Source organism: Vitis riparia, chromosome 14, assembly GCF_004353265.1.
Source record: "Vitis riparia cultivar Riparia Gloire de Montpellier isolate 1030 chromosome 14, EGFV_Vit.rip_1.0, whole genome shotgun sequence".
In the NCBI taxonomy this organism is placed as follows: Eukaryota; Viridiplantae; Streptophyta; class Magnoliopsida; order Vitales; family Vitaceae; genus Vitis; species Vitis riparia.
The window spans coordinates 20,878,693-20,950,420 of record NC_048444.1 but is presented as its reverse complement, the minus strand read 5'-3'; the positions used below and the strand labels follow the sequence as shown (position 1 = coordinate 20,950,420).

Genomic DNA, 71,728 nt, shown 5'->3' with positions numbered 1-71,728 from the left:
TCCCAACCGTATCCTTAACTGTAACAGAACAGCAAAGGTAGAGAGAATCAAATAAAAAGAGCAACTATAAAGCAGCAAAATGTGAAAAGAAAAAAAAAATTCTAAGACAGCAGGTTATGGGCTTATTGTGTTATGTGTTTATTAAATAAATACCGGAAAAGGGATGATAAACTCCACAAGAGGAAAAATAATCATCATCATTATGTCATCATTCAAATTTCTGATTTTCTCAAGAAGCCATTCTCTTCCATATGATACAATTCCTGTCTTCCAAAATCCATTCAAGCATCGATAAGAAAGTCTCATTATCAAGAAAAACTGTTCACGGAAATTCAACTCTGAGAAAGGAATCCGCATGAGGTGAACCGCAGTGGGAATACCAGCGGCCAGCATTTTCAAATACAACCCATCAAACCCTCCTAAGTCTTCAAACAGAACTTCGAATTCCTGGAATAAGAATCTAAAATGAGAAGCATGTTAACACAGTTTCATGAGAGAGAAATAAAACAAGAATTACATGTGTGTAACCTTAATATCAACATAATATTCCTTGTCATCCCCCTTCAGTGCAATATACATAGCTGCCCAGTCATGCCTAATTCGGGCATGCTCTACTAGCTTTTTGGACACAGCATATGGAACAGCCATTGGGTCCATTTCCCACCTACTTTTTTCTTCACTGAACCAAGTTTTTGCCACCACTCTATCTCGGTCCAAAAGTATATGTTCCTGCAGTAAACATTTAACAGGAAGTGCAATAATTCAAATCAAGTTCATTCACATAAGGACAACCTATATTAAAGCTGCTGCTGCTGATGATGATGATGATAGTAACAGCAATAATGACTATTATTTTGAAACTGCTAACTTTGGAAAAGATCTAACCAGAGCAGCACATCACAATGCCACCAGCACAAGTAAGAAATGAGATTTTATATCAAACAGAAATCAATACACACAATTTTCCTCAGAGGAAAAAAGTCAAATCATACCTTCACCTTCTCTGCTGAAACATCCCTAGCTAAAAAGTAATGGTAATGGCAATTATAACAACAACAAACAATGCACAATTTCTACAACAACAATAAACCCTTGTATCCCAACTATTTTAAAACATCCATATGAATTTTTATAGCAAAGCATAAATCCACACTATTTTAAAACATCACATGAATCTTTATAGGCCATTAAGCTCTACATAGATTTCCATTAGATTAATTCCAAAATGGCAAAAAATTGGAATTGGTAGAAAAAATTGTTCCAATCTCCATGAACTCCTACCAAAGTAAGAGATGAGGATATTAATAAGAGTGAAATTTTGCGAAAAAGAATGTGAATTCTAGCTGGGGGTATTTATACAGAATAGAATGAGCTGAGGGAAGCCAGGTATTACTTTGATAATTGGCCTAACCCTTATCAAATTCAATTTTGTCCTCTTTAACCACTTCAAATACATTGAGGATGTGTCATTCTGGACAAATACAGAATTACTGTTACTACTAGAATAGTTAATGAGTACTAGAACATAATGGAAGAACTCAAACTTATAAAACCTTGATTAACCGTCCAAGATGTCAATGGAAAAGGAGATAGCATAAGGGCTTAATAGCATTTCGAAAGATAACCAAACAGGAACAAAATTCAATCAATCTTTTAAGCAAGAAAAGAATAAATATCCCTAGAATATGTCTAACGACAATTCTCAAGTCCAAGGGACACCAGATGCTGAACAAATCCATTTTACATAAAGAAGTTGATTTGCCGTCAAGACGGCGAATTGATGAAAATCAAAGATGAAAGGGAGGTGCTCAAATACTTGATATAGATGATTTTTAGGTAACAGATACAAAATAGAATCAGCAATATCCCAACATCAAAGAAAATTTACAAGGAATGATGTATATTGCTGACAACATTAAGAGCACATTAAAGAACATTACATCTTGCTATCTTTAAACAATCCTAGGTGAAATTTGAATATGAAATCAATTGGCAGACCCAAAGCACTTATGGTACAGTAATAATTATAATCCATAGAGAAATATAAGGTAATACGGATGATCCCCATGTTCCAAGTTAGGATGAAACAGTGATAATGTTATCACAAAGTCAATACATGAAAGTATATGTTTCACAAAATACCTATCTTTGGTCTGATAAAAAAAAAATACCTGTCTTTGGGCCACATACTGTTTACCAAGGTCAACATTTTCTAACAAAGTTCTTTTAAGATCTGCCTTAGCTTCTTCCCGCCACTTTTTCCAACCATGGAACAAATGAAAGCTAATAGCTTTAGGAACTACAACCTCCTTATCTCCAAACATCCACTTCAACTCAATTTCTGGAAAACCTTTCACAACTTCATCTGTTGGCGTGTTTACAACAAAACGCTTTTCATCCCCAAACCTCCTCATATTTTTTCTTACACGAGCCTCCATATTCCTTTGCATCTCCCTTGATTCTTTAAGGGCCTGCTTTATATGTAGAACAAAATCCTTCGAATCTCGATAAAAGAGAGGACCAAGATCTTCAATTTCCAAAATACTAGGCAGAATCATCTGTTCCCAGTATTCTCTTTGTGCAGTTTCCAAGTCTTTCTGAATGTCAGACCTAGAAAGTTTGGTAGCAGAGCCTTGTTGTACACTGTAACCAATAACAATTAAAGCCATTATGAGTTAATGGAACTTCACCAATTTAGATCTGAAACAGAAAAGAAAATGCTACTAAGAGACAATAACAGAAGATGCTGTGACTAATATGATAGAAATAAAGCACAAGAAAATTTGCAGAAAAGATTCTACTTCACTGATTCCATGAACATCAAATCTATAATTTTTCATAGTTCCAAAATGAGTGAAACTCTATTAGCTATTCCACACGAAGACACTAAGTTTACTATAGCACATAGAATGCAGTACCAACTTAGTTCTGACCAGATTAGTGAGTTGCAATATCATGTATCTTTTGAAAATAAAAGGTTTTAATCGCTAAAACATCAGCTAGTAATTTTGGTGCTTAAACTCATTCTTGTAAAAAGCCTAAATCCACGCAGCCCATGTATATTCATAAGTAAATTTTCGTCTCCATTGGGACTTGAACTTGGAACCTCCCACAAACTGGAAAGGAATGACTGTTTAGGAAAAATGACCAATGTCTTTCTCCATGTGCAAAGTTTTACTTTTTTTTTCCCTTTTTTTTTTCTTTTTTGAAACAATGGAGGAACATCATATAATTAGAATGTATATGAGGATGTAAAACTACATCAAATAAGAATCGGAAATCTAGAGCAACAAGATATTTCCAATTGCAGGCAAGAGGGTGTTCAATTAATAATTTTCAACTTCTCAATAAATTCCATTTTCAATCATACAATTTTCTATTTATTATGACTAATTATTTAAGTACATAAAACTCTTCCAAATTTCCTTATTTCCATTTTAGTGTTTTTCCCCTCTTTGCTGGAAGTGGGAAAAATTAATCCTACTTCTCTAATACCATCTTTCCTCCAGTTAATACTCTTCAATTATGATTATATTATCATATTCATAGAAACTATAGTGTAATATATGGTATGGTGCTTTTAAATCATACAAATACATGGCATTCATGTTGCAATAATTCAGCCCAAGAACTGAAAAGGCTTTGCATGTACTAGAACCTAAACTCAGCCATTTTTATTTTTTTTTATGGGTTAAACTCACCCAAGTAAATAGAGCAATCCCATTGTTTATGAGCACAGATTTTTTTTAACATACAGCGTGTCTAAGTAGCCATCGAAACTTCAGCAAAAAGTTAACTTCAACTGGAGAGATCTTCTGCTTTGTAATTTCAGAAAGTTAACATTCCTAGATGATCCCAACTGATTTAAAAAACACAGGACTAAAGGAAAATAATGAGCACAGTTTCTTTTATGAGAAAACAATTTACAAAATACAATATCATGGAAATTTAGTTGCTGCTGTTAATCAGTCCCTGCCACCATTGGAGTCAGCATGATGATCAAAGAATGGTATGTAGACTACATGATATTGTATCCAAGAAAGCAAAAACAAGAAGAAGGAAATAAATCTAAAACCTTAAACTTGATCTGATTTGTGATATAAAACTGTGGAAAGTCGTGATTTTGTAGAGAGAATTAGGCAATACCGTGATCAAAGGGATTTGTTGTAATTAAGTTAGGAAAGTTTTCTATTTAGGTGCTAGGATTTTTGGTATATATATGAGTCTTTGTTCATGCAAAAGATTAAGGAAAAGAATTTTTACCTTATATTCTTTCCATCTCTCTTCTACATGGGATATAGACAAAGTCAGGGAGATCATACGTTGTTCATCAAGCATTCAAATTCAAGGGGAGTTACAGCTCTTCTGTTATATATAGACAACATCATTGTAATGGGAAATGATGAAAAGGAGAAACAAACTTTGAGGCAATGTTTGACCAAGGAGTTTGAGATTAAAGAGTGAGGAAGGTTGAAATACTTTCTAGGAATCAAAGTTGCATATTTTAATCAAGGAATTTTTATTTCTCAACAGAAATATGTAATGGACCTTCTCAAGGAAACAAGAAAGTTGGCGTGTAAACCAACAAGCATACCAATAGATCCTAATCATAAGCTTGGAGAAGCTAAAGAAGTTGTCACGATAAATAGAAAGATGTATCAACATCTAGTAGGAAGACTTATTTATCTCTCTCATACAAGACCAGATATAGCATATGTTGTGAGTGTCATTAGCCAGTTCATGCACAGTCCAAAAGAGGTTCATTTACAATCTGCTATTCGAGTGTTACAGTACCTTAGGGGTCTCTAGGAAAGGGATCCTATTTAAACGAAACTTAGGACTAATACTTGAAGCATGCACAAATGCAGATTATGTTGGATCTATAATTGATAGAAGATCAACCATTGGGTATTGCACTTCTTTTTGTGGGAATCTGGTAACATGGAAAAGTAAGAAACAGAGTTTGGTGGCAAGATCCAATGCCAAAGCAAAATTTCGTGCAATGGCCTAAGAAGTTTGTGAACTACTATGGTTGAAGATTATTTTAGAAGATTTAAAGATTAAATGGGATGGCCCAATGAGACTTTACTGAAATAATAAATCTACAATCAGTATTACACTTAATCCAGTGCAACATGATTGAACAAAGCACATAAAGATGGATAGATATTTTATTAAGGAGAAACTAGATAGTGGGTTAATTTGTACTTTTTATGTATTTACTGACTGCCAACTTATAGATTTACTCACAAAAAGCTTAAACATTACAAAGTTTCAAGCAAGTATATCCAAGTTAGGAATGGAAAACATCTATTCACCAACTTAAGAGGGGGTATGAAAGAATGAAATTAAGAAAGTCGTGATTTTGTAGAGAGAATTGGATAATCCCGTAATCAAAGAGATTTGTTGTAATTAGGTTAGGAAAGTTTTTATTTAGGTGCTAGGATTTTTTGTATATATATGAGTCTTTGTATAGGTAAGAGATTAAGGAAAAGAATTTCTACCTTGAATTCTTTCCATCTCTCTTCTACAAAACCTTCATATATACATATATATATAGATGTGTGTGTATATGTGTTAGGGCAGCCACAAGTGCAAGATTATCCAATTAGGACACTTATGTAACGTGGGGTAAATCAAAAAATCAAACTCAGCAAGTTTAGCAGACCATCCAGGATGTTAGTCATTTCAGGTCCTGCAGTGTAGATTAAAACACCAATACCCTAACAAGTCCACTAAACTTGACATATTATAGCAATCAGATACATCTGCAACAACAAAAAACCAAACCCTCTTAGCAAACCATCCAGGATTTCTGTCATTTTAGCTCCCACAATATTGACTAAAAATACAAGGACCCTAACAAGTCATACTAAAATAAGCATATTATACCAAACTGTTTGTTCATGGAGGTTGACAAAGAACCTATCAATGGTGAACCACACCCTTTGTTGAGCCAATACATTCGCATAACTAGAAAGATCAAAGTAGCAAATAAAAGCAATCGAAATATAACCCTATCATTACATATTTATCAACTGCATTGTTCAATTTATAAATATAAGAGTCAATCCACTTTTTTCCTTGATCAGTTCTCTAAGTATTTCAAGTCAAGATCCTCTTTAAACCTAGGTACACTCACACATGGAACCAAATGATGATGGTAATTTTACCTGTTGGTCCTCCCCAGCTTCATTTCTCGTCTAAAACTCGCCACCAATTGCTCACTCTCCCTTGTGATAAAAGAAAGCTCCCTTATACCAATGCTCATAGCCATCGTGTCCCTTCTCAAAATCCGATCCTCAATCTCTCCAATCCTTTCCCATATTTTAGCATACTCCTCATCTAACCGGCTCATACTCTCCACCAACCTTGCAATTTGCTCCTTTATCTTCTTCCCATCACCACTTGCCTTCCCCAACAATCGGTCATGCTCCCTCTTTGCTTTCACCACCATGTCAACAATCTCCTCCGATCTATCTGACAAACCATCCTTCTCTCTCTTCAATTCCCTCAACTCAGCGTACAGTTCATTCATTATTTCCTCTTGCAATTCTTCTTTCTTCAATTTAACCTCCCTTAAGACCGCCTCTACCTTCTTCATATCAGCTTTACCTGACCTAACTTCTTCTATACTCCTAAGTAAACCCGAAACCACCTCTAGCAAACTCCTCGTGCAATCCGAGTACTCGTGATCCTTGGACTTCAACTCCTTTGTTTCTTCTAAAACTTTCCCACTCTCTTTCTTCTTCCACATTACATCACTTGCCACCGGAGCGGCAATTGCAGGTACCTGAAATCTCCCAGTTGGAAAAAATCCAACAGCAATGCAAAACACTGCAAACACAATTGGCCTTGCAATGCACTGTACTAAATTTCCCACCGATTTCTCAAATTTTACCGTGGAAACCACTGGTTTTTCTTCTTCTTTTTCAGACATTGAGCTTCTAGAATCATCTGGAAAGTTAATTGCATGGAAAACACTTGCTATTGGCAAAAGATTTCGAGTTCTGTTTGGGGATTTCACTAAGAATCTTCTAGTTCTGGCGCGGTGCTTTTTGGCAGGGGAAAATGAATTGAATGTGAAGAATGAAGGACGTGAAGAGTTTCGATACGGTGGAGAGAGCTTTGCACTGATGGATGGAGAAGAGGTTAAGGTGAAATCCATTTACGCTCCGATTGTTTCTCGGGAAAATTCTCTGGTTCTTTGATAGCAAACTTTCCGTTATGGAAGGAATACAAGAATGTGAAGAGGCAACATCGATAGGAGGTGAAAGGTAGCCGGATTTTTTTCTCCGGCGGCGGAGGTACGGTGGAAAAATCGGAGAAGCGATGGAGGGATTTGCTCAAGAAGAAGATAACAGGTGCTGATAGGGCTATCTGTCAGCCGGCTTCAAGCCCACCCATCCAGACCAGCCCAATTGCAGTTTTGGGCTAAGTCGTACTAGATCCACCGTCCGGACCAGGCCAATAATTTAACATGGCGCTAAAAAGATGTTGGCATTGGTTGAACTATAGTGGCCTCGTGTAAGCCCCTTAGCCTCTTGACCCACTGTTGGAGGAAAGGGCCCCATGGGTAGGCCTTGCACCCATAGGAGCCTAGACGAAGAGCAAGGATGGCCTTGAGGTTTTGTGGTTCAAACCCTAGGAGTTAAAATGAGGAGGTCATACGCGAGCCAAACACGCACCAGGCCACACACCGCGCGCACACTTAGCACCCACTAGGCTTATGTGGGCTATAGACCTGGTGCAAATGGAGGAAAGATTTATTTTGGAATATAATTTATAATTATTTAAATATTTCATTATGTCTCCTCAAGCAGGTGTGATGTCTCTTCCTAGACATCTTGAGAATGACATGTATTGCTCTTTAAGAGGGGTAGGTGACTTAAGGAGGCACCAAGGAAAGGCCTTGACCGCACCAAGGGGGCACCATGGCACGACCTTGAATGTGCCTAGGACACACGAACGGCACTCAAGCACGCACACATGGGCTCCACGACATGTGTAGTGTTCACCCCATGGCCGCAACGGCTCAGGGCCTTGTACAACCTACCTCATTCCCGCATTGGCACAAGGGCGCCTAAGCCTTGTGCAGCGAGCTAGCTAGAGAAGCCATGGGCGCAACGCCATGGTTCGATGGGGCACTAGATGTGCAACTGACTCGGGCCCATGAGGACTATGCATGGCACAGGGGCGCAATGTCATGGCTCGTTGTTGTGAAGTTTAACCTGACAGAGGAAGTTAGACACAGGCCTAGGCCATGGGCACCTTGATATGGCATGGGCTCACACATCAAGGTAGGAAAGGCACATTGATGCACCAAACACCTGGTCAGCTGGTTGGTGCATGTTGTTGGTTTGGATGGAAGCTAGCTAATGGCAGCAAGTGAGTGATCAGGACAACATTTCAGCTACAACGGACTGGCAGATGGTTGTGGTGCTAATGGCTAGTGCGAAGAGACACCTTGGACTGAAGAAATGTCTCCAATTGGGTAGTTATGCAAGTAGTTCACCAGTTGAGTGGTTATGCAAGCAGTTCACTAGCTGGGTGGTTATGCAAGCAATTATAGGCAGTTGTGGCAGTTGCATAACCACCAGGCAGGCTCCTTAGTTTTGAAATTCAAATTGTAAACTGCGGGCTGGGTCTTTTAAAAGGGTCTTCTACCTCTCTGAGATAAAGCATAAGAGCATAGAGAATGTATTTGAATGCTTAAAGGTTCTAAGTATTGTACTCTAACTCAGGCCAAGTGTTGAGACACTTTGGGAAGACAATTTTGTATCTTATAGAGTTGAATAATACAAGTTGGGAAGGGTGCTCCCATAAACGTGTGGTTACTTGTTAATTTGTTTTTCTAAGGGTTGGGAAAAAAAGTTGGCTAAGGAAGGATCCTTAGCACCTCACACTCAGTAAAAAAAATATTTAGGAGTGTGACAAGTGGTATCAAAGTCTACACCAGAGATGGTTGGTGGTAATGCAACGGAAGCCTTGTGGGAAATGATTGCTTGGATGGAAGATATGCTGGGAGAATGGCCACATGAAGATGGCATTGTGGCTTCATGGGTAGAGTACACTGTGGGGGAAATCTAAGTGCAGAGGAGTTTGCTAGAAACCCATGACAAATTCTTTGAGGGGAAATTTGTTGGCTTGAAAGCAAAGATCTAGTCCCTGGTGGATGACTTCAAGGGCGCCTTGCAATCTTATAGAGAAGACATTACAATCTTCAAGAAGGTTGTGTTGCAGGGATGCTCCTTAGGCCTTGAAGCCCCTCCCAAAGTCCGAGTCCCAAAGCCTAAGGGCTTCAATGGTAACAAGAACGTGAAGGAGTTGGAGAATTTATTATGGGACATGGAGCAATTCTTCAGGGCTACTCGTGTTCTTGATGGCGAGAAGGTGTCCATTACCAATATGTATTTGACTGGTGATGCCAAATTGTGGTGGCGAATAAGAATGGAGGATGATGCAGAGTTTGGAAAGCCCCAAATCACCACTTGGGAGACTCTGAAAAAGGAATTGAAAGATCAATTCCTCCCCACCAACATTGCTTGGGTGGCCAGTGAATCATTAAAAAGGTTCAGACACATTGGATCAGTGAGGGACTATGTCAAGGAATTCAATTCCTTGATGCTGGATATAAAGAACATGTTAGAGGAAGACAAGTTTTTCAATTTCATGTCTGGATTGCAAGGGTGAGCTTAGACGAAACTTCATAGGCAAGGGGTTTGTGATCTCCCTACTACAATGGTTGAAGCAGATTGCTTGGTGGATTACAAAATGGGTGGTGCCATCTTCACTATGCAGAAACCAAAGTCAGAAGGAGGCAGGAAGGCTAAGGCTGAGGGCAAGGCTTTTAAGAAGTTAAGGTGGAAAAAACAAAATAAGAAAAGTGTTATAGGGGTGAAACCGGTGGAAAATACCACAAAACTTGTGCAACAGTCCACCCAAATGGCAGGATGCTTCATTTGCAATGGCCCACACTAAGCCAGGGACTGCCCCAAAAGAGAGAAATTCTTGACCCTTGTGTTTGCAAACGACAAGGGAGAATCTGACTCAAAGACCCCTCCTAAAGTCAATCCACTGCAACTCTTAGATGTCCTTCATGGTGAGACTCCTGTCGAAAAGTCTCTAATGCATGTGCCTGTAATTTTGAATGGTGTACAGGTTAAGGCTATGATGGACAGTGGTGTCAGTCACAATTTCATGGCCACCAGAGAGGCAACCAGGTTGGGATTGAAATTGAAAGAGGATACTATTCGGTTCAAGGCAGTCAATAGCAAGGTAGCCAAGAATGTTCCCATGCAAGTTGGTGACTGGAAGGGTACGTGTAGCCCACTTTGTGTGTCCTTGGATGACTTTAACTTTATCCTTGGTGTAAACTTCCTTTTGAAGGCTAAGGTGGCCTTGATCCCACATCCTGGTGGATTGGTGGTGCTAGAAGAAAGACAACCTTGTTTCGTGTAGGCCTTAAGGGCAAAGGATGGTAGTAAGAGTCAACCTAAGATGTTGTCCGCTATCCAATTAAAGAAGGGATTGAAGATGGGTCATGATACATATGTTGTAGCCTTAATCGAGATCAAGGAAGGACAGTCTATAGAAGTCCTTGATTTAGTGGTCAAAATTTTGAAGGAGTTCAAAGATGTGATGCCTGCAAAACTCCCTAAAGAATTGCCACCTCGACAACCTATTGACCACAAGATTGAATTGTTGCCTTGAACAAAGCTCCCGGCTCAAGCCCCTTACAGGATGTCTCCTACAAAACTATTGGAGCTACACAAACAGTTGAGAGAATTATTGGATACAGACCTGATCCGGCTCTCAAGGGCTCCATATGGTGCACCAGTTTTGTTCTAAAAAAAGGATGATGACTCTTTACGCATGTGTGTGGATTATAGGACTCTTAACAAAGTGACCATAAAAAAAAATACCTGATCGCCTTGGCAGCCGAGTTGTTTGACAGATTGTCAAAAGCCTCCTACTTCACCAAGTTGAAACTGTGATCGGGTTATTGGCAAGTGCGGATTGCAGTAGGAGATGAGGGGAAGACCACCTATGTAACTCGGTATGGTTCATACGAGTTTCTGGTAATGCCCTTTAGGCTAACTAATGTTCCTGCTACTTTTTGCAATTTAATGAATGATGCCCTGTTTGATTACTTGGATGCATTTGTGATAGTATATCTAAATGATATTGTGATATACAACTAGACTCTAACATAACATGAAAGACATTTGAGATTGGTGTTCTAGCGGTTGAGGGAGCACAGGCTTTATGTAAAGCCAGAGAAATGTGAGTTTGCTCAGAAAGAAATCACATTTCTTGGACACAAGATCAATGTAGGCCTGATCAGGATGGATGAAGGCAAAGTGTAGGCTATTAAGGAGTGACCAGTCCCTAGCAAAGTGATAGAGTTGCGTTCCTTCCTCGGCTTGGCCAACTACTATAGAAGGTTCATTAAGGGGTATTCAAAGATGATGTCTCCCCTTATTGACCTATTGAAGAAGGACAACAAGAGGGATTGGAGCATGCAGTGTTAGATGGCCTTTGAAGGCTTGAAGGAAGCCATCGCCATTGAGCAGTGTTGCGATTGCCAGACTTGGACTTGCCTTTTGAAGTCTAAACGAATGCCTCAGATAGGGCCTTGGGTGGGGTCCTGGTGCAGGAAGGGCACCCTGTGGCATTTGAGAACAGGAAGTTGAATAGTGCTGAGCAGAAATACTCCACTCATGAGAAGGAGATGACAATTGTGATTCACTGCTTGTAGCAGTGGAGACATTACTTGTTAGGGAGTATATTCACAGTGATCACTAACAATATGGTAAACACATTCTTCAAAACTCAGAAAAAGTTGAGTCCCAAACAAGCCCGATGGTAACAGTTCATAGTCGACTTCAGGTTTGAATGGTTGCATCGACTAGGAAAGCATAACACAGTGGTTGATGCTCTTAGTAGAAACGAAGTGATTTTCTATATCTCGGACCTCTCAAAAGTCATCTCTGACTTCAATGAGAGAATCAAGCATGTCGTAAAGCATGATGCTGCATATGGCAAGCTGAGACAACAAGTTAAGGAGGGTGTGATAAAAAAGTATTGGCTAGAGGGAAACCTCCTTGTGGCAAAAGGAGGAAGATGGTATGTTCCTACGGCGGCTTAAGAAGAGAATTGTTGTGGGAAACTCATGATGCAAAGTGGGCAAGCCATCTCGGTGAAGAAAGGACTATGACATTGTTAGTCATATCTTATTATTGGTCAAAGATGGGTGAGGGTGTGTAGGCTTATGTGAAATCCTACCTGGTTTGTCATATAGATAAGATTGAGAGGAAGAAGGCTATAAAATTTTTGCAGTCCCTCCCCATTCCAGAAAAACCTTGGGAGAACATTTCCATCGATTTCAGCACCGAAATTTCCAATGGTTTGTGACTTCAAATCTATCTTTGTTATTGTGGATAGATTTTATAAGTATTCTGTATTTATACCTGCTCCTGGTGCATGCCCTGCAGAGGAAGCGGCTAGGCTGTTTTTCAGCCTTGTAGTAAAACACTTTGGGTTGCCTCGAGACATAGTGAGTGATCGGGATGCACAGTTCACAAACTGTTTTTGGGTAGAGCTGTTCAAACTCTTAGGTTCAAAGTTGAAGTTTCCACAGCTAATCACCCTCAGACTTATGGGCAGATATAGAGGATCAATGCCTTACCGAATGAATACCTCAAGCACTGTGTGATGGCAACACAAAAGAACTGAGTTGATTTGCTTGACACTGCCCAGTTGTGTTACAATCTGCAAAAGAACTCAATAACAGGGATGAGTCCCTTCAAATTGGCTATTGGGGTGCAACCAAGTATGCCTTTGGAGGTGGCCAAGCAAAAGGCAAGAGAAAATAGTCCTGCAACATATAAATTGGCTTAGTCCCTGCATGAGATGTTTGATGAGGCCCGGAACAGTCTAGAAAAGGCAGCCATATGGACAAAGAAGTATGCTGACCGTGATCGATGGTCCTTAAAATATCAAGTTGGGGACAGGGTCCTCTTGAAATTGATTCCTCAAATATGGAAAGAAAAATAAGCAGCAAGATAAGGTAGAAAGGTCTAATTCTTAAGTATGATGGACCATTTGAGGTAATAAAACAAGTGGGGCAGCTGACCTACATGTTGAAGTTGCCTGAGAGGCTCAAGCTTCACCCAACTTTCAATGTCAGTTTTTTGAAGTCATACCATGAGGATCTGGATGTAGAGAGGGTGTAGACAAAACGGGCTCTTCATTTGGTCAGGAAGCAATTTGATCAAGAGGTGGAGAAGATCTTGGGTCATAAGACCATGGGACATAATAGAAAGAACTGTCGAACTGATTTCTTAGTTCAGTGGAAGAGGACTTCGGAAGCAGAAGCTACATGGGAGAAGAATGTTACCTTGTGGCAATTTGAGGAGGCGGTCCAGCCTTACTAGCAAACTAAGTCGACAAGGGCATTGACTTTAGTTGGCGGGGGTGGATTTGTCAGCCCCTTAACCTCTTGACCCATTGTTGGAGGAAAGAGCCTCATGGGTAAGCCTTGCACCCATGAGAGTCTAGACGGAAAACAATGATGGCCTGGAGGTTTGGTGGTTCAAACCTTAGGAGTTAAAATGAGGAGGCCATGCAGGAGCCAAACACGCACCGCGGGCAAGCTAGATAAGCACCGCGCACACGCACCAGGCAGGCACCACGCGTACACCAGATAGGCACCGCACACGCACCAGATAGGCACAACACGCGCACTTGATAGGCACCGCGCACACACAGATAGGCACTGCGTGCGTGCCAAGCAAGCACCGTGAGCTTACCAGGCCACACCTGTGCACACACTTAGTGTCCACTAGGCTTATGTGGGCAATGGAATTGGTGACAATGGAGAATGAGATTATTTTGAAATATAATTTATAATTATTTAAATATTCCATTATATCTCCTCAAGCAGGTGTGATGTCTCCTCCAGATATCTTGAGAATGACCCGTATTGCTCTTTAAGGGGGGGTAGGTGACTCAAGGTGGTACCAAGAGAAGGCCTTGACTGCACCAAGGGGGCACCATGGCGCGACCTTGGGCGTGCTTAGGACACATGGATGACACTCAAGCACGCACACATGAACTCCACGACATGTGTGGAGTGTACCTCGTGACCGTAATGACATGAGGCCTAGTGTGGCCTACCTTTTCCTCGCGTTGGCACAAAGGCTCCCAAGCCTTGTGCAGCAAGCCAACTGGAAAAGCCATGGGCACAACGCCATGGTTTGATGGGGCACTAGACACGCAGCTAACTCGGGCCTATGAGGACTATGCATGACACAGAGATGCAATGCCCTGTGTACCAGGAAGAAACAACCATGGGCGCAATGCCATGGCTCGTTGCTGTGGAGCTTGACCTGATAAAAGGAACTAGACATTGACATGTCATAGGCTCACACATCAATGTAGGAAAGACACATTGATGCACCAAACACTTAGTCAGCTGGTTGGTACATGTTGCTGGTACGAATGAAAGCTAGCTAATGGCAGCAATATTTCAGCTACAAGGGACTGGTAGACGACTGTGGTGCTGATGGCTGGTGTGAAGAGACACCTTAGACTGAAAGAGTGTCTCCAGTTAGGTCGTTATGCAAGCAATTCACCAGTTGGGTGGTTATGCAAGCAATTATGGGCGGTTATGGCAACTGCATAACCACCAAGCAGGCTCCTTGGTTTTGAAATTCAAATTGTAAATTGCAGACTGGGTCTTTTAAAAGGGTCTCCTGCATCTCTGAGACAAAGCATGAGAGCATAGAGAATGTCTTTGAATGCTTAAGGGTTCTAAGCATTGTACTCTGACTCAAGCCAAGTGTTGAGACACTTTGGGAAGACAATTTTGTATCTTGTAGAGTTGAATAATACAAGTTGGGAATGATGTTCCCATAATCATGTGGTTGCCTATTACTTTGCTTTTCTAAGGGTTGGGAAGAAAAGTTGACTAAAGAAGGGTCTTTAGCACCGTATACTAAATAAAAACAAAATTAAGTTGATATTCAAGGGTGTGACACCTCGCAAGGTAAATTATTATTTTATTTTTATCCTTAAATTAATAACAATTATAATAAAACATATTATATAAAAAATTTAAAAGGGTGAAAGAAGTATGAAGAAAACAATGGAAATCTTTCCATCCATTATCGAAAAATTTGAAAGAAAATGTAAGAAAATAAAAATGGAGAACAAAAATTGATATAAAATAAAAAATCAAGAATATAAAAAAATAGATTTAAAATCAACGGATTAATTTTATTTATTAATTATAACGTATACATATATTGAAACTTGTATAATTCAAAATTTTATACTATATATATATAAAAGAGTGTAGTGTATATTGATTTTTTATCTTAAAATATCCATACCATCTTATTTATATGCACTCAGGTCCTATCATTATTTTCTTTTTTAAATTTATTTAATTATCTTTTTTCTAAACTATAATCTATTAAAATCGATTTAAAAAAAATATATCATAATTTAATTAAAAATAACATTAACATGAGAACTTAGATATCATTATGAAAAAAATAGATGATTTTTTTTTTCTATTTCCAAATATGAAAACACATAAAAAAAATTATAAAAAATGGTTTAGATCATTTTTCTTTTTTAAAAAACTATCATAATTTAATTTAAAAATAATATTTCAAGATGATATAATTTTTCCTCTCTAATAAAAGTGATAATAATTTATGTTTACTTCTAATTATTTCTCTCAACAAAAATTATTTAGATAAATATTAGTGAATAAAAATAAATGCAAATTGTTAAGATATGGACTCACATATCTAACAATAATTCATGACTAAGCTATTCACCTCTTTCTATTTGTTTTCTGTTCGTTCAAGAGTATGGGTCACCTATGTGTAGAGCCTAAACGCCATCACGAGCCTTAGATGATGGGCTTAAGACTCGTGAGGCCCAATAGCCCAATGGGTATGGTCCCTAAGGCAGGAGGGTATAAAAGGTCAAGGGCCTGTTCATTTTGAGATATCACATTTTTTAATAGAGCATAACCCTAATCTCTCCTGCTTCCCATTGCCAGAGAGAATCCAGTGACAGTGGTTCCCCTCCTTAATCTTAGAAGATCCATACATCTTCAACCAAAATTCAGAAATGGATTCGGGTATGTTCCATGTGAATAAATGCATATTCTAAATGAATTGATAAATATATCCTACATATGTTTTGGTGATAATGGAGATCAAAGATAAATAAGAATTGGTATTAGAGCTGGTTCCATCTTCACCAAAAATACCTTTTAAAACATAAATAACAGAGAATCTGGGCTATTTTGGGCAATTCAGGCATCGTTCAGGCGCAATTTCAAGCGTCGTTTTCAGGCGTTGTTCAGGCGCCGTTCAAGGTGCGCCTCAGCCACCATTCCGGTGTCGTTCAGGCACCATTGGAGGCGCCTTTTGAAGCACCATTTTCAGGCGTGTTCGAGGCACCATTTGCAGCGCCACTGGAGGCGCTTTTGGAGGCGCCATTTACAGCGTCGTTCAAGCGCTGTTCGCAACGCCATTCAAAAGGCACCATTATGGCGCCATTTCAGGCGATTCGAAAGCCGTTTTGGCGTCGTTGTTGGACCGTTTTGTGCACCACTGGTGCGCCGCTGCAGGGTTCCCTGCAAATGTAGTCATGGGTCTTAGATGCATCTTATTTTATGGCATAGTTTAATAAAAAACAGACAATAAATAAAAACCGTATGGGTTTATGCATGTAAAATAAATGCCCTCTCTAAGCTTTTACAATAAAAGACTAGTGGTTTGATAAATAATATATATATATATATATATATATATATATATATATATATATATATATATATATATATATATTTGCCTTTTTTTTTTCTCCCATCTATTGTTATCAAGGCTTATATATATACATGGGTTTATGCATAAATAATTTTGATTAAATTATTGTTTGCTGTATTTGTGTTTAACATTTCAAAATGAATAAGTTATATATATTTGTTGCCAAAGTAACATGTGTTACATAATTTTATTTGTTTTGAAATATGTAAGCATGTCATTATTGTATAAAATAATCAACCCAAAGGAGGATTATTTTAATATAATAATAAATAAAGTAATCATAAATATGTGACATATAAAGTTTATCTTGGATTCGATATGTTAGTCCAAAGACAAACATATTATTTTCAGTTTTATTGTCAATATTTATGAATTAATATTGAAAAAGATGTCATTTACAAGTTGATATTTTTGTCCAAAGACTGAATATTGATGTTTGTGCTAGGTATGTTGTTATATGTCCACATGTATATATATGTTAAATTTTTATTTATTCATGTATGTGTGATGATTATATGACTGATTGTGAGCTTCATTATTATTTCAGCATCTTCTATATCTGCAAATGTCAATAACATTTATGTGCTTAATGGCACAAACTTTAAGAAATGGAAGGAGTACGTTATAATTGTGCTCGGGTGCATGGATTTAGACTATGCATTAAGAGTGGATCGCCCTTCAGATCTTACTAGTGCCAGCACTGTTGAGCAGAGGTCTACTATGGAAAAATGAGAGCGATCCAATCGCATGAGTCTAATGATTATGAAGCACTCAGTTCCAGAAATTATAAGGGGTGCAATACCTGAGGAAACCCAAGCCAAGGCATTCTTGGACCAAATAGCAAACCGATTCACTGCAAACGAAAAGGTTGAGACAAACACTATTCTTAGTAAGCTTATCCCTATGTGGTATAAATGGAAAGAGAATATAAGGGAGTACATTATGGAAATGTCTAATCTTGTGACTAGACTCAAGGCACTAAAGTTAGAGTTGTCGGAAGACATACTCGTGCACTTGGTCTTGATCTCTCTGCCTACACAATTCAGTCCATTCAAAATCAATTACAACACTCAAAAAGAGAAATGGACTTTGAATGAGCTTATTGCTTAGTGTGTACACGAGGAAAAGAGATTGAAACAAGAGAAGATAGAAAGTGCTCACTTGGCTTCCACATCTCAGGGATTTGGTGCCAACAAGAAAAGAAAGAGGGACAATAAAGGAAAATAAACTGCAGTTTCTAAGACATCAAAGTAGAAGGTGCAGAAGAAACAAGATAAGGAGATCACTTGTTTCTTTTGCAAAAAGGTTGGTCATATGAAGAAGACATGTACCAAATATGCTGCTTGGCGTGAAAAGAAAGGTACACTTCTCAACTTTGTTTGTTCATAAATTAATTTAGCTGTAGTGTCTACTAACACTTGGTGGATAGATACGGGTGCAACTACTCACATAAGTGTCACTATGCAGGGTTGCCTAAGGAGCCGAATGCTAACTGATGGTGAAAGATACATCTATGTGGGAAATGGCAACAAGGTTGCAGTCAAGGCTATTGGTCTTTTCAGATTACAGTTAACTCTGGATGTACTTTGGATTTGGAAGGGACTTTTTTAGTACCGTCGTTTAGACGGAATTTAATTTATGTTTCATGTCTAGACAAATTTGGATATTGTTGTTCATTTAGAAATGGAATGGTTAGTCTTTATCTAAATTCAAATGTTATTGGTACAGGTAGTCTAACAGATAAATTATACAAATTGAACATAAAGGCCACTAATGGAAATGAAACCTTGCATTTAAGTGATTATGGCATTAAGTGAAAATTAATAAATGAGAATTCATCAATATTATGGCACAAACGTTTGGGTCACATTTCAAATCAACGGATTCAAAGGCTTGTGTCAGAAGGAATTCTTGATCCACTTGATTTCTCAGACTTTCAAGTCTGTATAGAGTGCATTAAAGGTAAACAAACAAATATGAGGAAAAAGGATGCCAATAGGTGCAGTGACGTCTTGGAATTGATACATACGGACATTTGTGGTCCATTCTTTACAACTTCTTGGAATGGACAACAATATTTTATCACTTTCATTAACGATTACTCGCGCTATGACTATCTTTATTTGATTCATGAGAAATCTCAGTCATTAGATGTGTTCGAGAATTTCAAAGCTGAAGTTGAGAACCAAATAAGCAAGAAAATAAAGGTTGTCAGATCTGACCGTGGAGGTGAATACTATGGTAGATATGACGAATCAGGTGAACAACGTCTAGGGCCATTCATCAAATATTTGATGGAGTGTGGTATCGTTCCTCAGTACACCATGCCAGGGACTCCAAGCCAAAATGGTGTAGCAAATAGGCGAAACCGTACTCTTAAGGATATGGTAAGAAGTATGATTAGTCATTTCACCTTACCAGAATCACTTTGGGGCGAAGCTATCAAAACTGCAGTTTACATATTGAATATAGTACCAAGCAAAGCAGTAGCCAAAACCCCATATGAGTTATGGATTAGCAAGAAACCTAGTATTAGGCACTTGCATGTTTGGGGTTGTCTAGCTAAAGCTAGGCCTTACAAGCCAAAAATGAAAAGAAATTGGACTCCAGAACAGTGACCTGCTACTTTGTAGGGTATTATGAAAGGTCGAGAGGTTTCAAATTTTATGACTTCTCATCTAGATCCTTCTTTGAAACAGGTAATGCTAAGTTCATTGAGGATGTTGAGTCAAGTGGGAGAGAACCATTAAGAAAGCTGGTCTTTGAAGAGGAATCTATTAGTATTCCTACGACTGGACATGGTCATATTATGTTTGATGACACTATTCAGAATGTACAGTCGATAACAGAAATTTAAGACACACCTGAAATTCCTCCTGCTCAAGTTATGGAATCGATTCAAGTTCATGAAGAGGTAACTCAACAACCTCAAGAACCTCAAGTACAAGTGCCACTGAGGAGATCTACTAGAGAAAGGAGAAGTACAATTTCAGATGATTATGTTGTATATCTCCAAGAACATGAGTTTGACATGGGTCTGGAAGGCGATCCAATTTCAGTTAGTCAAGTCAAACAAAGTTCTAACTCTGAAAAGTGGATAGAAGCCATGAAGGAAGAGATGAAATCAATGAAAGACAATGGTGTTTGGGACCTAGTAGAATTGCCTGAAGGTGTAAAACCGATTGGTTGTAAATGGATTTTTAAGACCAAACGGGATTCAAAATGTAATATTGTTAGGTATAAGGCGCGCCTAGTCGCAAAAGGTTTCACTCAAAAGGAATGCATTGATTATAAGGAGACCTTTTCACCGGTTTCGTTAAAGGACTCCTTTAGAATCATCATGGCACTCGTAGCTCATTATGATTTAGAGCTGCATCAAATGGACGTTAAAACTGCGTTTCTTAATGGTAACATTGATGAAACAATATACATGGTGCAATTGGAGAACTTTGAGTCTAATGATTCAAAGCAACTTGTATCCAGATTAAAAAGGTCCATATATGGTTTAAAGCAAGCATCCCGACAATGGTACCGAAAGTTTGACCAGGTGATTACTTCATTTGGTTTTAAGGAGAACACCGTTGATCAATGCATATACCTCAAGTTCAGTGGAAGCAAATTCATTATCTTGGTGCTATATGTTAATGATATTCTACTTGCAAGTAGTGATGTGGGACTTTTGCATGAAATCAAGCGATTTCTATCTAGTAAATTTGATATCAAAGATCTTGGTGATGCATCTTTTGTGTTGGGTATACAGATCTATAGGGATCGTCCAAGAGGTATACTTGGGTTATCACAAAAGGCCTACATTGATAAAGTGTTGAGTAGATTTGGCATGAGCAATTGTGCACCAGGAGACACGCCTGTAGCAAAAGGCGATAAATTTAGTTTGCACCAATGTCCGAAAAATGAACTTGAGAAAAATGATATGGAGAGGTTTCCCTATGCCTCGGCAATAGGAAGTCTCATGTATGCACAAGTTTGTACGCGTCCGGATATTGCATACATTGTTGGAATGTTAGGCAGATATTTGAGTAACCCAGGTATAGATCATTGGAAAAAGACAAAACGGGTATGCGATATTTACAAAGAACTAAAGATTATATGCTCACATACCGTAGATCCAGTCATTTAGAAATCTTGGGATATTCGGACTCCGATTTTGCGGGATGTCTTGACAGCAGGAGATCCACTTCAGGCTACATCTTCATGTTGGCTGGAAGAGCAGTTTCATGGAAAAGTGTTAAACAAACACTTATTGCTTCTTCCACCATGGAGGCAGAATTCATAGCTTGCTACGAGGCATCAAACCATGGGATATGGCTATGAAATTTTATCACTTGGTTGCGAATTGTTGATAGGATTGAAAAACCATTGAGAATCAACTGTGATATAAAGTCGCAGAATTGTATTCTAAAAACAACCGAAGTTCGTCAAAGTCCAAACACATTGACATCAAGTTCTTGGTTGTGAAAGAAAGAGTTCAGAGTCTTCAAGTATCGATTGAACACATAAGCACAAACTCCATGATTGCGGATCCACTCACTAAGGGTTTGCCACCCACAGTATATCATGAGCATGTCACACATATGAGTGTTGTACACATTGATGATGTGCTAGTATAGTGGGATTTTGTATTTAAATTTTATGTTTGTTTTCTTGATGTGATATTATGTTATGTTATCTGTACAGACTTTGTTTTTAAAATACTATTTTGTTTGAATACTCTGAATTAAAATGATGACTTTCAGAAGCAATTTAGCATCAAGTGTTGAAAGTGGAATTTGACTATTTTTAGTCATAAAGTAGGATCAATTGGAAATAGACATATTAAAGATCATATTCTATGTAATTTCCATGCTACACATCCATACTTGATCCATGTTGCTAATTTTTGTTAATGTTGCGATCATTGATGGGTCTAGTTAAATTATGATTAACGAAGGCCGCTTTAATCCTATGTTAACATAATTAGTAGACCGGATTGTTTAAGGATATTAAGATAGAATAGCAAGATGAGCTCAATAAAGTACTATCATAAATATTGTTTTGTAATATATGTGGTCTAAGTGGAAGATTGTTAAGATATGGACTCACATATCTAACAATAATTCCTGACTAAGCTATTCACCTCTTTCTATTTGTTTTCTGTTCGTTTAAGAGTATGGGCCACCTATGTGTAGAGCTCAAACGCCATCACGAGCCTTAGATGATGGGCCTAAGACTCGTGAGGCCCAATAGCCCAATGGGTATGGTCCCTAAGACAGGAGGGTATAAAAGGTCAATGGTCTGTTCATTTTGAGATATCACATTTTTGAATAGAACATAACCCTAATCTCTCCTGCTTTCCATTGCCAGAGAGAATCCAGTGACGGTGGTTCCCCTCCTTAGTCTTAGAAGATCCATACATCTTCAACCAAAATTTAGAAATGTATTCGGGTATGTTCCATGTGAATAAATGCATGTTCTAAATGAATTGATAAATATATCCTGCATATGTTTTGGTGATAATGGAAATCAAAGATAAATAACACAAATATCCATTATTTAGGATTAAGTTATTTTTTTCAATCCAAATTTAAATTAAAAAAACTTCTTTATTATCTACTCAATTGTCTAATAATAATAATAATAATAATAATTTTAATTCTTATTTTTCAATTAAAAAAAAATAGTTTATGTAAAGTTTCCCATTTAATAAAAGTTAAATATTGTTACCGATTTTCATGATTAAAAAAAATTGATTTAGTTAATATTTTTTTTAAAAAAAATCTTTTAAGTTATTATTATATTACTTATATTCAACTAAATTTATTCTAACTATTTAAGAAATTTTGTATAATTATCTATTTCCCATCTAACCATAATTTTCCTTTCAAATGATGTTTGGTTTGTGGGAACAAAGAGTGAGAGTAGACATCTCATTCATTCCCTCCTTCATTTTTATATTTAGATAAATTTTATGAACTAGGAATTGAATAAAAAATTATTTAGCTAGAAATCAAATCCCACTTATAAGTAGGATTTCAATTCATCGCAGGTAGGTAATATTCTGATTCATGTATCCTATAAAAAAAATATAAAAATAGTTTAAAACTATTATTTTACCCTTAGATTTCATTCATCAAGCCTATGCTTTTTCATCCCTAATAAGATTATTTTTTTTAGTCTTATTATTTAATAACAAAAAAACTTTCAACAAAATATTTTTTTAAATGAAAATAAAAAATTTATTTTAAATTATGTGTAAGAGTATTATTTATTTTTCATTTTATTCATATTATTACCAAACATTAGAATGAAAATAAATAATCATTGCAATATTGAATTGCTCGATTCATCAAAACATTATAAATAAAATCACCAAATTCATTTTGATTCATCAAAAAAATAGAAATGAAAACAAGATATTCATTTTCATTCTCTATATACCAAACACGGTATGTTGATATTAGTTCATTCTCTCTTTTGAAACCAACTTAATGACCTTTATTTTTTTTTTTATAAAAAACACTCTTCTCTTGATCTTGGAAAACTTTAATTATTTTTTATTGATTCTATTTGGTTTTATGGAGTTCCTCGTGGACAAATGGTGCATGTAAGTAATCATAAATGTAAAAGATTGGTGTTCATCTTCATAGTTATATTTGCGAACTTCTTTAAGGCTATAATAGTATCATTTTTTTTTTTTTTTTATGGATTTAATCATGAAAGGATTGTAATTCTATTATATTCATTCTTGAGAATTGTATTTGATTTGATCATTTTATATTCATTTAAAAAAAATTGTATTGCATTTAATGATTCACATTATTTTATAAATAAATAAATTTTAAATTTATTTTAAAATATTTATAGATAATGATCTTTATTCTTATTTAATTATTTTACTATTCATCGCAATCAAAATCTTGTCAACCGGAAAAAAATGTACAAAGGAAAGGGGAGACGAAGTTGCAAAGATAATAGTCAAAAAGTTTGCAAGACAATTGTAATGGAAGTTATTTGCTTCATTTTTATATGTTATTTTAATTAATTTTAAAATATCTAAAAAATATTTTTAAAAATTCTTATAATTCTCAAATTTAATTTAAATTATCTTATCTAAAATGATTAAAACATAATTTACACAAATTTATATATTTAAAATAATAAATTAAACTATTCATGGACTTTAAATTTTGTATTAAAAATAATGATAACACACAGATGAAATGATATAATACAAATCATTACTAATTATTAAATATTAATGATAAAATTAATTTTTGATATTTTATATATTTAAAAGAATTTATTTGAAGTGGTCATAAACACGAAACTAAAAGTTCATGTGTTTAATTAATTTTAAAAATGTCTCCAAATTATTTAAAACAAATAATTTATCGACAAACTCTTCTTAAAACTCCCGAATTTAATTTAAATTATTTTATCTAATATGACTAAAATATCACTTATAAAAGTTATGCATATTTAAAATAATAAATTCAACGTGATTTTTTTTTTTTGTAAAAAGTAAAGGGCACATCAATTTTCAATATTTTAAGTCTTTAAAGTTATTATAATAAATTTTTAGATAATTATTACAATAAATAAATAAAGAGCATTTAAGTTAATTACAAAATATTTAAAAAATTAAAGAGCAATCTTATATTATTATAACACATTACAATTTATTATATATTAATATAATCATATGTTATAAGATAATGTATTTGATGTATTTATTTGTAAATATTATTTATTGATGAATATTTAATAACCTTGGTTATATATATAAACTATAATTACTTAAATACATTCATGAATTTAGGTTAAAACTACACTTGCCCACATACATATTTTCGGTTTTATTATTTTACATCCAAATCCAAGCCCATTACTTTGTATATTAATCTCATTTATTTATTATTATATCTCTTTTATTGCATATCGATCTTATATATTTATACCATCATCCAATAATCTAAATTTCATGATTAATTTTCAATGACATAAATTATATATCTAGTAGGTACAATTTAAGGCTCGTTTTTTTGCTGAATAAAAAAACAAAAATATTGATATTTTATATTATACTAAAATAACCTATTAACATCAACTAATATAATTAAAATAAAACTTCTCATCCATACCTATTGGTATCAATAGGTTACTTTTAGTTTAATAAAAAAAATCAAATATTTTAATTTTTTATTTAACCAAAAAGTAAATACCATCTGACTTTTTCTATTCAGGAAAAAAAAACACAATATATATTTATTTGATTCAAAGTACCAATCGCATGATCTTTTGTTCCCAAGTGGAAAGACAAAAAATATATATATTCCCATTCTAGTTATTCCTATCCTATTTTGATAGAAACATGATGCAATAAAGGCCATTTATTCCTCCAAAAGTGGGCCCCCATGCCCCTCAACTTTTCTAATAAGATTAAAAGTGTAAAACACAAGCCAACCAAACAGACCTTTATGCGTTCAAAGCAAAAAGTGGTGGGGGCCCATTCTCCCTTGGGCCCACTATTATTTGTGGGCCCATTTCAATATTTATCCACATTGGGCCGCCGCGTCCAACGGAATCCATCCAATGGGAAACTTCGGGTATTGAAAAGTCGTCTCTTCATATCAACTAGGAGACAACTTAGGATGAGAAACTTCTTACCTGCTCCTCATGTGTACGTCAGCCACAATTTATTGACCTTCGGATTGTGGACGTTTTTGGACAATCCAATGAACTTGGCTTTTGCCAATCTTTTGTTTATTGTATATACGATTTTTTTATTAAAAAAAAAAATGAAAGAAATCAATTATAATTAAAATTAATAATAATTTTATTATTTTTAATTTATTTATTAAAAAAAATAATTAAAACAAATATATAAAAATAATTTATTATTATTTTTTTATTCCTCACATTACCTTCAAAATTTTCGAAGACCAAGCATAAGAATTTTTTGCAAACCCATCATCCATATCAAGTTCGACTAGTCTACGAGATTAATTTATTTAATATGTTTTCATATATTTTACACATAAAAGATTTCTAACATATCTAAATAATGTTTTTTTAAGAAATATTTTTAATGAAAATATTATTTTCTAAAAGTGTTTTTAGAAAATTCATTATGTACGTTTGATAGTAATTTTATGAAGTGTTTCTAACTTTTCTAATATTTTTTTATCTTTTAATCATTTATATAACTTTTATAACACTTGAAAGATAAACTTTTTTAAATATTAAAAGGTTTAAAAACACTTCCTAATATTATTATCAAAATAAATTTTAAGTGATTTTTCATATTTTTAAAAGCGTTTTTAAAATATTGTCAAACACTTTCATTATTTTTTAAAAACACTTTTTAGATAAAAAAAATATTTTTTGAAATTATTATCAAATAAAGTCCTAAATATTTCTCTATAAAATATTATGAGTGATTTTTCATATTTCTAAAAGTATGTCCTAAACTTTATTAAATATTTTTAATATTTTTTAAAAATATTTTTTTTAGTTAAAAAAACGTTTCCTAAAATCACGTTGAAATGAAATGTTAGGCTTATCCAAAGCATATCGTTGCGTGGGTGCTGTGCAATTAGAATGTATGGATATCAACCATGCATCTCAAAATAATTATATAACCATCACAATCAAAGTATTTCAAGTGTGTGGAAATCCATATTTTGACACCTTCACCACTACCCTTTATCAAATTGGAAACCCCATACAACCAAATTTAGGTATACTCCACCAACTCATTCACCATCTCTACCAAAGAAAAACCCACTTTTATTTCGACTTCAAATTGGGAAATTTTTTTAAAAAAACAACTGAAAAAATACCTAATTTTTCTAATCTTAAAATGTACTTAATTCTATTTACAACAAAAGAAAAAAAATATAGTTGTCGTAATTTAATGTTGTATATGTTTAGGAAAAATCCACTTGGATCCTTAAAAATTTGAATCTTCCTATCTTGATTTGGAAGAGTCCAAATTCCAAAGCTAATCCTACTCGTGGAAGGTAGGGAATCAGGGAGAGAGGAAGGGGCAAATAAGAGGGAATAAAAGAGAGAGAGAGAGAGAGGGAGAGAGGGAGAGAGAAGGAAAGACAGAGAGCGAAAATGGATAGGGTGTTTTCAGTGGATGAAATTCCGGAGCAGTTTTGGGCATCACCACCATCATCATCGAAAGAACCTTCCCAAATGAACCGCAGCGCATCTGAATGGGCCTTCCAGCGTTTTCTTCAGGAATCCTCCTCTCCTCCCTCTTCTTCTTCTGTTTCTGCCTCTGGTCCTTCTGCTGAAAACGACGTCGTCGAGCTCAAGGTTCCCATCGATGATCCCAAACCCACTCCTGCTCCTCCTGCCCCTCCTGCCCCTGCCACCTCGTTGGATCCGCCTCCCAACGTCCCCATCGATTCCGAGGAGTACCAGGCCTTCCTCAAGAGCCGCCTCAATTTGGCTTGTGCTGCTGTCGCTCTCTCTCGGGTAATTATTCTTATTATTCTTATTATTATTATTATTTCTTTTTGTTCTTTTGAATCTCTTTGGTTCCCGATAAATGAAAGGAAAGCGAGGAAAATGGTTGAATCCTGTGCTTGTGTTTTATTTATGTATTTATTCATTTCTGTTGCTTTTGGTTTCGGCACGATCCGTTTGGGTGCTGTGAAAATTTTGAGCTTTATGTCTTTTGACTTTTCTTTGTTCCAAAAAAAAGTGGAAAATGGAGCATAGCTCGGCACAATAGTTGTAGTAAAATTGTGAGGTTAAAAGTTTTTCACTTTGATTTTCCTGTATTTTCTCAGAAAACAATATGGAGCCTTGAGTTCCCCTGTTTTTCTACATTCTTTTTAGCAACCAAAGGAGGCGTTGGGGTTTGCGATTGGTTGTTGGAATCGTTTGCATTTCGGTTGTTTCTGGGTGTGTTTGGTTTGCAAGAAATGAAATGAAAGCAAGGGGGAGTTCAATCTTATGTTTTTATCTTTTGGTTTCTGGATGATGGAAAATTGCTTCTGATCCTTTTGCTTGCTGGAAAAATGACCTAAAAAATCATAGGAAAGGAAAGAATTTTTTATTCCAAAAAACTGACAAGCTAGTTCTGAATACTTATTCTGAGATTTGATTTTTGTTTTAATTTTCAATATTTTCTTAGCAATCAAACAAGCAGCAAGCTTTTGGTTGTTTATCGGAATCAATTGGATACTGTATTTGATGCTTGTGGGTGTTGTTTCAGTTATTTTAATTTTCTAGTCCTTTGACAGGTCGGATTGAACCATCTGCGAATGTACTCAGACTAAAATTCCGGTTTTGCAACAGTTGCATTCTGAATTCCCTTGACATTCTTGTTACAGCGGTGCATGTCTAATCCGCCATAAATTTTGTGTGGATTGTTGCAAATTTAGATTGCTGCTTAAGCTCTTGCACTCCTTCTGGAATATAGGCTTTTCTAGGATCAAATTTTGAAATTAATTTCATTTTATCAATTCTGCATTGGGTTGTGCTTGCATGAATTGACAATTATTCTTGAATGTCAACTTTTCTGAGATCAGAAATCAAATTTATTTCATTTCTTTGGTCTGTTTTATGGGTGGTGCACACTTGCACATGAGAGTTGGCGTGTAGCTTGGGGTGTTTGTGGGGAGACAGTTGTGCAGGGATTTCAATGGTATGTTGTCTTATATTTAATGCAATTAAGAGTTTTGGCATCTGAAGGGATTTGGATTCATTGGTTTAGAGTGTAAATTGAAACTTCAAGGCAGCATCAGCATTGAACAATATGGCAGGACTTTTTTTGAACTTTGAATATTCCAAAACCTCTAGAATTTCTTTCTACTTTGACAAATCAGCACAACAATACCTGCAATCTTCATTTGAAAATCTAGTCCCCTACATTCATTCATAAAAGAATCTTCATTTGAAAATCAAGTCCCCTACATTCTTTCATAAAAGAAGTGATTGGATCTTCAAGTCATGGTCATCTTCAGCAGTGTAAAACCTTCATTCTAAGAGCTGTTATTTTTTGAAGTCTTTGTTTGTCCCATATAAAGTCCTTGTGAATGTTCGACCTTTTCAGCTTCTGGACTTTTATTTTATTTTATTTTATTTTTTTCTATCAGGTAAAATGCATACCATAGGAAGATGTAAAACAGATGCAACTTATATTCACTGGGTGTCAAGACAGAACACCTGCAGAAAAATAGAAATAAATTAGTAGCAAAGGAACAAGGAAAGACAATACCTTCTGACAACTGAACTCCCCACATTCGTAATGAAATCCAAAAAGAATGTTGCTATCTACCATAGTCTCCTTGATCAAAACAAACAACGGTTGCAGAATAAGCTCCTCTAGCTTTCTTCATGAGGTTTCAGACCACTAAAAAGGTCCCCCTGTTTTGCTCCTTCCAGAGATTTTAAGCCAAGGCAGGACCAGGGAGGAATGCGCCAATTTGGTTTGTTTGGTGTTTGTTGGATTGTTCTCTTTTGCACCATCCTATTCACATAAAAAAATATGCCTAGCCAGCAGACATCACCCCTATCACCTCCCACTTTATTTTTGAAACCTAAATTCTCCTGTCCTAGGTGACTGTTGATCAGTTACCACTTCCTCTTTATAAGCTACAGATCTTTCAGGTCATGATTGCAGATCTGTCTTCTAGCCCCTAGTCACCCTTTTTCTGTATCACTCACCCATGGGGAAAAAATCTTCTATATTCCTTGTCTACTTCATTCATTTGTAGAACTGCTTGTTTAAGGTTTCCCTCGAAAACAAATTGGGAAATGCATTATTCTATTCCTGCACTTTTCCTGGATGCATCAACGTGTTCTGATACCCTACTGTAGAGAGAGCAAATATTTAGGAAGAAAACAAGACTCAATTCCCCTAAATCTTCTTTGATCAATGTTTAAGTTCTTAAGGGAGATGCTGCATGCTTCCCATGTTGTGAAGTAAAAGAGAGTAATTCAAAACATTTCACAAGTAACATTTTAAAGGGAAACCTACAACTATGAGCCCTTACAACTCATTAACTATTATCATTCAAATCTCAATTCACTATTTAGATTCAATTACTATTCATCTATTCCATGCATGAATATTGAATCCCTTGTTTGATCTAAAATAAATAATATATAATCATGACTTGGGATCTACAACTTCTACTATTTGACTTTCATATTTCCTTTTTGATACATGTATAAGAACATGTTGTTCAAAATCTACGTCTACCCCAATCCGACATTCACATCATCCCTTTACCAATTGAGCTAAGGCTGACAGCTGCTTTTTGCACTGAAAGCATAGGATTTTAGAAATCTTCCTTCACTTTTTCTATATTACGGATCCAAAACCTTGCACTTTTCCTTTGGATAAAGCTCTGGTTAACTTAAATGCTTTTGTTCGTGTCAATAGGCATCTTTTGTAAAACCTCAAGATTCTGCTGCTTTAGCTGACACTGGCTCACAGGCTTCCAAAACTTCTCAGTTGCGATCTCAAGCTCCTTGTAAAGGTTTGCATATCCATATATTTATAGTCTTTCATTCTTTTCATACTTCTGGATTAGTATCTATACAATGGCAGTTGAGAATTCTATATCATGCATACACATGGTGTCTGAATCTTGTCACTGCATAAAAGTTGGAGGTGGAAAATGGATTTTCATTGCAAATTTTTGTGATCTTGCTCTTCTTGTGGCTGATGCATTGGGGGCACCAAATAGAGTAGACAGCCAAAGAGGACTTGGAGTTATCAAGGGAAAGATTTGAAATTCCAAAGGTGAAAATTTATTCATTGCATTTGGTGGGCTGGAACAACCTGACTTGCATTGCCAAACTCAAGAAGTTAAGTTATGGAATGGCCAATGGTTGGTGACAATGATGATTACGATCATGAGTTATGATGATATTCTTATCAGTTCTGAATGCAGATATTTTTGCTCTTTTAATGGCCCCTCATGACTATTTTCATGCAAGTATTGGGTTTTTCACCTTAACGGTTCATGCATGAATTGGGTTTTTCTCTGTAACAGTTTTTCCATGGAACAGGTTTATTTTTAATGTAGCTTGAAGGGATAAAGTTATCATCAGAAGTATTATATTAATCATTATTATCTGCACAGGATCTGGATATGATTTATCCAGAGCACCAGATAAGGAGGCTGGTGGACCACTTGGAATTCCTTCTTTACCTGCCATGCAAAAGAAAGCTGGGGCTCAGTTGAGGCCTACAACAAGTGAATCATCTAGAGAACATTCAGATGAAGATGAAGTTGAAGGAGAAACAGAAACAATTGAGAATATGGACCCTGCCAATGCAAAACGTGTCAGGAGGTAACAATGGTCTCTGTTGTTTAACATGCTGAAAATTTTACTTAGCTTAGAGGCATTGGTGTATGCTGTAGTTTTATGTACAGAAGTTGGGGTAGCAAGTTTGACATGTTCCAGATCTTCATTGTATATCACTTAACTGTAGGAAGTAATTTTGTTTTGACTTCCATTTGTCACTATTGAAACATTTTCCTGCACTATAAACTGCAAGATTGCTGGATCAAAAGGTTACAAATAATTTGTTGGTGAAAATGTTTTTTTAAAAGAAAAATGCCCCCTTAAATAATCATAAAAGTGCATAAAAGACCATGTTCATGGACATGAACTCAGCTCAATTGCTCCAGAATGGTTTATTTTTCAAATATATTTTCTTAGAAGAATTATCTTAACATATCAGATGCATCAACCCATAACATACCCACTTATGGGCCATTTTCATGCTTGGGATACTTCAGTTGCCAAATTCAATTTGCTTCCATTGATTCATTTGGTGTTTCTCAGAATGCTCTCAAATAGAGAATCAGCTAGACGCTCAAGAAGAAGAAAACAGGCTCATTTGACTGAGCTCGAGACACAGGTTGTGTCCCTTGTATTGTTTTTCCTCGTACTTTTTCATCCCTGCATTTCTTTTTCCCTTCATGAATTCTGTTAAGTATTTCTTCATGGTTTTTTTGTAGGTTGCCCAATTAAGACTTGAAAATTCTTCTTTGTTGAAGCGTCTTACTGATATAAGCCAAAAGTACAATGAAGCAGCTGTTGACAATAGGGTTTTAAAAGCTGATGTGGAAACATTGAGAGCAAAGGTAGGGCATTCATCAAAATTTTTGTGAGCTTACAACCAGGCACTCTTTAAAACTTGCAGTATTTGCCTTAGCCCAAGCCAAGTACTATCCTCAGATTTTATTGCAACTTGGAAGCTGAACATAAAAATTAATGATCCTGTTGTTTTCTTTTTCGGGTGTGAACAAAATGTAGCAAACTGACATCATACTGTGGTATGGTTATATTGCCAGGTGAAGATGGCTGAAGAGACGGTTAAAAGAGTTACTGGATTGAACCCATTGTTCCAAACCATGTCTGAGATATCTATGGCGGGCATGCATTCATTTGACGGAAGCCCATCTGACACATCAGCAGATGCTGCTGTTCCTGTGCAAGATGAACCAAAGCAGCACTTTTATCCATCTCCTTCTAATAACCTTATATCCACCCATGACCCAAGAATCAATAACGGTTTGGCAGACGTTTCTTCAGTTGAAAGTGTGCTGCAGAATCCTGATGCTGCAGGAGCAGCAGGGAACAAGATGGGCCGAACTGCATCATTGCAGCGAGTGGCTAGCTTGGAGCATCTGCAAAAGCGGATCCGTGGGGCTGTCAATGGGCCTCAGGGCAGTGGAAACCAGCAATAACAAGCAGAGCATCCCAAGGATGAAGCTTTTTGTTGAAGATGTCATGAACAATTGATTGTGTTGCAATATTTCTTGCAAAGTATATTGTCATTGCATGATGTATGAAACAACTCCTATTCTTTGTGTTTAAATATATTGTGAATTATGCTACAATTTTCTCACCTTTGAGCATGTGATAGTTTTGTAAGGCAGTTCCCTTGGACTTCCAATGTGTATGATGAGTTCCATACCTAGTAGCTACAAGCCCAGCAAGGAGAAGCTTTAGCCACTGGTTTGAACTGAACTGCAGCCAGGTTTAGTTTCTATCCCCTTAACCTTCATTGCCTCTCTCACCGTCTCCACATCCTCCCACCTTTCTGCAGAAGCATAAACATTCGACAATGCTATAAAGTCTTCACTAGCAGCTACCAAATCAGCAAAACTTTGCTGTGGCTGGAGCTGCAGAAGCAGCTTCCCAACCTCCTCACCCATCACAACATCCCTATGAACTTTGCATGCACTTAGCAAACTCCTCCACAAGATGGCGTCGGGTTCCACTGACATTCCCCTTACAAAATCGTAGGCTTCCTTCAGATGCCCAGCGCGGCCAAGAAGGTCAACTATGCAGCCGTAATGTTGAATTCCAGGCGTCACTCCGAACTTACTCCGCATGCTGTGGAACAACTGAAGGCCTTCCTCCACAAGCCCAGCATGGCAACAAGCAGAAAACAAGCTAGTGAAAGTCACTGCATTAGGCTTCACACCATAGGCCACCATCTCGTCCAAAAGTTCTAATGCTTCTTTCCCTCTCCCATGTCTGGCTAGCCCAGTTATCATCGCCGTCCAAGTCAAGACATTCCTTTCCTTCATTCCCCCAAAAATGCACAGAGCACTGCCCAAACACCCGCATTTGGAGTACATTTCAACAAGCCCAGTACCAACAAAAACATCGTTCGCAGGAGCCAACACCGTCTTCTCTATATAACCATGCACACCAACACCGGTTTCAAGCACACCCAATTGAGAAGCCGCGGAGAGAACACAAACCATAGTAGTATCCGTCGGTTTTACGCCACAAGCATCGACCAACATGGCCCGAAACAGCACCAACGCATCGCGTGCATAGCATACAACTTTTCCTCTTTGGGAGCAGTATCCTGTTATCATCGCATTCCATGTAACACTACTTCTCTTACGCATTTCATCGAAAACAAGCCTTGCCAAAGCCACATCGTTATTGTTTGCATAGAAATGTATGGCCGTAGTTTGCACCAAAACATTGGACCAAACACCTTGTTTCAGTATCCGGGCATGTATCTGCCTCCCTTCCCACAAAGACGGTGACCGAGCGCAAGCTCCAAGAGCGAAAATGTAGGTGAAATCATCGAAAACCAAGGCTTCCCGAGAGACCCAGTCGGCAAAAACGAGAATAGAGCTCCTGGGTGGGAGGCATTTGATCAAAGTATTGAAGAGAAAGAGGTTTGGAGAGCGCAAGTGTATGAAGAATGTGTATGCGCAGTGCGGAGATGAGAAAGCGCAGTAATGGTGGATGAGTTTGGCGAGAAGAGAGGGTGAACTGAGAGCATTCGTGATCAAGTGGGCGTGAAGCTGTTTGATATGGTGAATGGAGTTTGGTTTGAAGTGTAAGAGCGTATCAAATGCTAGCCTTGAAAGAGAGCGCATGTGAAGATTGGACATCGACAGCTCGGCATGGAAGCCGGCGATGTTCCAAATGCTACCCCTCTCTTATATGTGAGAATTTAGAAAATAATTAATCAGTTAAAATGGATAAATAATTCTTGTGACCTTTGTGTTTTTATACGAAGAGTAACCATTTTTAATATAAATGTCTTTAACTATTTTAAATATTTATAATATATTTTAAAAGAAATTATTATTTTTACAACAAAACAATAAGAGTATTTTTATCAAAATGAGGGAAAAAAAAAATAAACGATTAATTTCCAAAATTGGGTTTTCAATGACCCTTTATTAACCCTTTAGAAAAGGTCTCGTTGTATCGGTTAGAAATGAAAAATTGAAACAATCGTGTGTACAATTCGATCTTAGAGCCAACTTATGTTTCATTCCTATTATACCTCTTCTATTCTTTTATATTTTGAATCTATTTACTAGTTATTTGGATGTAGTCTCATTTTTTGTGTCCTAATCTTATATATTTGTATCTCTATCCAATTCCCTAGATTCATTGTATACTTTTAACGATCAAGATTACAAGTTCAACAGATATTGAATTGATATTGTAGCATTGTTCTTTGGAAAAGATAAAAATATGTTTATTTCATGTTAATTAATTATAAGATATATTTGTTTATATCAAATCATCTAGGTGTGATAATTGTGTTTTTCCTCAAGTTTTAGTAAGTCTAAGTTTGTCTTGATGAAAATTTAATGGTTGGTTTGGTCATGTTTGTCCTATACTTATTTTTAGAATTGGTTTTTAATTTAAAGAATATTTTTTTAATATTTTATAAAAATAAGGGTATTTGGTAAGTTATTTTTAAAATACTTAAAAAAAACACTTATTTGAATAAGTTGTTTTTAAAAATAATTTTTCTATTTTAATTTTGTGAAAACATTGTAATTCAATTTATGTAATATTAATTAAATTTAATTCAAGTCTTATTAAAAATGAAAATAGTTTTGTGATTACAAATAAATTTTAAAAATAAATTATTTTTAGTAAAATATAAATAGTAGCATTATAATAAAATCATAAATTATAATTTTTTATTAAAAAAATTATTTTAATATATGTTATAATAACATGGATATTAATATCTTTGTAAGAGCATAACTGATTTTTTAGTTAAAAATAAATAATAATAATTGTCAATGATATTTTATTTAAAATAAATTTTAAAAAATAAAACTTAACTTTTTTAATATATAAATAAGTCATATTTTTCATTACATTCACAAATTTAGTATTCAATTATGGAGACAAAGTATTTTGTAATACTTTGATTTAATTTGTAATTAACTTAATCAATTTTTTGAATTTCGAATTATTTTTAAAAATTATTAAACTCATTAATAAATTCAATACAAAGTTTCACATGGTTTGAAGCTTATTTCTTTAAGGAGAAAATGTATAAAATATAATAATAATAATAATAATAATAATAATAATAATAATAATAATAATAAAGTCATCGAGGAACAATTTTTCATTATTTGAGTTTTAAATTATTTTTAAAAATTATTTTAAAAAATAAGTGCACTTATTAATGAATCCAACACATTAAGTCTTGCATAATTTGGAATTTATTTGTTTATATATATATATATTTGTTCATAATTTTTTTGAATTAATTCGACCACTATTTGAGTTCCAAGTTATTCTTAAAAATTACTAAACTTGTTAATGATCTAACACATTAAGTGAGTGTTTGGTGAAACTTAATACTTATAATTTAATAAGTTAAGTTGATTTTAAGTTAAATTGTTCTTAAGTTGTTAACTTAAAATTTAGTACTTATTTTTTATTTAAGTGTTAAGGTTGTTTGGTAAAGTTGGCTTAAAATTTATTTTAAATCAATAAATTTACTCTTATTGATTTTAACTAATATTTATCATCGTTGATTTTAACTTATATTTACTTTTATTAATTTTAAATAATAAATTTGTTGATAAAACATCCATATGTAGTGTATTGTAAATACATAAGGCAATTATAAAATATTTATTACAACAAATGAGTTAAGAATGTGGAATCTGTTGTAAAACGAGAATAAATGTGAGTAAAATAAAAGTAGAGATGACTATATATTACTTTAATAATATATATAAAGGGGAGAAAGAAATCAAAGAAGAGAAGTGTTGAGAGAATGAAAGAAAGAGAGAATAAGAGAGAGAATGAGAGGAAGAGTGAAAGCTTCTTTTTCTCTGGATGCTTCTCACATGGGGTGTAAGAAGCCTTTACTAGGCTTCACCATATGAACTCTCATTACTCATCTTAAAGATGAGTAAATGGAGTTCATAAATAACCATTAATATTTTATTCAATGTGGTCATTCACCACTTTATTTACAACACTCCTCCTTGGATGACCACCATATTAAAAGAATATGTCTCATTAAAACCTTGTTAGTAAAAAACCATATGGAAAAAACCTAGCTAAAGAAAAAAAGTACAATATTCTTATAATTCTTTAAGTTGTTCTTGGTATGTTAGGACTGCCTCGTTAAAAACCTTGTCAGTAAAACTCAGTAGGACAAAACCTGGACAAAGGAAAAAATAGTACAATACACTAACACCCTTTTACAAGCATACTCCCCCTCATGCCAATATCCTTGAGTTGATGCATTCCAATCCTATGTATTAACTTCTTAAATGTTGAGTTTGGCAATGATTTTGTGAATAAATTTGCTAGATTATCACTTGAGCGTATTTGTTACATATCAATTTCACCACTCTTTTGGAGTTCATGTGTATAAATTTTTTTTGGTGAAATGTGTTTAGTTCCATCTCCTTTAATATAGCCCCATGTTATTTGTGCAATGCATGCAGCATTATCTTCAAATAATATTGTCGGGTCACCTTTGATAGAGGAGAGTTCACATGATTACCGAATATGTTGGATCATAGATCTTAACCATATACATTCACGACTTGTTTCATGAATTACTAGTATTTCTGAATGATTTGATGATGTGGCCACCATTATTTGTTTAACAGATCTCCATAAAATAGTAGTACCATTGCAATTAAATACATACCCTATTTGTGACCTACCTTTATGTGGATCTGAAAGATATCTTGCATATGTATTTCCAAGTAATTGTTGTTTTGATTCCTTTCGATAAAATAGACCCATATTAGTAGTTCCGTGAAGATAACGAAATATATGTTTGATACCATTCCAATGTCTTCTAGTTGGAGCGGAACTATATCTTGCTAATAAATTGACAAAAAAGTAATGTCTAGACGTGTACAATTGACAAGATATATAAGTGCACCGATAACACTAAGATATGCTACTTCAGGACCAAGCAATTCTTCATTTTTTTCGCAAGGATGAAATTGGTCATTTTTCACATCAAGTGATCGGACAACCATTGGAGAACTTAAATGATGCACTTTATCCATATAAAAACGCTTCAAAACTTTCTTAATGTATGTTGATTGATGTATTAAAACTCCATTTGGAAAATGCTCAATCTATAGGGCAAGACACAATTTTGTTTTTTTCAAGATCTTTCATCTCAAATTCCTTTTTCAAGTAATTTGTTGTTCTTGTGAGCTCTTTAAGAGTTCCAACAAGATTTAAGTCATCAACATGCACTGCAATAATTGCAAATCCGGTTTCTAATTTCTTAATGAAGATGCATGGGCATATAAGGTTATTCACATACCCTTCTTTTAGCAAATATTCGAGAATACGATTGTACCACATGCGTCCAGATTGCTTTAATTCATACAAGGATCGTTGTAACTTGATTGAGTACATGCTACGAGGCTTTGTACTATTTGCTTCAGACAATTTAAATCTTTCAAGGATTTTCATGTATATATCATTATCCATGGATCCTTATAAATATGTTGTGATAACATCCATGAGACGCAGATCTAGTTATTCTGAGACTGTCAAACTAATTAAGAAACGAAATGTGATTATGTCTATGAAGGAAGAGTATGTTTCCTTGTAGTCAATACCAGGTCTCTACGAGAAACCTTGTGCTACTAATCGCGCTTTATATCTTATGATCTCATTATTCTCATTGCGTTTTCGTACAAATACCCATTTGTACCCAGCAAGCTTTACATTTTTAGGTGTTTGGACTACAGGTCCAAAAACTTATCGTTTTGTTAATGAGTTTAACTCTGCTTGTCTAGTTTCTTTCCATTTTGGCGAATCATTTCTATGTCGACATTCTTTCACATTTCGTGATTAGGAATCTTCATCATTTCTTATGATATCGGAGGCCACTTGGAAAACGAAAATATTGTTAATAACAGTATTACTTTGATCCCCTTTTTCTCCCGTGTGTACATAACTTACTAAGATCTCACAATTTTCAGGTACCTGTGCCTCTTCAAGGGCTTCTCATTCAATATGTGCCTCTTTAGGGGCTTCTTGTTCAATATGTGTCTCTTCAAGGGCTTTCTGCATTATTTGTGCTTCTTCTGGGGCTATAGATTTATCAATTTTAAATTGATAAGTCGTTTTGATGGTCTCTTCTAAAGTGTCAAGTTCTTCTTGGGTTCTTCTCTTCCGGGGAGTTACATCATTTGAGCCAACAAGTCTACAACGCTTCAGGCGTATCTTAGATTCATTTGTTAACTGTCCTATAGGGACATCAATCCGTGCTGGAGTATTTGCAGTCGTGATATGTGACTTTGTCACTTTCTTTGTATCAATGAATGCATCTGGTAATTGATTTGAAAGATTTTGAAAATGAATGATTCTTTGAACTTTTAGTTCACACTAACTTGTACGAGGATCAAGATGGGACATAGTAGATGTCTTCCAACTAATTTCTTGTCGTTCTTCAAGAATCGATTTTTCTCTCCCGAATAACAGGAAAACACTCTCATTAAAATGACAATCCGCAAAGCGGGCTATAAAAACATCGTCTGTCAAAGGTTCAAGATATCTTATGATAGATGGGGAATCAAAACCTACATAAATCCCAAGTCTTCGTTGGGGACCCATTTTAATGCGTTGTGTAGATGTAATTGGTACATATACTACACAACCAAAGATTCGTAAGTGAAAGATATTTGGTTATTTTCCAAGCACAAGTTGTGAAGGGGGGTATTCATGGCAAGTTGTAGGTCGAATACGGACTAAAGCTGCAACATGCATAAGAGCATGTCCCCAAGCAATAGTAGGTAATTTGGTTTTCATTAATAATGGTCAAACTATTAATTGGAGACGTTTGATTAAGGATTCTGCTAAACCATTTTGGGTATGAGTATGAGTAACAGGATGCCCAATATTTATCCCTACTGACATGTAATAGTCAATGAATGTTTGAGAAGTAAATTCGCTAGCATTATCAAGACGTATTGTCTTAATTGGATAATCTGGAAATTGTGTTTGTAATTTGATTATTTGTGCAAGAAGTCTAGCAAAGGCAACGTTACGTGTAAAAAGGAGACAAACATGTGATCACCTAGTAGAAACATTTATTAAAATCATAAAATAACGGAATAGTCCATATGGTGGATGTATAGGCCAACATATGTCCCCATGTATTCTTTCTAAAAAGACTGGTGATTTAGATATGACTTTAGTAAAAGATGGTTTGACTATCAATTTACCTTGTGAGTAGGCAGTACATGAGTATTCATTAGGCGAAAGAATCTTTTGCTTCTTTAGTGGATGCCCATGTGAGTGTTCGATTATTCGACACATCATTGAAGACCCTAGGTGACCTAGCTTGGCATGTCAAAGGACAAAAACTTTTGGGTTGTTGAACTTCTGGTTCAAAACAACATATGATTCAATAGGCTTTATAGTTGTATGATACAACCCAAAGGAGAAAGTCGGGAGTTTTTCCATTATAAGCTTCTGGCCAGATATAATGGAAGTAATGTAAAGATATTCTACATTATATTCATTCATAGTTTCAATATGATATCTATTTCTGTGGATATCTTTAAAATTAAGCAAATTTCTTCTGGATTTGCTAGAATATAAAGCGTCATTTATATGGAATCTAATTCCATTTGGTAGTGTTATGTTTGCTCTTCCAGAGCCTTCAACTAAGTTTGTAATACCAGATATGGTACTTACATTAGCTTTTATTAATGTCAATTCGAGGAAATATCTTTTATTTCGAAGAATTGTGTGCATGGTTGCACAGTCTGCAAGACATACATCATCCTCATTCATCTTGAGACCAAATAACACATGGATTTCAGATATAACTAAAAAAAAAGCACAATATAAATAACAAAAGAAAATTAGATGTAAATATAAGACATAATAATATATTATTTGATATATAAAGTAACATTAATCAATGTTAATCTTCTCATCATTTATTAAATGGTTTGCTTTTTCATTGGGACCTCCAAAGAAATCAATGTTATAGTAGATTAGGTCCAATCCATCACCATCGGTAAAATTCATCTCTATCTTTTTTCCTTTTGCTTTTATTGATGCTTGTTAAAGATTGACCAAATGTTTGGGCGTACGATAAGTACGCAATTAATGCCTCTTCATACCACATCTATAACAATTATTATCATGGTTCTTAGGAGGTTTATCTTGTAAACACTTCCCATTTTCTTGTTTTGCCTCAATATTGTTCCACTTCTGGTGGTGCAATGAGGCTTTCATTTTCTGAGAATTTGAAGAATTATTATTATAATAACCATGGTATCGGGGATTTCTTCCATGACCACGACCACATCTTCATCCACGTCCACGAGTTTGGGACCATATTGCATTCACTTCAGGGAATGGTTCAGATCTAGTTAGACGATACTGGTGATTTCTCATCAAAAGCTCATTATTTTGTTCAGCAATAAGAAGACATGAGATTAATTCAGAATATTTTGTAAATCTACGCTCTCGATATTGGTGTTGTAGGAGCACATTCGAGGCATGAAACGTAGTAAAAGTTTTCTTTAACATGTCTTCTTCTGTGATTTTTTTTCTCCACACAGCTTTAATTGAGAGCTGATTTTGAAAAGTACACAGAGTTATATTCACTAACAGTTTTAAAATCTTGCAATCTCAGGTGCATCCAATCATATCGAGCTTTTAGGAGAATCACAGTTTTTTGGTGGTCATATATTTCCTTCAAATTACTCCATAGAGTAAAAGGGTCCTTTACAGAAAGATACTCATTTTTTAAACCTTCATGGAGGTGATGGCAAAGGAAAATCAATGCTTTTACGCGATCCTGCAGGGATGCTTGATTTCCTTCTTTGATCGCAACTCCAAGGTTCATTGCATCAACATGTATTTCAGCATTAAGGATCCAAGGTAGATAGTTCTTTCCCGAAATGTCAAGTGCCACAAATTCGAGTTTTGTGAGATTCGACATTCTCAAATAACTTCATATATATGACAAAACAATATTATTAGAATCAATAATAAATTGATAGCATTGGTATAACTTTGATTATAAAGAAAATCAAATAATTTGTTTATAACCTTTAACAAAACAAATCAACAATAATACAAATATATAAAATTTTATTCTATATAAATAACTTCAAGTTTAAGATATGAGAATTACTTTTAAAGCAATTCGTGCTGATAACGTGTTGTAAAACGAAAATAAATGTGACTCAAATAAAAGTAGAGATGACTATATATTACTTTAATAATACATATAAAGGGGAGAAAGAAATCAAAGAAGAGAAGTGTTGAGAGAATGAAAGAACGAGAGAATAAGAAAGAGAGAATGAGAGGAATAGTGAAAACTTCTTTTTCTCTGGATGCTTCTTACATGGGGTGTAAAAAGCCTTTTATAGGCTTCACCATATGAACTCCCATTACTCATCTTAAAGATGAGTAAATGGAGTTCATAAATAACCATTAATATTTAATTCAATGTGCTCATTCACCACTTTATTTACAACATAATCATAATTTTAAAATACCCTCTCATTAATGTGCACAGGAAAAAAGGGATTTGAGATAATAATAAGTTAATTATTTTGATTTAATATTTAATATTAAAAATAATTTTAAATTATAATGTTGAGTTATTTTACCGAACATGCTTAATATATTTAATGTATTTAATTAAATTATTAAGTAACATTAAATTATTAAATTGATTTACCAAACACCATTTAAATTTCACTTGATTTGAAGTTTTATTTAGCCTATTGAAAAATTTTACAAAAATATTATTAAATGTAAAGAGGAAACTACCCAAGTTATTCAAAATGAGTTTTAATCAACTTTTTAATGTCATTGACTTCGGTTTTTAATTTTCAAATTATGTTTATAGATTAATAAATTTTATGTATTTAAATATAATTTGATTTGAAATTTATTTATTTAACATTTTCTATTTTTAAAAACAAAAAAAAATATTTTTGAATCATACTAATTCTTAAAATTTTAAAATTTTATTCTTAAGTGGTTGTAGACTTGTAGGTCCAATTTATATAGTTCTATGTTACTAATCCAACTTTTATTTTAATTTTTTTCTAAATTTGTTGCTTTACAAAAGGAGAATTAAGCTTTGTCATTTTATTCTGAGGCAATATATCTTTGACTTTCATTTTTAATTATCTTTAAATAAATTTAACATTACATATATAATTTTTATAAATTAATAATATTATATGTTATTTATTTAAAAAAAATGTGATAGTCATGTTTATCCACTTAAGTGATTTATGAAGTAAAATACATCAATTTTAACATGTTTACTTCCAAGAAAGTATTTAAAAATATTTTTTTTCATATTGGATTTTACTATAAATAAGGGTGCAACTTGAATGGGTTCCCCCAACTCAACTCGGCATTTGGGTAAATTTGAACATTCATTTTCAATACTTAGGTTGAGTTTGAGTTAGAATTTTTTTAACTTGAACTCAATTTGGATTAGACTCAGTTTAAGGTTTAGATAACTTTGAGCCTAACCCAAACCTGATTTAATTTTTTACAATATTTATAATGCATATTATCATATATAATAATATTCATTTTCTTGTTCTAACTATTTAACTTTTTATATAAATGATTAAAAAAAAAATTGAAAAATATTATAAGTGGATTTTAAATTATATAACTCAACCAACTTGAACTCAACATGATTAATCCGAGTTTAACCTGATCAATTTGAATCTAACTTGAACAATTTGAACTCAACTCGAGTTTAAAAAAATGAGGTTGAGTTGTACTTGAATTGAATATTTTGAGTTAAAGTTTGGGTTGAATTTAGTTCAGATTGATTGTCACTTAATTCGGGTCAGGCTTAGATTACTTATTAGCCCGATATAGTACGTGAGTTGTAATCTAACTATGAAATAAGAAGAAAAATAAAAACTTATATATTTTCGCCATTAAAAAATACGTATTTAATTTTATTTATTTATTTTAAAAAAGGGACATGAGTCCACAACGTACACATGCTTCCAAGGGCCAGGACACCGCATTCATGATATTATCTTACTCTGTTCTGTTCAAGATTTACAAGCAAGGAAACGAGAAACAGAAGAGAAGAAGAAAATGGCGGCCGCCCTCTATCTCTCTTCAATTCCAAAACCCACGCAAACCCTCTCCTTCTCTTCTTCTCACTCCAATTTTTTCAACCCCAAGTCTCTGGTTGTGGCTCGGAGCCGGACCCGAATCCGAACCCAGAAGCGTCTTACCTGTACCTGCTTGTTTGGTCTCGGCGTGCCGGAGCTTGTCGTCATCGCCGGCGTCGCAGCACTCGTTTTCGGCCCCAAGAAGTTGCCGGAGGTCGGCCGCAGCATTGGAAAGACTGTCAAAAGCTTTCAACAGGTCGGTTCCTGCGTTTCGTTCAATTTTTTGTGTTCTTTTTTAGGGTTATTAGGAGATGAACTTAGGTTTTGATTATGGAACTAAGGTGGAAAATCTTGATTATTTCTTCTGTAAGTGAGAAAATTTAGGAGAAAAAACATAGAAGGGCAATGAATCTAATGGATTCTTGGGGTTTGGGATGCGAGCTTTAAACCACTGTTTGGCTTAATTTAGGAATCTCCTGATAAGGAGGAGTGACTTGATCCAAATTGAAGGGGCTCGAGGCCAGATGAAGGCCAAAAGGAATTTGATTGAGGCAGTGAGAAAAGACATTATGGCCTGTAATGCATTGTATACATAACCTTAGATAAAGCTGAATTGCTGACATGTGGATGGGGAACTTAAGGTCATAACATGAAAAAAATCACAATTTCTCATTGTTTGATACAAGATATGAGCCTAAGTAAAGCAGAATGGTTAAAGTAAGGCTTTGCTGGGTTGAGCCAGTTCTAGATGTTCACAGAGCTCCTTTTTTCAGCTGGTGAGTCCATGAAATGTGCTATTTCTATAGCTACGTCAGTTTTGGGCATTGATTATGTTCCTCTGCTGGTTGTCAGAGTGTTGAGTTTTGCTTTGCAGTTATATTGTATAGCTCAATTTTGGAATCCACTGCTTCTTTGTTTGGATTAAGGATAAGTGGTTGGAAATGGTAAAAGAAAACATGTTGAATAGATGGCAAAAAAAAGTAGCATAGAGAGCTCAGGAAAAGAATATAGCATATGTTTGTGTGTTCCATGATGGAGTTTGGGGCTTACTGTTTTTTCTTTCTTTCTTTCTTTTTGGCTTCATGACAATAGGAGGAAGAGACACCATTAACAAGACCTTATACTTGCTTTTTGAAATGAGTATTTAACTAGTTCTTGTCCAAACTAACTTTTATGTATGATAGTTTGATAGCTATCTCTTAGGTGAGCCAAAGAGTGAAATTTGAGCCTCTTTTTTCAATTATTGGTTATCAAAGTATAATTTTTTATAGGAGATTGGCAGATGAAATTGCTCAATTGAGGGAATATGGAAGTTTACACCTTTATGTCACGCCGCATCTACTGAACAAAACTGATGTGGGCTGTGAGAAAGGAGAAAAATGGGGAAAAAAATAAAAAAGGGTGGAAACACAGGCTGCTAGATTGCTCAAGGTCAAGGGTTCCAAGTCTAGATCCATCATGTCTAACCAAGTTTTAAAAGCTCAAATTTGCATGATATAATGTGCTAGTGACTTTAGATTAACTCGAACCTGTTTAAAATATCCGTACAGGCTAAAAATTCCCCATAGAAAAACTTTGAAGAATATATATTTTGTGGCCATTTCTGTAATTTAGTCACTATTTAAAAAATCAGAGAAAAGAACCTAGAGATTCTAGACCATTTTAATTAAACCCTTAATTTTTGTTAATTTTTTTTATAGATATAACACAATTATTCTGTTTCAATTTCTTTATTTATCCATCTTTTTTTGTGAAGTATTTAGAAAATGCCCCAATATGTATTTTTGAAAAAACAAAGAACGCTTATTTCTGAAATCCTTTTTCTAGCTCAAATATATATATATACATATACATTTCAAAACCAATGGTTTCTAAGTCTAATTCTACAGGTTGCCTTGTGCTTTTGGTTGATTATATCAATTCATTATTTGAATGTGTTATGTAAACCATTATATTATATTTAGAAAGTGAAATGGTATAGTACTATGCGATTTTATTTTTGTTTCTGTTTTGATTTAGTAATTCCATTATTTATATATGGTGTGATAACCATTATATAACATTTAGATGTTAAAGTAATATAGTACTGTATAAATTGATGTTTCTTATACGCTTGTAAGCAATCATTTTCGTCCCATGGACACCAATATTTTTTTTTGATAGGTAAATAAGAGCTTGTATTAGAAATGCCTAGAAGCGGCAAAAACAATACACATGAAGTATACGAACAAACGCCCAAGAAACTAGGCAAAAAGAAGACAAAAAACCTTTCCCCTTACTAGACAAACAACCACTCTATAAAATTAATCATAGACAACGTATGATTCTCTAAATACACTCTAGCCCAATTTACAAAAGCATACAACAAAGAATATTTGATAGCTTGGTCGGATCATTCGACATCATTGAATACTCTTTCATTTCTTTCCTTCCATAATGTCCACATTAAGCATAAAGGGGCAGCCCTCCATGCCTTCTCTCTTCTCTTGCCCACAAAAGCGCCATGCCAACCAAACAAATTTCTTTTAATCGAGGAATGCAAAACCCATTGTACACCAAAGAGGGAGAAGATCAAATTCTAAAACATTCTAGCCTTCTTGCAAAACAAAATTAGATGGTCACTGGTTTCCTCTTTTTCTTTACACAAGTGGCACCTATTCAGCATATTCCATCCCCTCTTTTTGAGCTGGCCGATGGTCGAAATTCTGTTCCAAAACGTTTCCCAAGCAAAAAAACTTACCCTTATTAGAGCTTAAGACCTCCAAATAATACTCCAAGGGAAACGATCACTTGAAGCCCTTGTGAAGGAGCAGCAAAGGGATCTAACAGAAAAAATGTCATTCCTACTTTCTTTCCAGCTCAAAATACCCTCTGCATCTTTTCTCACGACCAAAGGTTGAAGTTTCCAGCGCAAGCCCTCCACCTCTTCCATCTCCCAATCATTAAAATGTCTTGAAAAGGATTCCAACTACCTAACTCCCTGCCCTCCTCCTAAGCGTCTGAAACCCACTCCTCTTTCTTAATCGCTAACATAAATAAATTAGGGAAAGCTTCTTTTAGTGATTGGTCCTCACAACACAAGTCTTTCCAAAACTTAACCCTTTTCCCATTCCCTACAATAAAGCAGGATCTACAACGAATGCCCTCTCATTCTTTTCTTATGGCATTCCACATCCCCACACTATAGATTCCTCTTACTCCTCTCAAACACCACCCCTCTAACTCAAATTTGCCTATGATGACTTGTTTCCAAAAGGACTCCCTTTCTTCAGCAAATCTCCAACTCCACTTCCCTAGTAAAGCTTTGTTTAGGGCCACAAGACTACGAATTCTTAAGTCTCCCTCCTTCTTATAAGCATAAACCAAACTCCAATTCACCAAATGGGGTTTTTTCTCTAAGGCACCACCGCCCCATAAAAAATCCTTTTGAATCTTTTCGCGTCTTGCACACACCTTCTGCAGAATGACAAAGAGAGACATGAAATAAATTGGAAGACTTGATAAGGTGCTTTTGATCAAGGTAAGCCTCCCCCCTTAGAGAGATATTGCCTCTTCCACATAGACAATCTTTTTTGAATTTCTCTTCCACTACATCACACACCCTTGAAGATTTAAAAGAGGCACTCAAAGGAAGTCCCAAATAAGAAGTGGGAAGCTTCCCTGCTCTACACCCCATCACTGAAACAACATCCTCCAAAGACTGAATCCTTCCTACAGGAATAACCTCACTTTTATCTCTATTCACTTTTAAACCAAAAATCGCCTTGAGCCACATAAACACCCAGCTCAAGTATCTCAGTTGGCCACTGTTGGCCTCACAAAAAATTGGACTGTTGTCAGCAAACAGAAGATGGAGCAAATCCCTCCCTTCTCTACTACTTCTTCCCACCTTAAACCCCTCAATGAAGCCCCCGTGTCTGGCTTTGAACAACAACTGATTGAGAGCCTCCATGATCAAGATGAAAAGATAAGGAGATAACGGGTCGCCTTGTCTCAAGCCCCTAGTGTTGTAGAAATGCCCAAAGGAGTTCCGTTGATTAAAACCGAGAAGCTAGCTATGGAAATGCACCGCTTGATCCAACTAATCCACCTCTGACCAAACCCCATATTAGACATAATAGAAAGAAGGCAATCTCAGTTGACATGGTCATATGCTTTCTCAATGTCCAATTTTAGAAAGAGACTAGGGTTATTATTCTCTAACCTAGAATCTATAGCCTCACTAGCAATAAGCACGGTGTCCAGGATCTGTCTACCCTGAATAAAGGCATGCTGGTTCTTAGAAACCACCTCCCCTACAGCTAACTTCAGTCTATTTGCGAAAACTTTAGCAAGCAGCTTGTACAGTCCCCCAACCAAATTGATCAGTCTAAAGTCTTTCAACTCTTCTACATCCCCCCTTTTTTGGAATCAGAACCAGGAAAGGGGAATTTAGGCTCCTCTGGAACATGCCAAGATGAAAGAATTCTTCAAAGAAAGCCATAATCTCAGCTTTGGTAAAATGCAACAAAAATGCCAAAACACCATGGTGAAGCTGTCTGAACCTGGCGCTTTGTTGCTAGTGAGGCTGCACAGGGCTTCAAACATTTCTTCTTTCGAAAAAGGCACCTCTAAACTTCTAGACCTTTCTCCCCCCAGTACTCCAAACTGTAAACCCCCAATGCACGGTCTTCAATCCTCATTTTCCGTCAACACAGTCTGAAACCCTGCACACCCCAACCTCGATCTCTTCCTGTTACATTCTTATTGTTTAGACATGTAAGAGAATAAAGGGTGCTTCCTATTTTTAGGAAGTTAGTTTCTATTCCTATCTGCGGAGTTAGTAGAATAAAAAGGCAAATCATTGTAGATTGTATTTTTTATGGTTTTGATAAATAAAATGCAGTGCATCCCCCTCTATTTCTGTGGCTGGTTGGCCAACTGATTCACCAGTGGGTCAATTGCCAGGAGCAGTAACCTTTTCATTCTTTTGGTCTACTCACAGGGTTGACCTAGCGGACTCAGTTTTTTTCCCTATTCAACTTCTTTGGTCCCCTAATGACCTATTAAAGTTGGTATAATTAAACCTTGAAGACTTACCGGTCACCATTTTAGCCTAATTTTGGGGCCCCATCACAACCTTGGGTTCCAACACAAGAAATCTAGGGTGAGTTTTGAAGCTAGTCTTCTACATCCTGTTCTGCCAAGAAATGATTTCCTAGAAACAACAGAATTAAAGGTTTGTCTCATAACATTTTTATTCTTTTTTGGCCAGATAAGGAAAGTTTGATTCTGTGTGTATGAGTAGCTTTCTATAGCTTCTGTTGGGCAATGCAAACTTCATCACAGTAAGACATTTCCTTCTAGATGGTAAAATAAAGGTGTCCCCAGCAATGCCAAGCATCAACATCTTACATAAAGCACACATCGGAAAATACCCAGCCATCTGTTTGATAACAAGAACATGCACTCATTTTGAGACTAACACAAAGATATAACCTATATTCAAAACAAATCTCCATTCAAAATGCAACTGGAAAACATCTACCTTCTTTTTTTTCTCTTTTCTTTCGTGCTGTTGAAAGTCCAAAAGCTAAAAGGCATTTCTCGTTCTCCTCTTTGAATATTTGGTTTCTTAATTGGTATTCTTCAGAAATGGTGAAGGCACTCATGGTCTTCTCAGAGAATTGCAGTATTTGACTTCCTTGCAGTTGGACATAAACTTGCTGAAAACTTGTCCTGAAATTGCAGGACCTCCGTTTGTTGCCTGGAACCTTAACATTGTAAATTTATGTTTAAAGTTCTTTATATGGGAATTCATTTTTGCTACAAAATAATAATTTGTCATTTTGATCTCTCCTTGTTACCTGGAATCTTGACATTATAAATTTATGTTCGAAATTCTTCATATGAGAATTCATTTTTGAACCAAAATTATTATTATTTTTTCATTTTGGTGTAGGTGGCTGCTTATGCCCTCTGTCTTCACAAGCAAACACCTTGACCATTTATAAGCATCTGCAATAAATTATTTCAGGAAAATAACTTTCATGGTTGTCTGACCCTCTGAGTGCACACAGCCTGGGTACTCTAGTGCTGTACACATTATTATTATTTTTAATAATAATAATTGCTCTTGAATTTATTATTGTTATTAATTGCTATCTTCTTCTGATCTATATATATATTGAAATGCCCACACTATGTTGTCTGATAGACTTGGCTTTGGTGGTTGTCCTTTTCTTTAAATCCCAATATATTATTTTACTTTCTTAATGGAAGGATTACCACTCAGCATTTTCTTTTTCTTTGGTTTTTTATTTGCTTGTTCATGTCTGATATGTGAGTGACAAGGGCTATAGCTTCTTCCTGCATATATATATTGTAGACATGAGTTTTATTTAAGTACAAGTGGTGAATGCCCTAATTGGTCTAGACATCTCATTGACTTTTGCTGATGTCTTACATATTGCACTACTAGTGAGTGTGTTTCAAATCCTACATAGAAGACAAAGGGCTCATTAAATTTTAATGGGACCCAAACACCCCTTCTTATCAACCCTCTATACTTCAAAAGAAAGAGGGAAAAGGAAAAGAAACGATAAAGGTTTCATCTTTATTGAGGCTTTCTTCCAGACATGATTGACAAGGTTTCATTGTCTGGATTTGTCTAGTAGGTATTTTGCTACTTTTGTATGTTGCTTAAAACCGCTACTCCACCTACTATTATCTAAATGTTTGAATAATATTTGACTTCATAATACCATGCCCGGCCATTTTAATGCGTATCTTGGATGTTGCAGGCAGCAAAGGAGTTTGAAACCGAGCTGAAAAAAGAACCTGCTTCCGTCACAGAGGCCCCAGTGGAGACACCTGCAACATTAAGTGAAGAGAAGGAAAAGGATGTGGAGGTCTCAAGCAAAAAAGAGAGTTTATGAGGTTGTAGAACTATGATTTACTCTATATATTTGGCCATGGTTTTAGTGTTGTTTCTCAGGGGTTTGTACAACATAATAATTGAGTTCTAGTCTAGATCAATTATGTGAGAAATTTTCCTTCAAACAACCTAGACCCACCATGCTTCATGGTTCATTCACCCTTGATTGTTTTATGAATTCCCTCATCAGCTTCCCTAGAAATCTTCCTTTCCTTGGCATTTCAATCATTATTGGCATTGCCCAGCCGCTAGATTTGAATATAATTTTTATTCTGTTGCTTTTAGGTAGAGTCTTCTAGAGAGGTTCCACAGTAGAGTTGACATGTAATGGACTATTATCTTATCATCTTGCTGCCATCACCATTATGCAATCCGCCAGGTGGGGCATCTCAACATCTCAACATCTGTCTGGATTTAGGGCATGATGACCCTTGTTTTTTGGGCCTAACATTCCCACACTGACATTATATAATACTCAATCAACACTAAACTAGTGTTGTTTTGGTAATATAACCTATTGCAACCTATAGAATTTTTGGGTAACCACCATATCTCTATGTCCATAATTATTGGATGTTCCAAAATGAATTTTAGTGGTTGAATCAATTGGATTGATCTTAAATATTAGAATCTTTCATTTTTAAATGGCTTAACATTATTAATATTTTCCTTGTCATCAAAAGTATCAAATAGACTTATGGGAAAATTCTAGAGTATGATATGATACCCATGAAAGATGTGATCTAGATCGTAATTTATCGAGGGTATAAATAAATAGATTCGATCGATGTAAATACTTTTATATGATCGCGAATGCTATAAAAGCATGTAATAAAAAATATGTATATGATATTTTTTTCATTGATATCCTTTTGGGTATATAATGAATTGATACTCCACTATATCAGCAATTTGAGTTATACATAGAAAAATATTGCTCTTTCCTTCATTATTTTTTGTTACCTTTTCAATTCTTTGGTGTCGTTGGTTGTTGCCACTTGCTCACTTTAGTCCAAGTTTAATCTATGTTTTTTTATTTTATTTATTTTTAATTATCTTCTAAAGTAATTATGAAATTGTGAACAAAAATTCTGGAAGGGAATGATTGATGATTGAGTTTCAATTGATAATGATTGGGGTTCTTATTGTTAGATTCATGATTTACTTATTCAGAGGGGGATTAAAGAGAGGGCACATCAGCATGAGAAAAACATAAGGAGGAGCTGGACCCTCCCACCATCTGATGTCCTCCAAATACATGAATTTAAGCATTTGGTGCATATGTCCCCCATTTATTATGAAATGATTGACTCTTCATTATCACCATTTCCATCCCTATGAAAACTACTCCCCCCAACTTGTCCTACCACTCTTTTGGGACTTGCCCCTCTTTGTATTTATTTATGAATACACTTAATTTTGAATATATTAATTACATACTTATATTCATAATATAAAAACATTTTTAAGTCCAATTATTAATAAAATGATAATAACGTATTTATTAAGTATGATGGTAGTGGTTTTTTTTTTTTTTTTTTTTTTTTTTTTTTTTTTTTAACTGAATGAAAAAAGTTTATCATTTAATTAAAAATAATTTATTGATATAAACTAATATAATTAATTTGAATGTATTGAAAATATGTTTGATTTAGTTATGTTGGTTGACATAACGTGTTACTTTTAGCTGAAAATAAAAAATCTAATATTTTGGTTTTTTTTCATTAAAAAACAAACATTTTGTGGGGTTATTTCTTTTTTCTGTATTTATCTTTAAAATCATAAAAGGATTAAGTTGATGTTTGGATTGAATTTTGAGAAGTCGAAAACATTTTTTTAGGCCATGTTTGGTTTTTAGATAGTATTAAATAAAGAAAAAAATATTAAGAAAAATAATTTTCTTATATTTGATTTTATTATGAAAAATATGATAGAAAATTAAATATAATTAAAATTAATTGTAAATTTATATATTTTAAAATTATTAAATCTTGATATAATGGAAAACAAGGGAAAATGAATTTGAAAAAAAATGTAAAAATAATTTATTAACTTAAATTTTTTTTCCTTTTAACTTTTTCTCTTCATCCATTTTTCCTTTTTATTTTTTTTCCTTACATAAAAATAATTAGTATATTTTAATTTATATAAAAAGCTTTTATATATATATATATATATATATATATATATATATTTAATAAAATTTATATAATACTAATATTACCTTTTAGAAATCATGACTTTTAACTAATTTTTCTGTTAAAGTTTATAATAAATTTTTTACAATAACAATATTACCCTTAGAACACGTGACTTTTGATTTTAAACTTCTGACTTAAGTAAAGTGCTAGTATTATCCTTCAAAAATCATGAGTTTTGATGTCAGGTTTTCAGCTAAAAAAAAGGGAAAGTTGTCGGACTTGAAATCTTCTTAATTTCATTAAAGTTTCGTTACATATAAAATTAAAATCATAAGATATAATTTCACTTATCCATGCCATTAATTAAGTGTCTAAATCGGCATCCAACGCATTGTGGTGTTTGGTTTTTTTACTTAATTCTTGTAAAACTTAAATCCAAATAATGCTTAATAGTATTAAGTATTAAGTTATTTATTTTTATAGTTTTTATTTTATTAAACATTAAAAGGTAAATATTATTTTTTTTTTTATTTAGAAAAAAGTTAAGGGCTTGTTTGGTTCATATTTTCAAGAAATGTTATTTATTCTTGAAAACAAAAAACACAAAAAATACTTGTTTGGAAAAGGAGGTGTGTTATTGTTTTTTGCGTTTTTCGTGTTATCAAAAACCACTTTTTTTTTTAGAACAACAAAAAGATGTTTTCATTATTTTTTTCACTATTAAAATAATAGATTGTTTTTCGTGTTTTTTTTCTTTTTGTGTTTCCACGAAGGTGAGCTCCACCCAACCACCACACCTCCACCCGTAAACCCTTTCTTCTTTCTTAAATTATCGAAATTAATATATTTTCACATGGTTACAAAGTCATCATTTATTCAAGAAAATTATAATTGGTGTAAAATTTTCAAAATCGATTTTTTTTAATTTAAATGAATTATGCATATGAAATTTATCAACCAAATATGTTTTTCTTTTTTAATTTTTGAGAACAAAAACTGTTTTCTAGAATTCAGTTCCCAAATACAATTTTTTTTTTTTTTTCTGAAAACACAAAAAACTGTATTTAAAAATTGTTCTCAAAAACTGTTTTTTAGAACAATTTTCAAAAACAACAACCAAACAGGTCCTGAATATTTTGTTGTATTTGTTTTTTTTTACTTAATTCTAAATATAATTTTAATACTTAATAGTGTTAAGTATGTTTGTTTTTATAGTATTTTATTTTTATTAAGTATTAAAAAATAAATAAAAATCAACATATTACTTTTTCATTTTAAAAAAAAACCTAAATATTTTGATTTTTTTTCCTATTCAATAAAAAATCATAAAAATAGAAAAAAAAATAAGCAATTTAAAATCTAAAAACAAATTATTTTTAGTAAAAAAAATTTAAAAAAACAAACATCCTCCATGAATTTTGTCATTGAGTAAAAAATTTAGAATAAGTTATAAAAAAATAACTTAAAATCGAAAAATAAATTACTTCCAATAAAAACTAAAAAAACAAACATATATGATTTGTCATTTATTACTATATATAAATAAGTTAATAGAAATAATAATATGAATAAAAACATTTATTGTAAATTTTATTCTAAAATACTACCTATATGCTTAGATTGATTGAAAATAAAATAATACTATTTATACCAAAATACCTCTTTTTTCTTTAAAGTCCAATAATTTTCGACTTTCCACAAAATACAACTTGATTAGCATTTAAGCAGGTGGGAGAGGGCTGTGAGCGCGTGGCAGTAGGCACACTCATCCCCAACCCACACGTAAACAATCCACTTTCCTATTCTCCATCTCTCTCTCCCTCTCTCTCTCTCTCTCTCTCTCAACACAGACACCACTCACCTCAACAACACACTACAAAATCAAACACACCCAAGGACCCAAGGACGACAGCACGGAGCCTCTCCTCCAAATGTAAAATGTAATAACTCCTCTTCCCTCTGAACCTTAAAATTTTCTGTTGGTTCAACCATTATTACTGCAAACAAACACGCCACTGCCATGGCCAATAACAACAACAACAGCAACAACCCACATGAGGGCTTGGCTGATGACTTCTTCGAGCAAATCTTGGCCGTCCCTTCTTACTCTGACCCTGCCTTTGGAGCCCACGATGGGAATTTGGCCTTGGCCTCAGGTGGTGGTGGAGGAGGTGGTGGTGGTGGTGGTGGTGGTGGAGGTGGTGCTGGTTCTGGGTATATGAGTATGGGTATGGGTATGCCTTTGGGGTTGAATTTGGAACATGGGTTTTTGAAAGCCAGGGATCAAAGTGGTGCTACCAATGCTGCTGCTGCTGCTGCTTCTTCTTCATGTGGAATCACTGTGAGTTTCTTTCTCCGCGAATGGACTTGTTTGCCCTCCTGTCGTTTTCTTGGCATCTGCTTTTCCTTTTGTCATTTTTGTGCTTCTTTGGGGTTAGAATTGTCATGTGGGAATCTCGGAACATGGGTTTTCCGGTGGAGCTGGTCCTTGTTTTGGAAAAGCTTTCTTTCGCCCTGTTTGGTTGGTGAGAAAATGTTAAAAGGCATAAAAAAAGAACAGAGAAAAATCAGAATTTCGAATATTCGGTACTTTATTGTTTGGGACCTGGGCATGGCCTTCAATAATTACAGCCTCTTGTAAATCAAAGATTTGAAATTGTTATGATTAATTTTCCTCCTGTCAGTTGACTTGAGTGACAGGGTAAAACATTTTCCATGAAAACAAACAGAGTTTTCCTTGTTTTGGAGGTGTTTTGTTTATTTGTTTGTATTGTGTTGACAGGAGAGAGAATCGGTGCATCTGACAAACTTGTTTCCAGCTTTTGGACAGTTGCAGCCACAGTCACTCCGCCCTTCACCACCAGCCCCTGCTCCTCCTCCCCCACACCTTCCTCAGGTTCAATTATTCTCTCTTTTCAATTTTTATGACTATGTTGCCCTTAACATCTTGTTTGGTTGCTCAGAAAAAAATAATAATAAAAAATAAAATTCCTCCATACCCATAAAAATTTCTCCTAGAAAATGAAGTTCTGTGGAGAAAGAAACAACTCTAAAGTGGGGTTTCTTTGCCTTTTTTGTTTTTCTATCACCATGCTTCGAATTAGGGATTCAGCAGTCCTTTGGGACAAAAATGCCCTCAGTGTGCTGGTTTATTTTCTGGGAAATTGGAGGCTTTGGTGTGAAAAAAGCTGAAAGGTTGAGGGGTATGTTTGGGATTTAGTGGGAAATAGAGGGCTTTATTCAGTGCAGTGTCGTCCACGGATTTGAGAGAGCGTGGAAAAGCCTTTCACTTGTGAAAAGCCGCACAACAGTTCTGACTCGCGGAATGTGCCGTGCACGTGTGGGTTTTTCAACCGTGTGGAGTATTTTGCAATTATTCCTTGTGTGATGAACCATTTCTACTTTACCTTTCAGTATTTCTAGGATCATCTATATGAGAAAATGCCATGTATAAATACAAATTGCTTCTCTGAGCAGTTCTTCTTTTATAATGTTCATGTGTCTGTTACTAATTGTAATATACACCATCGGTATTTTTTTAATGGAAAATGTTATAGGGCATGGCATTAAAATTATTCATCAAATACCGACATCACCATGTCATGTGGGGATATAGAAGTATTACACTAGCTGTCTCATGACATTGGTGATGAAAAATATATTCCTATCTGACTTGAGAAATTTGACCTCGGTCAGGAATTGAACCGACAGTTCACAACATTGTGGGACCTGGTCAATATTCTGTCTTCAGCAGATGGCTGTCATGTTTGATTGATTCATCCAAACTCATGTTTTGATTGTGGTCTTAGTTTAAACTTGTGTCGTGTCAATTGCTGCATGCCGGCCTAATTTGAAAATGCCCGAAAATTTTTGAATTGCTTTAGTAACCTGTGATTCCTAGTTGGCTCACATGCACTTTGTTTAGACTCACTTGTGTGGTCTCTGCATTTCATCAAGTTTTATGCACTCAAGACAAAATGTTCCTTGTTATAATAATATGAGGCAGCTGAGATTTCTGTCCAACCTGCATGCTACAAGCAAGATATTTGACCCAATTTTAAGAAACTTGTTTCGAGATTATGATGAGATGATGCAAGGTTTCAGCAACAGAAATTGCCCAATATTGATGCAGTGTTATTTGTAGTGTATTTCAGTTAGTTTTGTAGCTAGATTGTCACGTTATAACGGGTTTCATATCAATATGTCATTGTATTAAAATTAGAGGCTTAATTAATCCAACATGGTAAGAATGCATTAAATTTGTTTAAATACACATGGATCAGATCATTTGTAAAAGAAAAGAAGCATTTCCATGAGTACGGAATTATATATATCTTCTATCTATTCTATGCAGTGGCTTTTATCTATTCTTTTGACCATGGGGAGAAAGGTGTTTCCAATTTCAAATTGTCATCCATATTGTTTGTTGAATCCTTTTTCAGCCTTTTCATGGCCAACCAACTTCTAGTGCAGTTGCTGCTCAACCACATCCTCCTGCCATCCGCCCTAGGGTGCGAGCAAGACGAGGGCAAGCCACAGATCCCCACAGTATTGCTGAGAGGGTAAACTAAAAATATATCACTAACAAAACAAAAAATTATGTGTTTGAGAATTATGCTTAATTTCTAGTGCTTATTGTTTTATGTAAGGTTTTCTGATTGTGTCATACCATGAGGAAGAACAATTTTTTTTTTTTTTGGTTTAGTATTTATCATGCCTGTTCATTTTTCGGTTTTTAAATCTATACACTAGAAAAATGGGCCAATATGTTGCTTAAACTAACCACTTGTGTCAGAGGGAAAATATTAACCTATCTACTCTATTGCCTTGTTCCTCCCTTCTCCAAAACATCTGACAAAATGGCTATATTTGCAAGGTGGAAGAGTTAAATCAGAAAATTAAAAAGAATGCATAACTTCACATGTACGAAGGTCAATAAAGAAAAAATTTGTGCATCAATTTGCAAACTTACTGATTCGAGATAGATAAACTGAGGGTAGTTGCCAACATGGTTGACTCTCTAATCATGCATTATTAACTGGAAAAATTGAGGATGCACACGCATCAAGAGGCCATGCCTCTTAGTCACTAATGTTGCTGATGGCAACATTTATTTAGACCTAAGTGAGATCTTCTATGCCAATAATATTTGGGTTTCAGCTGTCACATTGATAACAGTTCTCTATTTCTTTCACTTCTTGCCAATATGCCATTGTTTTCTGTCCATTGCTACTGCATACCAGCATTATGCTCTCTCTTCTGATGCAGTTACGTAGAGAAAGGATAGCAGAGAGAATGAAGGCTTTGCAGGAATTGGTTCCTAGTGCCAACAAGGTCAGTGACTCTTCAGTGCAGTTGTTTTGTTCTTAGGCCCATTCTCAATCTGATTGTATTAATCTTTATTTCCTTTTCAATCATTGTCTATAATCCTACATTTCATTTTTTAAAACTTTTATTAATGCTTAGATTCCTTCCTCCGCCAATTGGTTTCTGAATTATTTTGTCTGGTAGTTGTCTGGGGGATATTTTATGTCATCATTGATTTAGTACTAGTGATTTTATGGTTGCTACCTTTGTAGGTGTCATCTTCATTGCTTTACAAGATCATGCAATCAAGTAAACCAGTGTTTTTAATGAACTCAAATGCTTTGTTTTCCCCTATAGATACAAGTTTTTCATATATTTCACGACAACTTTTCCATTTGGACATGCTCTGTGGACCTGTAAAAGAAGTCTTGACAGGAAAGGTTTGAAATATGTTCTGCTAATAATAGATTGGCTCTTTTGCTTGGTTCCCATTTTGATTAGCAAACAATATCAACCATCCAATGACTTGTGTTTGATAATCAACATTCTTTTTCATATGGTTAGTAGCTTGTTAACCATATCCTCATGGGGCAAAATCTTAGGAAAGAAAAAGTAGAGGCTGCCACATCGTGGAAAGGGGGGAAAAAGTTGAGTATTTTATTCTGTTAAAAATACTGATATATTGCCGTTGTTTGCACAGACTGATAGAGCTGCTATGCTTGATGAAATTGTGGATTATGTGAAGTTTTTACGGCTTCAAGTCAAGGTATGCGCGTTCCAATTACCAATAGGTCTATGATCTAGGGAAGAGCAGAGGCCATTTACCTAGTGCAGGTGCAATTACAGAATTCCCGCAAGGGTGGACTGGTGACAGACCCCACCCACATCACAAAAGTGGCTGTACGCGGGAAACCCCTCATTTTCACACTTGACAGCCTGTGACAAAGGCCTAGAACCATATGAGAAATCTTTTATATCCTGTGTTTTAATATATATAATTGCAAATCCTTCATTTTTCTCCAAATATTTGCAGAGCATTTAGTGAAATCATATTGTCACCAGCTTCTTGATAAATGTCTACCAAAGTCTTAACATCCCCCTTATTTCATTGTGGGGCCAAATCATATTGAAAATTCTAGAAATCATTGATGACTTTTAAGCAGTCTTTATATGAAATAATTACAATGTCAAATGAATAGAGTTCTGTCTGATGCTGAAACCACTGGCGTGCAATGAAGTCATATTGCCTAGGTGTAATAATTATGCAATAGTCATATGAATAGATATGATAGTCATACAATGAAGTCATATGAATAGGTGTAATACTTATACGATGAAACCATGGGTATAATAATTCTACAAACGGTAATGCTATCACCACCACATTCACTTATAGTGCTTTTATTTGCATTTTTATTTGTTGTCATATTTATAAATTTTCATTGTTGAATTTAAACAGGTTTTGAGCATGAGCAGACTTGGTGGAGCAGGTGCAGTAGCCCAGCTGGTAGCTGATGTTCCCTTGTTATCAATTGAGGTAATAAAACTCCATGTTCCACTTGTAAATTTCGGGTACTACAATTTAGACCTCTTCGCATTTTCTTTACCATTATAAATTAGTTCATTACTTGATATTTTTGTTTTTCTTGCATCTGCAAGATTTTCAATTCTTTCTCTCATCCATATAAGGTTAATTTTTGTGTGAGATAGGGAGATGGCACTGAGGGTGGAAGCAATCAGCAAGCTTGGGAGAAGTGGTCAACAGATGGAACAGAACAACAAGTAGCTAAGCTGATGGAAGAAGATGTGGGAGCTGCCATGCAGTTCCTTCAGTCCAAGGCACTTTGCATCATGCCTATCTCACTGGCCTCGGCAATCTTCCGGACACACCAACCTGAACCATCAACACTAGTCAAGCCTGAATCCGATGCCCCCTCATAGATCAGAACAAAGAGTATGTGATTACATATGCATATGCTCATCGACATACAACCCTATTATGGTGCTCCTCTTGGTCCCCCATCCTGGGAATATCTTACTCCAAATCTAGTTTCTAACTCCTTATTGGAAGAACAATCATGGAAGATGCGATGGTGACACTGTTCTATTCTTTTTTTCCAGTTTTGTCAAAGGAGGAGTGATTATGATGATGCCTAGGAAAGAAAACTACAGGCACTTGATTTTTTTTTTTTTGGTTTTTGCCATGGTCAATTCTAAGGGAATTAGTTTGTCAAAAGCTAAATTGATGTGTTCTTCTCCTAATATCAGTGGTGGGGTTAGTGGTGGATGACCAAAACATTGATGGGTGCACACTTTCTCTCTCTTTTTGGGATAGTGGGTTGTGGGGCAATTTAAAAGGGTTGGATGGGTATGTGTATGATGTATTTGAAGAAATTTTAATGCAAGATGAAATGGATATTGGTTGCTTGTCTTGAAAAGCTATGTTGGATGCTTCTGGTTTTCAGGGGAAAAAGAGAACACTTGTGCTGCTCACTCGGTTTCGGTTTTTATATGGTGGGGTGAATCGGCTGTTTTATAAAAGTAACTTGTCCTCTTTTTCATATTTGTTGAATAATTATTGAGATAAAAGTTATTGCAAAGAAAGTGGTGGTTGACAAGAACATGCATACTGCAGCTGAACCAGGGGTGGTTGTTATTAATGCTAATGGCTACAATGGTTTGTTTGGGTCTTTGTCTTGCCTCAGACCATTGTAATGGTGGAAGCTGAAGCCCATTTTGTTTTTGTGCAGACTTTGGACTCTCCTAAGCATCATGTGGCACTTGGACAACTCTATGTATAACAAAAATTTAGACACTTTAATGCACGAGATAAAGTGAGAATTCCTATTTCAACTTCGCCTCTAATAATAGTAGAGCCAAAATTGTGATTATTTTTGAGTCACATCCATCACCGAACCGGTATAGGATATAAATGAAAAGCATCCTTTCTATATGAATTATTTATGCAGGTTTATATAAAGTAAAACTACATAATAACAGGGGTGCAATTTGGACGGATCGATATGACTCAATTAGAACTTAATTTAAATACTCAGATTGGGTTTGGGTCGATCATAACTTAATTTCGATTGAGTTCAAGCCAATGTTCAGATAATTCAAACTTAACTCGAATTGAATTTAATGAGTCATAACTTAATTTCAATTGAGTTTAAGCTAATGTTTAGATAACTCAAACCTAACTCGAACTAAATTTAATGTTTATAATTTATATTATGTTATATCATACAATTCATTTTGTTTTTAGATTTTAAAGGAAAAATGATGATATATATATATATATATATATATAATTTTTTAAAAAATTATAATGAATTTTCAATCATACAACTTGATCAACTCGAATTTAATCCCACTGATCCAAACTCAACCTTAGTTTTTTTTTTAAAAAATGATATTGGATTGGGCTTGGATTTAGTACATTGGGTTAGAAGGTGGGTTGAGTTCGACTTAAGTTGATTGTTGCTTAATTTAAGTTAATCATCAACTCAACCGAGCTCACTCAACTTGTACCCCTATTGAATATTTTATCATTTATTTTACACTATTTTAAAAATAATTGATAGAATAACAAACACTAGTAAAATTGTGTAAGATTTTGCATTTTTTGAGTTTCTTTTTATTGGATCACTTATTGGACATGGAAATATATCTACATTAAATTCTTTTTTAGGTTATTTCTATTTAATTAGAATTTGAATATTTTTAAATATTAAGTTATTTATTTTTACTTATGTTCTAATACTATTAAGTATTAACTTTATCTAATTTTACATATTAAAAATATTTATAAAATTAATTATTATATTTTTTTTCTTATTTTATTAGTTTCAAAATTTCAAATCTAGTAATTTGAAAAAGGAAGAAGAATAATTTGACATATTCCTAAATAATAAAAAAAGCATCATAATTTATTACTATAATGAAAATTTAATAAGGATTAAGTATCTAATTAATTAAGAAATTGAGAATTAAATAATAATTAAAATTTTAATTTTTGTTTGATTACTAAGAAAATATGAACATTTTTCTAAATTAACACTAGTTTTCATGTATTGTACCCTGGAATTTATGGTTCTAAAATTAATTCATTAATTTTTAATTTAGAAAAGAGTATGAATCCCTTTCTCTCTCTCTCTCTCTCTCTCTCTCTCTCTCTCTCTCTCTCTTTTTAAGAATTGATTGGAAGTGGGTATTTAAAAAAATAAGAATTATTTTGAATTTTTGATTAAAATTTTCATCGAAGTGGAATTGTCATATGATAAGTGGTTGAAATTCATTTACAATCCAAATTTATGATTTTTATATTATTTATTTTAATTTTTTAATAAGGAATATATAAATAATTAAATTTCATTAAGAATTTGATAAATTATGAAGCAAAAATAGTAGTTATATAAGATAGAATTTTGGTTTTAGTTTTGGAATTTTGTGGTTTTATTTTACATCAATTTCTTATCCATATTCAGTGATTTTTATGTTGTTGATCTCATTTTTAGATAATAATTTAAGAAAAAAATTCAAATTTAAAGGGGTTGAGCTTAGCTAGAAAGAAGTTTTTTTGAGGGTTTATTTCAATTATATTTGATTTTTTATTTTTTTATTTATAACTTTGCTAATTATTATTATTTTTTAATTCAAATATTTATGCAAAATTTTCAAAAATGACAAAAAGTGACTTTTTCAGTCAAGATAAAAGTAAAATAAAAAAAATTCTAATAAATGATAAGCTTGAAAACAAATAATTTAAAAATGACTTAAGTTTTAAGTTTTCAAATAACTTGCTTTAGGACATAAAAAAAAAAAAATTCAACTTCATATTTAACACTAGTTTAAAATAACTTAAAAAATTAATTTAAGTAATTAAGTAAATTAAGTATGTTTAGTAAAATAACTTAATAGTATAACTTAAAGTTAAAAATAAATTTAAGCAATAAATAAAAATAATTAATTTATTTATAAGTTCACATCTTAATTTTATCTTTTTACCCTTATTTGCCTTATTTACTTTCATAATTATATATATATTATTTTTTTTTTTTTTTACTTTTTCATTAAGATACAATTTTCTTAAAAAATGATAAATTTTAAAAATGACTTAAGTCTTAAAACAATTTGCTTTAAAGGCTTAAGTAAAAAGAAAAAAAAAATACTTAATAATATTAAATGTGACCAATTGACTTAATAATATATTAATATCAAAGGAACAAGGTTAAGAAAAACAAACCAACCCGATCTAAATCTGGGCCACCCAGCGGAAGTGGAGGGTGTGTCTTGTTCTCTGGGCTCAGTTCCTTGTTTCCTGTAGTGTTGTATACGCTCTCATCTGGTAATTTCATTTTATTTTCTTTTCATTTTCCCATTTTTTTTCTTTTTCCTCTGAGTTGCTTCCATGCTGTGAAAAGTTTTTTCTGACCTTGTTAATCTACTATGGATGATAGAGGGTATGGAATTCTTCTTAAAGATGCAAGGAGAATAAGTCTGGAATGCAATTTCGTTTAGACATTAAAGCAAGCTTTTCTATTCCTACAGGCTCAAAGTTTTCAGTATCTTGTCCCCCATTCTTAGAAGCCTTAGATATAGTTTCCCGAGGCTTCTAATCATCAAGTAGGGACATCTCATAGGTCTAAAGCGAACATACAAGTCATCAACCCTTATAGAGTCGATGCTCTTGCTTTCCTCTATGATCGTAACCTTGGGTCTAAATCTCTCAGGGAGAGGTCTTAGAATTTTTTTTACAGTCTTGGACTCAGGTATTATCTCCACAAGGTTAATACAAGGGTTCACTATATCACTAAGCTCAAAATGGAATGCAGAGAAAGTTTAATCCTCTTGCATCCTAATGCTCCCAAATTTGGAGTCAGCATTTGGATTTTAGACAGCTTCACAGATGAAGTGCCTTCATGGGTTACTTCAAGGATGTCCCAAGCTGAAATTTGTCAGGACTAACCCCATTAAAAATGTTGTAAGGGACCCAAGCATTTGCCTCACTTCCCTCATTGTTTAATTTGTCTCATTCTTGTTTGGACTTAAGTTCTCCTATTGATCTTCTGATTTTATTCAATTTTAATGGCGACCTCCATCTCATTAGGAAACAAGACTCAAAGAAAGGAAAAAGAATTGAAAATTCATTTAAGGAAAAGGATTGGGGTAATTTAAAGGGAAAAACGGTTGAATGCTATAATTGTGGTGGGTTAGGACATGTGTCTTCAGATTGTCCTAGTCGCACAGATATTAAAAAATCTATGCAGGCTACCTAGAGCAACACGGACTCAAATGTCAGCGACTCATCGATTCCTAAAGACAACAGGTATTTCCCATACTAGATCTTAAACTTTCACATAATATCATGTTTTGATGAAGCAACCTGTATAAGAGCTAGATTCAAAAAAGTTAAAGGGGGAGAGTCATATTCAGCAAAGAGGTTTACATGGATCTTAAAGTAGTTATTGACTCAAGGTGTCATATGCTATGCATTAAAATGAAAGTTGTATACTACTTATCAAAAAAAAAATGAAAGTTGTATACCATTTTTATATCAAGAGAAGATCAGCCTATAAAGTCTGTGTGGCTGGGTGGTTGTAGAAAATTTTAGTCAAGGGATCTTTTGCAAAACTTATTTCAAAGCTTGAAATCCCTCTAATGATGAACTCCCTCACAAATTGGTTATATTTCTTGCAGCATTGTTATACTTGCTGGATGAAAGAATCCATTAAAATGATTAATGGAATGTTCTGTCAACTGTCGTAAAAAGCTGTTACGCTTGATACAGAGAGAGAAAAAAAGGCACTAGTCTGATTGCCCTTGTTTCCTTTATGACTTTAACTTATGAACATCTTGTTAGTATTATTTCTTAAGATAGAAAAATATTAATCCTGAGAATGTTACAGCAATATCTTAACATAGTTAGATATATGACTCCCAGTAATTGATCTCAAGATGAATGCATGATGTTTGTGAAATGCTTAAGTGTTAGAGCAATCATAGTTGGGACTTTAAGGTGAAATATTTGGTTGTGGAAAGAAAATATAGGCATGGAAATGCATCATAGGAATAGGGAATGGCATGGGAATATATAGTCTAAGGATTGCCTTGGATGTGAGATTTTTTCTATTACATCTGGAAGTTGATACAGGACAACAATGAAAATGATTGTTGGTTTAAATTTTTTTAAGATGGGTGGAATCTAATGACCTGAGATGAGAAATGTGCCATTATTGTGAAGGAAGTCAGTACAGTTCCTATCTTGTAGGTTGTGTGGCAGGCTAGCAACTCTTTTTGTTGTGTCTAAATTCTAATATTGTGCTAGTGTCTTATTTAGTCTTTTGCTTGGTTGCAGAGCAGTGTTGTGAGACTTTGTCAGTGAAAGTCGGTAGCTTGAAACTCCCCTAGACTTATGTAACCAGGGTAGAGAGGGAAAGCAAGAACAGGAGTGGGAGTAAGAGTCCAAGAACACTGTTTGTTAAATTGCCTTGGTTTTCAGAGTGCTTATAAAATCTGTGATGCCTGCTATATGTAATTGCTTTAGGTAAAGAAGCTCCATTTTCTTAATTTTGTTGACGTAATTTGGGGGTTCATGATTGTCATGATTTCTTTTGGAATGCAGGTTTAGATCTCCATAAGTTAATTAAAGGTTTTTTTCCGTTCTTATAACCTACCCTCACCTATCTTGAACATGTAATTGGGAAGTGTTTAGATGTAAGTGAACTAGGATAAGATTAAACAAGTAGAGTTGCACTCAATCATTCCTGTTTGGGACGACTTTAGTGCATCAGTTTGAGAATCTGCAACTGTGATCATGGATCCAGATGAGAAAATTGAATGAATGATTGACAATCTACCTTGATGTGTTATGTCCTTTTTATGTCCTTTCATGGAAAATAGGATTGCTAGCAATATGAATAGCTACTTGATTGTCGCTATGGAGAGTTAGATCTAATATTGGTATGCCAATTTCTTGTAAAGGGGTTTATAACCAAGCCAACTGACATATTGTATTTGCCATTGCCCAATACTCTGCCTCTGTCTCTGCACTAGAATGTGCTACAACTGATTGTATTTTGCTCCTCTAGGTTATGATATTACCTCAAAAAGGAAAAAAAAAAAAAATGCAATAGCCAATTGTTGATTTTCTATCATGGGGAGATCCTGCCTTATCAGACTCAGGGTATCCTTCAATACATAGATGCCCTGAGGATTGATAGAGAAGACCATGACCAGGAGTTCCTTTGAGATATTTCAAAATTGGTATGATTGCATGCAAGTGAGAAACCCGTTGAGTGTCATAGATCGGCAAAAGGAGGCATTTTTTACATGAGTTGGCAAAAGGGTCAGTCTATATTTGCTGCCATAGGTACAATAACTTGTATTGAGTTCCATTTAGCCATAGAAGAAAAAGTCTCAATATAGTTAAGGCTGTAAGCCTGAGTGACTCCTTTGGACACCAAACAAGCCTTCAATCTATCAACAATACCATTAGGATTATCCTTTATGGTAAAGACCTAATGACAACCAACTATTCCCACATGCCCTTTAATAATATTGTTGAACTAATCTATCACCTTGCTGGCAGGAAAAGAAATTTTGATAGAGCTCATAAATATGAGAGACATTTTTGACAGAAGAATATATTTCAGCTAATGTATTCCAAATATCTTTAGCAGAATTGAGACAAGAGACACTATTAAATACCTCTAGTTCCATACTATTCCAAAGCTAAGTCAGAATTTGTGCTTTTGCTTCTTCCCTAGTATCAACTAACTTTGCTAGAAATTTTACCACATGCCTTGAAGAAAACTTCTACTACCCTAGACCATAGGAGATAGGTCCACTTAATTTGACACTAATCACAGAGCCATAGAAAACTGAGTCTTTGGTTGGCATGTTTTCACCCATGATGTATGAGAAACAATTCAAGTACCAAGATCCAAGTGAGACTTCGAAAAGAAGAAAAAAGAAATTTGCATTAAGGTAGGGAGGTTTTAAGATGAAAGTGGACAGCTAGGCATCAAGGAGAGATGGTGATGTTAGGATAACTGTGCTTTGATACCTTGTTGAAAAGAACAGAATTCATTTCATTTTCTGTGTAGTCTGAATGAAGCTACAAGGGTATTTATTAGCCTATAACAGTAAAAGAAAATGAAATAAATAAAAAATATTACCAAAATTTCTCCTACAATCTTTCCAAAAATCTTTCCTATAATTTCTCATATAATCTCTCCTATAACCGTTTCTATAATCTTGACAGGAGATAAACAGTGTACTGGATAGTTCCATGGTTGCAATATTGGCACTGCACGTAGAAGTAAAGGAAGTTATATACTTGAGACTATGGCTGACATGGGGCATAGAGTAGGTTATGAATTATATGTACTGATATATTTGTCTTGTAGATTTGATGGAGGATCAAATGCATTGAATGAGGATCAATGCCTTATGAAACAACATGAAACATTGGTGATGAAACTCGTAATAGTTTGCATGAAAGACATGCCGAAGACTTTTACCTGCACACCTTCTTTGAGATCTAGTTTTGAACACCCTCTAAGGTATATATTCCAAAGGGAATCCAGCTCCTGTTAAAAAGGAGCTCATGAGGGGCTGATGAGGAAACACGGAATTGATTCTTTCTTTATCTATGGTCTCACCTAGCACCATTCTCTCATCCTTTCATTAGTGTAGCTCAGAACAATAAGCCTGTTGAATGGCTTGCTTGTTTCAAATCCATCCTTGTGACCTTGAACCTGACAACTTTTCCTTGCTTGAAATGTTTTTCCTTTTCATTATCACTACCTGGTTTTATGGTAGAATCAGTCAAGCAATGAAGTCATGGCATTGTTCTTTTTGGTTCATTGATATGCAGCTCTGAGGCTCTATCTTGGTTCTTGGATGGGGGTTGGATCATGATAAAGAAGGTTTAATGGTTTTATAATTCTCAGGCAGACAGTCATTTACTTGCAGAGTAGATAGGATGATCAAGTAGATAGGTCCAGCTGCATAGATTCGTGTATTAGCATGAACATGAACTTAATTCCAAAACCAGTAACTATAGGATACTCATCTGCATTCGTAAAACCAGATATATATTTAAGCTGTCTACTGTTTGGGCCTGTAAATCCACCACAACATAGAGATTGTTTAGTGTTTTACATTTTATCCTCTATTTTCTATGGTGATCATTGGATCATGAAGATCTGCCACTACAATCTTCTGGCAACATCTATTACATTATTTCCTTTTTGCAATCTTCAAAGATTAACAGGGTTTTCCTTGTACAATGGAGCATTTGACAATGAGTTCAATCAAGAATTCAGTAGATGTTCTTCCGTCCACAACAAGGGGCAACACATTTGGATTCCCGTTTATATATACCTTGAGTCATGTTGATATACATCATCAGAAAATTTGGGAATTCATTAGCGGTTTAGATGTCTTGAAAATATTAACTCTTAAAGGACACAATATTGAAGACAAACTCTTCGTGACATTGATAATATCAAGTAGTGCATCTCCTCTTGACTGCATCCTGCTATTTAGCTCTCCCTTTGTCATGGCTTCTCACACTCAAACCTTGGAGTCTCTAAAACTGAAAGGCCTTCACTTGCTTGTGGTTGATTTTAGTCAAATTTTCACATTTTGTGTCTTATAGGAGCATGCAGGATGGGTACTGCCTTCAGTTTACAGAAGTTACACAGTTAGGGACCCTCTAAGATCTATTAACAGAGTGTGGGTATGGATCAGATATGTAAACCAATGTATAAATCCTTCAAAAGCCCCTTGTTTGCTTACAACAAAGGAATGAAAAGAAGAAAGCGATGGCAGAAGTGAAGTGAGCCATTATTTGATGGTTGTAGACATCCTCTCCCACCACTAATAAATAAGTTATAGACATACTAACTAGTGTCCTCACTGAGGGGCCAGCCTAAAAAATGTTGCATGATTAGATGAAATATCTATACCTGTAAGAGTGCACACATTACCCATCATGGAAATTATTGATCCCTGGAGCTGCTTCTGTTGAACTTGTATAACCCTAGAGACTAGAACTGTGTATTTAGGTACCATTTTCTGAAGTACATGACAGGTGTTAAAAATTAATTGGAACCTTGCTCCCTCACTTGACCCTTTTAGCCTTCAACTTGGTTAATCCTCACATATCAAGGTGGATTCAAAAGGCCATATTTTCTCCAACTTCCTCTTCGCTAGGGCTTTGTTTGGTTGTCATAAACTGCAAGTGAGTGGTAAAGGGATGGAAAGAGAAAAGAAAGGAAAAAACAAAGAAAGAAAATATAAAGCACCAGATTGAGCCCTCTATTCTTTTGCCCTGTTCTTTCCCCGACTTCCCTCATTTTTCTCCTAATTGCCTTCCTATTTTCCATCACAATCAAACAGCATGAATTGGTTGTGCCCTTCCATTTTTGTTTTACCTAGTTGTTCCTGAGATCCAAATAGAGCCCATATCCTACTGTGTTTCTGAAGCCTTGGAAGATGTACTGAATTGGTGTTAGTGTGGATCTAGACCCTCTAATAGGATTTTGGTTTGGTGGTATGGTGCACATCTGCTGGGACTTTGTTTCATGGCTATACATGGAAATCTGTTTGTTCAATATATTGAAGATGGATAATCTTTTAACTACTTTACTATTTTTGTTTCTTTTTCTCATTTTGTTCAATTATTATGTGCACCTGTTTGTGGGAGTTTTTGGGAAATAATTCACCACATTTGCTTTATGTTGTTATTCTGGAAAATCTCCAAACGAATTTTCGACTAGCTCTCATTTCATTTGGACTAGTTTCTTTCTTTTCTGGTTTCACATGCTGCAGTACAAGAAATTGAACATTTCTATGTACCTGGAATCCTGGATACATCACATCGTATATGAGAAAATCTGATTGCCTTTTTTATATTGACAGTGAGTTCCATGATTTGCCAGAAGAACAAAGAGGTCATTCTAAATTAGGTTTAGATCTAAGTTACACCCAACTGATATGTTTTGTCCTTCCATGTTGGTAGAACTACTTTCAGAAGTATTGCAAGTATAGGGTACTTCTGAACATGGATTTTCTTGTTGAACTTGCATGTATTTGCAGCCGGAGTTTTGTATATACCTGTCACTTGTTCCCTTATTTAAATCTAATTATCTCATCTGATTGTTGCTGTATGCTTCTGTTCATGATAGAAGTGCTGACTTACTTCATTGACAGCTTGTTGGCCAGTATATGTTCAAGTGAAAACTACGCATCTGAAGGATTAGAATCCTCTGAAATGGATTCCAAGAAAGTGGTGCACAGTGGCGGATGCCACTGCCGGAGGGTAAGATGGAAGGTAGAAGCACCCGCCAGTGTTGTAGTTTGGAAATGTGACTGTTCTAACTGCTTCATGAGAGGCAACACTCACTTTATTGTCCCTGCTGAAAAATTTGAGCTATTAGGAGATTCAAAAGAGTTCCTTACAACCTATACCTTCGGCACTCATACTGCAAAGCATACTTTCTGCAAGATTTGCGGCATAACCTCGTTTTACATTCCACGATCAAATCAAGATGGGGTTGCAGTTACATTCATGTGTGTGGACCCGGGAACGCTGACCCATGTGGAGATTAAGAATTTTGATGGAAAGAACTGGGAAAACTCTTATAATGAATCAAACATTGCTTCATGTTCAAAAGTGCAGAACGAAGAGATTGTTTGAGCTGCACCCAGAAAGGTTTCAACTTGGACTCCAGACAGCGGTATGAGATTTATGTTGTGTGATAAAGGTGTAGAGAGTGGTGTCTGATGAGAACAACAGAAGTTCACTAGAACCAAAACCAACTTTAGTTTTATTTCTATTTTCAATTGTATTAACAAATTCTTGGACTTCTAAATTTTGTTTGGTATTTATTATTTGCTATTTGTGAAAAAAGAATATATGCTTGTGCACTTAAAAGGAGGGTGAATAGGTAAAAGCCGTTTGGAAGAAAATCCAAAATTTTCCTTTTTTCATTTAATTTCTTAAATAAATAATACTCTTAGCAGCCTAGAATCCTAACTAAGTGAGACTCTTAGCCGCCTAGAATTCTAATGAAGTGAGACTCCTAGCAGCCTAGAATCCTAAGTAAAGAGAAAAAATAGTAATTGAAGAGAAAAAATAGGAAATGTCCTATCTATTCCAAGTTTGTTATTGGATTTTATTGAAGGAAAACATAAAAATCCTAACTAACTTCCTAACTTTCTTCAACACCCCCTCTCAAGTTGGAGCATAAATGTCAATCATGCCCAACTTGCTAACAAGAAGTTCAAAACAGTTTGTTGCGTTGTAGGAACAAGCGGCATGCAAATAAGTCTTGCTTCAAGTTTTTCTTTTATGAAGTGTTTATCAATCTCAATGTGTTTGGTCTTGTTGTGTTGCACTGGGTTGTGAGCTATGCTTATACTTGATTTGTTGTCACAATATAGCTTTATAGGCATGTTTACTGGCTGCTTTAGCTCTTCAAGTTCTTGTTGTAACCATATGATTTCACACACTCCATTAGCCATTGCTCTAAACTTAGCCTCTGCGCTACATTGGGCTACTACATTTTGCTTCTTGCTCCTCCATGTAACTAGATT

At 34.7% G+C, this 71,728-nt stretch overlaps 6 protein-coding genes across 10 annotated transcripts in view; 4 read left to right on the top strand and 2 right to left on the bottom strand.

Annotated features, from left to right (window-relative positions):
• LOC117929984 (probable inactive ATP-dependent zinc metalloprotease FTSHI 5, chloroplastic) overlaps positions 1–7,398 on the bottom strand; it is a 55,110-nt gene extending 47,712 nt beyond the window's left edge. The window contains exons 1-5 of the mRNA XM_034850433.1: positions 6,174–7,398; positions 2,172–2,643; positions 529–729; positions 154–447; positions 1–18 (exon numbers count right to left, since the gene is read on the bottom strand). The exon at positions 1–18 is cut by the window's left edge and continues 252 nt beyond it. Of these exons, the coding sequence (XP_034706324.1) occupies positions 1–18; positions 154–447; positions 529–729; positions 2,172–2,643; positions 6,174–7,168 (1,980 nt within the window). The 5' untranslated portion in view covers positions 7,169–7,398. The remainder of the gene's footprint in view (positions 19–153; positions 448–528; positions 730–2,171; positions 2,644–6,173) is intronic.
• Positions 7,399–26,833: 19,435 nt separating this feature from the next.
• Positions 26,834–32,737, top strand: LOC117930325 (light-inducible protein CPRF2). The gene is made up of 6 exons (XM_034850923.1): positions 26,834–27,341; positions 30,262–30,358; positions 30,968–31,178; positions 31,677–31,752; positions 31,853–31,978; positions 32,189–32,737. The coding sequence occupies exons 1-6, from the start codon at positions 26,976–26,978 to the stop codon at positions 32,582–32,584; spliced, it is 1,272 nt and encodes a 423-aa protein (XP_034706814.1). The 5' UTR covers positions 26,834–26,975; the 3' UTR covers positions 32,585–32,737.
• A 90-nt stretch (positions 32,738–32,827) lies between these two features.
• Positions 32,828–34,281, bottom strand: LOC117930324 (pentatricopeptide repeat-containing protein At3g18970). The gene has a single exon (XM_034850922.1). It carries the CDS (start codon positions 34,259–34,261, stop codon positions 32,846–32,848), a length of 1,416 nt encoding a protein of 471 aa, XP_034706813.1. The 5' UTR covers positions 34,262–34,281; the 3' UTR covers positions 32,828–32,845.
• A 9,392-nt stretch (positions 34,282–43,673) lies between these two features.
• LOC117931451 (sec-independent protein translocase protein TATA, chloroplastic) lies at positions 43,674–50,956 on the top strand. The gene is made up of 2 exons (XM_034852465.1): positions 43,674–44,012; positions 50,539–50,956. The coding sequence occupies exons 1-2, from the start codon at positions 43,737–43,739 to the stop codon at positions 50,671–50,673; spliced, it is 411 nt and encodes a 136-aa protein (XP_034708356.1). The 5' UTR covers positions 43,674–43,736; the 3' UTR covers positions 50,674–50,956.
• Positions 50,957–54,573: 3,617 nt separating this feature from the next.
• Positions 54,574–60,562, top strand: LOC117930937 (transcription factor UNE12-like). The gene is made up of 7 exons (XM_034851744.1): positions 54,574–55,154; positions 55,596–55,709; positions 57,256–57,375; positions 58,082–58,147; positions 58,821–58,886; positions 59,580–59,657; positions 59,831–60,562. Exons 1-7 carry the CDS (start codon positions 54,834–54,836, stop codon positions 60,059–60,061), a joined length of 996 nt encoding a protein of 331 aa, XP_034707635.1. The 5' UTR covers positions 54,574–54,833; the 3' UTR covers positions 60,062–60,562.
• Positions 60,563–63,384: 2,822 nt separating this feature from the next.
• LOC117929775 (centromere protein V) lies at positions 63,385–71,059 on the top strand. Of its 5 annotated transcripts, none has more exons than XM_034850179.1 (2): positions 63,385–63,467; positions 70,343–71,059. In XM_034850179.1, exon 2 carries the CDS (start codon positions 70,404–70,406, stop codon positions 70,827–70,829), a length of 426 nt encoding a protein of 141 aa, XP_034706070.1. In that variant the 5' UTR covers positions 63,385–63,467; positions 70,343–70,403; the 3' UTR covers positions 70,830–71,059. The 5 variants fall into 5 exon arrangements, with proteins under 5 accessions (XP_034706070.1, XP_034706073.1, XP_034706068.1 ...); XM_034850182.1 differs by lacking the exon at positions 63,385–63,467 and adding an exon at positions 63,529–64,448; XM_034850177.1 differs by lacking the exon at positions 63,385–63,467 and adding an exon at positions 64,820–64,924.
• Positions 71,060–71,728: the final 669 nt, after the last annotated feature.

What these genes read in the sequence shown, in the direction of transcription:
- LOC117929775 (XM_034850177.1), top strand. Translation starts at nt 64,863, where the DNA reads ATGGAATGTTCTGTCAACTGTCGTAAAAAGCTGTTACGCTTGATACAG. An exon ending in ATACAGAGAGAGAAAAAAAG is followed by an intron (nt 64,925 to 70,342) that starts GCACTAGTCTGA and finishes CTTCATTGACAG; the next exon opens with CTTGTTGGCCAGTATATGTT.
- LOC117930937 (XM_034851744.1), top strand. Translation starts at nt 54,834, where the DNA reads ATGGCCAATAACAACAACAACAGCAACAACCCACATGAGGGCTTGGCT. An exon ending in TGGTTCCTAGTGCCAACAAG is followed by an intron (nt 58,148 to 58,820) that starts GTCAGTGACTCT and finishes TTGTTTGCACAG; the next exon opens with ACTGATAGAGCTGCTATGCT. An exon ending in TTTTACGGCTTCAAGTCAAG is followed by an intron (nt 58,887 to 59,579) that starts GTATGCGCGTTC and finishes GAATTTAAACAG; the next exon opens with GTTTTGAGCATGAGCAGACT.
- LOC117930325 (XM_034850923.1), top strand. Translation starts at nt 26,976, where the DNA reads ATGGATAGGGTGTTTTCAGTGGATGAAATTCCGGAGCAGTTTTGGGCA. An exon ending in ATCTCAAGCTCCTTGTAAAG is followed by an intron (nt 30,359 to 30,967) that starts GTTTGCATATCC and finishes TTATCTGCACAG; the next exon opens with GATCTGGATATGATTTATCC. An exon ending in TGGAAACATTGAGAGCAAAG is followed by an intron (nt 31,979 to 32,188) that starts GTAGGGCATTCA and finishes TTATATTGCCAG; the next exon opens with GTGAAGATGGCTGAAGAGAC.
- LOC117930324 (XM_034850922.1), bottom strand. Translation starts at nt 34,261, where the DNA reads ATGTCCAATCTTCACATGCGCTCTCTTTCAAGGCTAGCATTTGATACG.
- LOC117931451 (XM_034852465.1), top strand. Translation starts at nt 43,737, where the DNA reads ATGGCGGCCGCCCTCTATCTCTCTTCAATTCCAAAACCCACGCAAACC. An exon ending in CTGTCAAAAGCTTTCAACAG is followed by an intron (nt 44,013 to 50,538) that starts GTCGGTTCCTGC and finishes TGGATGTTGCAG; the next exon opens with GCAGCAAAGGAGTTTGAAAC.